The following is a 72,089-nucleotide window of genomic DNA, read 5'->3' as shown; positions in this document are numbered from 1 at the left end:
CTTTCATTGTAATCAGACTGGGCACCAGAGGGCCGAGTGCCCGCAGCTGTTACATGGATCTGCCCCTGTTGCTGCACGAGCTACTGAGGGCCGGCCAGCAAAGGCTGAGGAACCGAAGGCACGAGGGAGAGCCTTCCAAATGACAACGGAGGAGGTCCGCACAACACCTGATGTTGTGGCTGGTATGTATTCTTATGCTTATGTTGTATTTGAAGTATATGTGCTTATAGTATGATATGCGTAGGTACTTTTCTTGTGAATTATGTACCTGCTTTGGTGTTATTTGACTCAGGTGCGAGTCGTTCGTTTGTGTCATTTGCATTTAGCCACCATATCAACATTCGACGGGAGGCGTTGAGTTGGCCCCTGCGAGTTTCCATAGCCGGCGAGCGCGCGGTTCTGGCTACTAATGTGATACGAGGATGTCTAATCGAGATCTTCGGTGTTGAGTTCCCTATAGATCAGGTCCCGATTGTGATGGGGGATGTTTGTGTCATTGTGGGCATGGATTGGTTGAGCCGATTTGGAGCTGTTATAGACTGCGAGCGTCAGATGGTGATGATACGAGACCTTAGTGGGGGAGTGCTGACAGTATATGACGAGGGTACCCGATATGGGTCAACATTTTGCTCGGCTGCCAGAGTGAGACAGAGTTTACAACACGGCTGTAAAGGGTTTGTAGCATATGTGATGGATACACGAGTGGCTGCAGGGAGGCCGAATTTTGTCGATGATGTTCCGAAAGTGCGTGAGTTCCCGGATGTTTTCCCCGAGGAGTTTCCGGGTGTGCCTCCCGAGAGGCAGATGGATTTCCTCATCGATTTGGTACCGGGGGCAGCGCCTATCGCCTTGCGCCACCAGAGATGTAGGAGTTATCCTCGCAACTTCAGGAGCTGTTGGGGAAGGGATTTATCCGACCGAGTAGCTCGCCATGGGGAACGCCGATCCTTTTTGTCAAGAAAAAGGATGGTTCACACCGGATGTGCATTGATTATCGGGAGTTGAACAAGTTGACGGTCAAGAACCGTTATCCACTACCGAGGATCGTTGATCTTTTCGATCAGTTGCAGGGGGCGTCTTGGTTCTCCAAGATAGACTTAAGGTCTGGATATCATCAGATGTGGGTGCGTGATGAGGATATCTAGAAGACGGCGTTTAGGACTCGTTATGGGCATTACGAGTTCGTGGTGATGCCGTTTGGGCTCACCAATACACCAACAGTGTTCATGGATCTCATGAACCGAGTATGCAGACCAATGTTGGATTGATCGGTGATCGTGTTCATCGACGACATTCTAGTGTATTCGAGGTCCAGAGAGAAGCACGAGGAGCATCTGAGGGAGATCCTTGGAGTTTTGAGATCTGAGAGGCTTTATGCCAAATTATCCAATTGTGATTTCTGGTTACGAGAGGTCCAGTTCTTGGGGTACCTCGTTAATCATAATGGGATTCTGGTCGATCCGGCCAAGATTGAGGCTATTATGAGTTGGGGGTGCCGAGATCTCCCACCGAGATCAGGAGTTTTCTGGGATTGGCCGGCTACTATCAGAGATTTATTAGAGACTTCTCCAAGATTGTTGTTCCCCTCACCAGATTGACCCGAAAGTGCGTTTCTTTTACTTGGGGTCCAGAGCAACAGACCTCGTTTGAGACTCTTCGCCAGAGACTGTGCGAAGCCCCGACGTTATCCCTTCCCGAGGGAATGGAGGATTTTGTGGTTTATCGCGACGCATCTATATCAGGGTTGGGTGGGGTGTGCATGCAGAGAGGGCACGTGATTGCATACGCATCGAGGCAGCTGAAGCCTCATGAGACGAGGTACCCCACCCATGATTTAGAGTTGGGGGCAGTGGTGCTCTCCCTTAAGATATGACACCATTATTTGTATGGGGTTCGATGTACCATATACACGGACCACAAAAGTTATTGGGCCATTGGAAATGCCAAATGTTTGGACTGGACTAAGTAGTTGGGCTTTTAATTATGACCATGTAAAGGTTTGGGCCCAATTTGGAAAATTGGGCCATATGTTAGGCTTTGATTCCTAGTTTGACTTTTGGGCCTTTGGATTGGGCCTTGGGCTTGAATCAAGACAAGAAGGGGTAATGTAGCTAGTTACTCCAAGAACTTGTGGTTAGGTGTTGGGACCCAATTATTAATTGGGTGATGTTTTGATATTGATAGTTTGGGAATCTGTCATCCAGCAGCTAGGATTGTGTCTACGGGACTTCAGCAGTGCCAGGTGAGTTATCCTTACTATACTCAAGGGTCTAAGGCACCAAGGCCGGCCCTTGGATTGTTATCTGGTTATGTTATGCTAGTATGATCTGTTAGATCGGTATCCTAGAGGGTAGGATGATATTATGTGATATGTGGTATGACCTGTTAGTTCGGTATCCTAGAGGGTAGGATAATATTACGTGGTATGTGGTATGATCCGTTAGATCAGTTTTTGTCTATAGACTGTTATGTGATTATGTGTTATATATTTGCACATGTTTGTTTGGTGGTTGAGGCATATCTGCTTTGTGTGGAGGCCAATAGACCTGGGCATTCCAACCTGTTGGTTGTGGGCCGTGAGTATTCCATCCCGAGGATGATTTGACTCATAGTATGTGGGATTTCCAACCTGTTGGTTGTGGGCATGGGGTATTCCATCCCGAGGATGATTGGACCCATAGTATGTTGGCATTCCAACCTGTTGGTTGTGGGCATGGGGTATTCCAACCCGATGGTTGACTGGACCCATAATATGTTTTTTTATGATTATATGTGTGTTGTTGTGGGTATGGGTATTTTGGGGGAACTCCCTAAGCTTTCGGGCTTACAGTTTCAGTTTATTGTTTTAGGTACATCACGGGATCGTGGCAAGTGATCGTACAACTCCTCATTTTTTATGACATTGTTTCTGGGATACTTTGAATTGATACATTTTAAAAACAAGGTTGTGATCGTTAATAGATTTGAAATGTTTTTAAAAGTTTAAATTTGACATGATTTTTATGGGTGTTACATTTTATTTACGATCGACGTGTAAATCTCCTTATCAATCCGAAAAGTTACATGTCAGTTCTAATACCGTAATTAAACGTTTAGAAATCTGAACACATGAAGTTTCCAGATCCGGTCGGCAATAGACCATAGATCCGATCAATCAATGGCATCATAAAGCATCACAAATCATTTAGCACATAAAGAATTTTAGGCATCTTCCTTAAATAAGCTAGTGCTAGTGTCTATTCAGGTATACTACCTAAAATAAGTTAGACACACTCCTCACGGTCATCGCTTAGCATTCTAAGTTTAAGTCTAGAAATAAATCATTATTCCTAGTTCGCTTAAACTAATGCTCTGATACCAACAATGACATCCCCATTTTTACGGCCAGAAAAGACCGATTTGTTTATGCTTTATTTTGAAAATCAAATTATCTTTTAAAGAAATATATATTGCGGAATTTGTTCCTAGAAAAACATGATACATACGTTATCAAAGCATTTCCGAAGAAATGTATTTTATTCCTTTTAAAACGTTGGGATGTCATTGTCAATACAAAAACATAAGCATAAACAGACCTTACATTCATTTACACTAGTGATCTACGTCTCCTTAATCTCTCAGTGTAATGTAGCTTTATATCACTTAGCATGCTCTCAGATTAATAACTGTGCCCATTCCATACTCTCAGACTAAGGACAATTGACTATGCCTCAATCCATACTGCCGTATTAATGATAAATAACTATGTCATATCCATACTCCCGAACTAAGGACAATTGTCTATGTCTAAATCCATACTACCGGATTAATGACAAATAATTATGTCCTATCCATACTCTCGGACTAAGGACAAATGACAATGTCTAATCCATGCTCCTGAATCAATGACATATTTTAAACTTCTATTCTCTGTGTATATCTCACTTGTACTCATAAGAAGATACTGCCCAATATGCCTCATAATTAATTTAGGTTTACTCTTTATCCTAAATCATCATATATTATCAGGTATGTTATTTAACACGTATTTCAGGCAACATCAAATTATTCGCACATAAACATATATTTAATACTTCAATAATTACTTGTATTCAAATAATGTTCATGAAAGCGACTATGCACTCACTTGTTAAAGTGATGATTCCAAACTCGGGTAGTGCTTCACTTCTAACGATTCTATTTTCCTTCAACGAAACCTAGCATTATTATCGCTAAGGTTTAGTCTAATCTTTATTGAAACTAATTATTTGTCTAGATTCATCATTAAGTCAAAGTCTACTTTCATGATCTAATCAGTAAGGAACAACCATGTAGGAACATATTGGAGGTGGGGTCCATTTGGTATACAAAGTATATTGTTTGGAAATCCCACTTTAAACAACTCACTAAATCATAGTCTAGACATCATCTCCAATAGTAGATCAATCAGTATAACGACTTGGAATCACTGATAAATCTTGTTTATAAGTTCATAATAATGATAATGAACTTAAAGATAAGTTATACTTAAAGTAGAGTAAGCATAACTCACTTACCGGGGGGGGGGGGGGTAGGAACTAGGATCTGGGGGGGTAGAACTTCTGAGCTGAAAGCTCTTCTTCTTTGAGCCGGCGGGAGCTCCGCAGCTCACCTCTAGCACTTGGAAGTTGCTAGGGATCGATGAGGAGAGGTTTGGAGTATTGAGAGAGAAAGGAGGGTGAAGGTGTGAGTTTTGGGAGTGATTTACGCCTCTATTTATAGGCTGAGTTCGGTGCGAATGCAGCGCGTTCGCGAACATGGCGCGTTCCCTAGACGAAGGCAGCGCATTCGTTGCCACTTGTCGCCATCTCGTTCCAAGCCGTGGGGAAGAAGGTGTGGCCTAAATCGAGCCATGTGTCACTTGCTCAGATTACCCCAAATACTAATTATCTTCTAAAATCCGTAACTTTCACATACGAGCTTCGTTTTTTACATTCTTTATATCCATGCATAGGCGGAAACATGATCTACAACTTTCATTTAGACTCTGTCGGTTAATTCTAGCTTTATTTTTAAAGTTATATTTTTAACAGGCCGGTACAGGAAAAGTCCGTTAAAAATTCATAACTTCTTCATCCGACGTCCGTTTTCGTCTGTCTTTTTACTGTTGCACTACTAATAATGAGATCTTCAATTCTCATTTAGGTTGCGTCGGCCAAAAAACCGCTTGATCTAAAATTCGAATTTCGGGTTGTGCACTGTCATGCCAAATCTTAGAAAAAACATAACTTTCTCATACAAAGTCAGATTTGGGCGTTCTTTTTATGCATGCTCTTGTTTTAACGTACACTACAACTTTAGTTTAGATTACTAAGGCCAAAAAGTTCTCTATATTAAATTCACTGTTTATGTTTCCCGATGCCATGCCGGTTTAGCCGTAAAACTTCGATGTGCCATAACTTCTTCGTTATAACTCGGATTTCAGCGTACTTTATATTTACAGAACCCTTGTAACATATACTATAGCTTGGTTAAGATTAATCCTTCTAAATAATCTTCCATAAAAAACTCATTTTTGATACTCATTGTCTCCAAATTTACTAGCCCAAAACTACGGGCGTTAGAGAACACTATAGAACCGAAATCAACTTCTTAGGAACACTATAGGACCAAAATCTATTACTTTTAAGAAGCTAGAAACAAAATCACATTCAAGGAATTGATATGACCGAAAACCCAATGTGCAAAGCCCATTATGGCCGAAAACCCAACCTTATGGGACCGAAATCCCTTCTTTAAGGTCCATTAGGACCAAAATCACTCTTTTATGAGTGATTTAGGATTATTTCGGTCATGTTGGACATCACACACCTTCTTATGACCACAAACCCCTTCCTATGGCGGTAAACCCATAAAGTAATTCACTAAAAAGTAGTTTCATGTAGGAGTTTTCTATTAGATTTGTTGTACGTCAAAGATTTACATAAGAAAAGGGATTTATCTTTATACAACTTTACCCAGCGAACAACTATGCAACACATTTCGTTACCTTTCAAATAACTATGCACAACACTCAATTACCTACGAAATATCCATACTCATTCCTACCATTTAACCCATGTCCAGAAAGCATTTCCTTCATCCTTTTCCTTCAAAATCTCTAAACTCCCTTCATCTCCATATTCCATAAGAACTTCTCTAAAAAACAATTTGGTTCTCCCCAAAGATCTTCATCGCCTTGGTGGTCCTTCGATTTTTGGTGAGTAATTTTGACAACTCCTAGTGTTTTCACACATTATTGTGCTAGTTTCATATCATTTACACACAAAATTTTGTGTGTTAGAACCACTAGGATACTAGCATCCAAGAAGCTCTGCAAGTTCATCCTCTTCATCCTAGGCTCGACATCGTCTTCATCATCTTTCCAACAACCCAAAAAATCACCAAGGTGAGTTCATACCCCCACATTTTCAAGTTTTTTCATGTTTGGAGGGGGGGGGGGGGGGGATACAAGTAAAACTTTGTTTATCCCACAAATATTTTCATGTTTACATCTTTATGTTAAATGTAAAATATTATTTGCATACACTTTATACTAGTTTTCGGCATAAATATTTGTGACATACATGTTGTTAGAAATAAACATAATCTATGTTATAAAACCATAAGAAAATTTATGACTATAAAATTCAATGGTTTTTGGAAACTTTTACTAAAAGATAGCTTTTCTAGCAAAAATGGTTACATTATAGGCACTTACTTACTTAGTGGGTTTTAAACCAAAAATATCATGTTTTGATTTCGTATTTACATACTAGACAAAAATACACTTTCATATTTATATAAAAGATTATATAAATAGTTTCAAAGATATACTTATTTCAATCTACACTACTAGAAAACATGTAATAGGATACGGCTGCTTTTGCTAATATAATACGAATAATCATCTGTATCCTATTGGGGGTGTATCCTATTACAAAAAATAGAATACGGTTAAAACAACCGTATGCTATCCAAGGGTGTACATTGTACGTATAGTATAGTGTATTATATATGGTGTATCGTATCCTATATGTGTATCTTATATCATATATGGTGTATCTTATTTACCTTCTTGTCGTATCCTATAAGGTGTATCTTATTTTATATATATATATATATATATATATATATATATATATATATATATATATATATATATATATATATATATGATTGGTGTATCTGCTAGAAGTACCCTAGCATATTTATGAGCCAATATTTTATCATCTACTAGAATGTGATAAAATAAACCTAAATTGCAATACAAGAGAAAAAAATTTATATATATTATGTAGACGAAATAGTTATATGTTATGTTCAATATCAGACAAATCAACTAAAAAACGTATTATTATGTTCAACTAAAATCTTAATTACATTTGCTTATTTATTTCCATCTCCAAATCTTTTTTTTGAAACGATCCAAATCTAACACATTTTGTATATAGCTCTTGCCGTCTTCTTCGTCACTACTCCAAATCTGTTGAAAGCATTGACAATATACACAATTAACTTGTAGCTTAAAAGAATCATTTAACATAAATAACTTGTTATTGTAATGATAATTTAAGATTAAGATTTTTTTTATTCATTTCCATCCAATCAAAAAAATACATTTTTGTAATTTATTTCCAAATTTGAATCATTTGGAAAATAGAAAAGACCATTATAATAGTAAAAACAACTAACCATGTAACATAGCTTCATTTCAAATAGTTCTCTACAAAAGATGTCATCCAAAACTCAACAAAATCGTCCAACTCCGCATCCGAAAATAGTGTTTTATCGTTCCAAATGTTCTACATACAAAGTAATACAAAATACTTAATTTAATAAACATTAAGGTTTAATTTTAAAATTTAAAAAAAAACTACTTACTTTAGGAAATCCCCGTTGTCTGTATAACATCATTTCATGCATCCACTTTGAGATGTAATAGCCACACTCCCAATTCGACGTTTGTTGGTTGCACTAAATATACAATACACATGAGAATATATATATATATATATATATATATATATATATATATATATATATATATATATAATTGATAGTAAATTTAGTTACCTTTGCGAAAGTCCATGTCATTGCACGTGATCTGGACTTGGATTGTTTATTAAGCGTTGCAACAACTCTAAAAAAGTAAGCATTATTGATTTCTTAGAATCCATAGAAAAAATAGCAGTCATAAAATACAAAAATAAGAAACTTCTTACTTTTCGATATGTGTTACGATATCATAGTCTTCAAACGTCTTCATACCTTGACATGAATCCAAAATGTAGCACGCATGTTGACGAGGGCAGATTACAAATAATATGTAGTGTAACCTAGTAAAGTTTAAACATATTAGCAAAAATTATTGACAAAAATATAAGGCGTATAACATGTTCTAGAATATCATACCCTTGCAAATATGGTGCTAGAAAAATATCTTTTTCTTGATGAAAGTTCATCGCATCAACCAACTCATTTACAACACTATTTGTTCCGAATTCCTCATCGGTTCCACATTGCAAGCTAGTGATTTTTTGTGGGTTTATGAAGACACATTTATTATCGTGTTGAAATATTGAATGTAGCATCCTACAAAAAATGTATATATTATAAAGGTAAACTACTATGAAATACTAGTTATTTAAATGTTAACATACTCACATCTGAAAGCAAAAAATAGAATCAATATCGAGTTGCTTATTCGTCATAAGCTCTTTAATCACGTCTGAATAGATTAGAACCTCAGTCCTCCCAACTCCAAAGATCCCTGGCTCACTTCTAACATGAATTGGATATTCAATTTTGCGGCTCATAAAATTTTTATACATTAACTTGATCTTCGGCCTGCCATTTAGTTCTTTTGGCATTACAAATTGTCGTATTTTCTTTACAAGGGGCAAACTGTTGGTCTCATCGTACTTTCTTTTTTGGTGTACCTACATTAAAAATCCATTTGATCAGCTAAAAGTTTTAAGGACTAATAATAAGGTTAAGCTACTACTTCATCACAAGGATTATGATAAGTATCAACCTGTGTTGATGATGGTGTTGACGTTGGTATCATTGTCGATGTGTGGGAAGGTCTTTGATCTTTTTGCACAGTTGGAGTGGGCTGGGAAGTTTAGAAATGGTTACATATTGATTTCATTTACATATCACTATAATATTAAAAAATAAAGGAAATTTATATTTTACCTTAACTAGAGCAATTGAATTTCGTGGCCATTGAGTAAAGCCATACAGTGCATTCCCCAAAGTACATGTTTCTTCAGTCGGCACAGGAAGAGGGAACAACTTATAACCATCATAAATCTTTCGTACAGATACCTTCACATGATGTTCTTTTAGCGGTATCCCATGTAACATCCCATTCTCTGATGGGTAGACTTTCCCTTCGGCAACTGTATGATGCTCTGTATCCGATGGTAGTAGCAACTCACAGTCAATGTTTCTTACATTCTCCCAACCATAAAAATACTGTGTCTTTTTCACAAACTGGACATGCTTTCTTTCCTTTTGTACTATATCCAGACAAATTTGCGTAAGCTGGAAAATCACTTATAGTGCAAAATATCATGGCATGTAGTTGGAAATACTCCTTCTTGAACGCATCATACACCCTGACACCAGAATTCCATAATAATTTCATTTCATCAATTAATGGAGCCAAAAACACATCAATGTCATTACCAGGTTGTTTTGGACCTTGAATTAGTAACGACATCATGATGTATTTTCTCTTCATGCATAACCAAGGTGGAAGATTATAAATGCATAGAAGTATTGGCCATGTGCTATGTCTGCTACTCATGTTTCCGAATGGATTGATTCCATCTGAACTAAGTCCAAACCGAATATTTCTAATCTCATCACCAAATTCTTTAAATTCAGAATCAATATTCTCCCATTGAGGAGAATCAGCCACATGTCTTAATTTTCCGTCCACTGTACGTTTATCGGCATGCCAACGTAACAATTTTGCATCTTCGGCGTTTGCAAATAATCGTTTCAATCTTGGTATGACAGGCAAATACCATAACACTTTTGCAGGGGAGGGGCGTTCTTTTTCACATCACTGTTTACTTCTGTTTGTTTCTTTTTCATATATCTTGATGTTCCACATGTGATACATTCATGTACATTAGCATGCTCTTTTCTATATAACATACAATCATTTGGACATGCATGTATTCTTTCGACTTCTAAATCCATCGGACACAATAGTTTTTTTGCTTGGTATAATGAAATAGGCAACTCATTATTTTCGGGGAGCATGTCATGTAGAAGCTCTAGCAAGTCCGTGAAACTTTTATCACTCCAACCATTGCTTGCTTTTAAATTAAACAATTTTAGCATGGTGGAAATTTTGGTAAATTTAGTGCAACCAACATACAATGGTTTTTCAGCGTCGTCAAACATTTGTTGAAAATTTTCATAATCTTTATCGGGAATATTATCTTCGATATCATGTAGCATGTCATCTATTTTATCCAAATTTTCGTTTTGTGAATCATCAATATCATCACCATTATTTTCAGTATCAACCATGTTACGATCAACAAATAATTCACCATGTCGTGTCCAACGTGTATAGCCATTCATAAACCCATAACATATCAGATGTTCTTGTATTATGTTTAATTCACTAAACTTTTTGAAATTTTGACACTTTTTACATGGACACCAAATGTGAGTCTCTCCTTTCACCCGATGATCATCAACAACTTTAAGAAAAAAATTCAAGTAATCTAAATATTCATCACTAGCACGACGCAACTCATACATCCAAGTTTCACGGTCCATCTATAAATTATAAAATCAATATTTAGTAAATAATTATACATGAGATGGATATAGATGGTGCAAGTAGACATTCATAAACCGTTTTTTGAATAATTTGTCTAGGGAATAAATATCAACATATTAACTATTTAAGAAAAAAATTGGCAACATTTCATATTAGCATATTGAAAATTTATGAAAAAAGCGACAAAAGTGATTGTGCATATCTAACCTTAGGTATAGAATCATCCAAAATGACTTAGTTATGCATTAAATTAAGTAACTTACTCTAAATTAAGTTTATTCGATTTATAGGCTAAACATTTTTTATGTCAAACTCTCCTAGAGGCCCGTTTTTCATTAGATTTAACCTACTGTTGGTTAAATAAAATTATGAGTTTTATGCAAAAAAGTGTCATTATTTTTGAATTTTTTTTTTTGATAAAATCCTAAAAGTTTTTTTTAACAGAAAAGTCTTAAATTTTTGAGAAAATCACATAATTTGACATTTTTTGTTCAAATGTAAAAAAAGATTTTTTCGTTAATTTAGACAAAATGTTAAATAATCAAGATTTTTTTGTTAAAAAAAAACTTTTAATACTTTATTAAAACTTTTGCAAAAATAGTGACACTTTTCTGCATAAAACCCATAAAATTATTGCACCTAAGTTTAATTGTAAATTCAAAAATAAGATATTTATTACATTAGTTCCACTGCCGATGATTTAATAAGCAATGTATACAATATGAAATCTTAAATTATACTTTATATTAAAATAAACATAACGTATATAATAAAACAAAATTTTGTTTCCCATTATCATGATTTCTTTGTTTAATATGATTTTTCAAACTTTTGCAAGTTTTATTTCGTTTATAATTTTTTTCAAATGCAAACATTTTGAAATCAAAGATCATATCCCCATTAACCCTTAACTATTTTAAGAATATAAAATATTTTCCAATATATCATTAGAAGCCAACACCAATTCCATTGTTTAATCTTTTCAATTTGATTCGTACATGCATATGTGATTATTCCAAAACTTGAGGTATTATCTTTAGAGAAAAACCTAAAATCTAGGCCAATATATAGATTTAATCTACCTTTAATCAAAACTACGATCAAATTAAGAAACAAAAATATAATATCGATCAATTACAAACTAAAAGAAAACTAATTTGATTGATAAATGATTATATAAAGATTATTAAAGGAAAATAAAAAAGCATACCTCAACTAACCAAGTCGTCGATTTGATTCTCAGTTAAGCAAATAAGTTGCGATTTGATTTTTTTTTTTTTAAAAAAAGATTAATGTTACGACTTCAAATTTACATATAATAAGGTTGAAGTGTCAATATATATAATAGGGTTGAAGTATGATTTAGATAAATACGATTTATTCCGTATAAAAGCGAGTTTGATTTAATCTTCTCCAAATAAAATACACAAAATAGAATACGGAGGATTTTGTTAGTGTATTCTATATCTCAAATAGAATACACTAAATAGAATACATCTACTAGTATTCTCGTATCCTATTTCTTTGTAATTTATATTTGACATAGGATACACCTAAAAGAATACGGTTTTTTGATATCATGTATCCTATTTCTTATTAGGATACGAAACTAGTTATATCCGTATTATATATGGTGTCTCCTATTTGTTATTTTCTAGTAGTGCTACAAGAAAAATGGAGTCATAGTTGACATAAATCTGTTAATGCTCTTGTGAGACGTTTCTTCACCGTACCTACCTAGCGTACACCTTAAGTCCTGCAGTATAACCAAAGTCTCCTTGAGGGAGAGCGAGACCATTGTGTATAAATCTATACGGGATTGACAACCCCACACCTCAGTTGTTCGCTACAGTTAGACCGACAAGTCTAGGGTGACAAATGTCTTACCAACTCCGACGCCTGAAGAACGTCGTGTTCAGGCATAACAGTCACATTAGCATGGTTATAATAACTCACATAGGGATTAGAGAAACTATCTCGGTTTACGGGAAGCTTACACTTCATTAGTTTTTCTAAAAAGATATAACTATATGTTATTGTTCAGTACAAAAACACACATACATTTTTGGTCTTAGGGTTTAAGACTAGAGTTTTCATACATCAGAAAATATTGGATTTCTGGGAACATACATTTTACAATTACAACGAAAGTATACAAATGAAATACATACATCTACAATTCATACATAAGAAAATATTAGATGTTTTGGAAACATACATTATCATTTTCCAAGGAACAGTATACAAAGGAAATACATACATCTACAGTTCATACATAAGAAAATATTGGATTTTCTACAAACATACATTATCATTTACAAGGAAAAGATACAAAGGAAATACATACATCTACAGTTCATACATAAGAAAATATGGGATTTTCTAGAAACATACATTATCATTTTACAAGGAAAAGATATGATGAAAATACATACATTTGTGGTCTAGAGTCTAAGACTTACAACTTGTTTTCAAATAAAATATCGGGTTTTCTAGAGGTATACAAAAATCAGTTTCTCAAAAACATTACAAACCCTTTTCATACAAAATGTTTATGAACTCACCAACGTAATCGTTGACACTTTTCAAAATCACTTGTATTCTCAGGAAACCAGTAGATATGTATCCAACCCTTCTTGAGGGTCGGCGTCATCGTTTCACGATTTCTACTTTTCAGTTATTTGTATTTAACTTTTGAACAAGTAAAGTGTTGTATACGATGTAAACTTGTATTATCAATGTATGAATGTTTGGGTTGCTATGTTTCATTACTATTCAATTGTTAAGATATTGTACATGAAATTACTCCATCCGCCCCCAGACGTTTCCGTCGTTCTGGTTTGGGGTGTGACAAATGCGAAGGTATGATTATACACATCATTATGGGATTATGTTGAGAGATGTTTTTGGATAATCTGATTTATGACAATGTTTTTGGAAACAATGATTTTTTATGATTTATGGATTATTAAATGGTTTTAAAAATGAAATGTTTTTCTATGATTCTAGGGTCGTTACTCAACACAAGAAGCTAGGAAAGAATTATTAGCTTCAGGTTCTGCAATGTGGATAATATAATGGATGTTTTGGGTGTAAAGTGAGAAAACGATATTAATTATCGCAAGGGGACTTGAAACCTTTATATGTGCTTATAGGTAAATGTGGTCCGCAGACTGTAGACATTTGGCTTTAGTAAAACAAACAACACCTTATACTGCAATGTTTTTTTTTCTTTAACTGTGACCATAGAATACTTATAGTTGTATGTTTTCTTTTCTCAAATAATAACCATAAATTACTTAATAGTCACATGTTTTTCCCTTTACAATTAGTATTCTTACTTTCGACACACATAAACAATTAAAGTATGACTATAAAGTACTAACAATCATATGTTTTTTTTGTTTTACCGTGATCATTGTAAACTTTTAGATACATATAAATACATAAACTACCACCATACATTACCTATAGTCACTGTTTTAGTTTCTTTTACTATATGACTATAAATACCTCCCATACGTCACAAAAAAATAAGTTATGTGTCAAATATGTATAAGCTTTTAGCCACATCACATTCATGTGGCTAATTCAAGTCTATGATTTAGACAAATAAACAATTGTTTCATGTGGCCATATATCTACCTATTGTCTCGTATAATAACAGTGACAACACATTTCAAAAATCAAACAAAAACCATGGGGGTTGGTCATATTTGACAACACTTTTTTACCATAGCTTGTAATTGTCACATTTTTTTTCCAAAATGTGGCTAATGTTTACGAAAAAAACTCGCTCACATATTTTGCAAATAAATGTAGCTAAGACTAGGCGAGATTTTCTCTAGTGAGCTTTAGCCACTCAAATAACCGAAAGTGTGGCAGGGCTGTTTCGGAAAAAGTGTGGTCGTAAATCATTTTTGTACTAGTGAAATTGAAACCCTATTTTAAAATTTTGGTAACTGGGGTTTTGTTGAAACAAATCATATTTTTGGGAAAGTAAACTTCTATTAGAATTGATGCGAATGTGCTCACTAAAAACTATACACACAACCCACTTTATAAGAATAATAACTTAATATGAGACACATCTTTGCACTGAGATTAAATTTTTAAAGCTGCTAAAGTATTGTACATGTAATTAATAGAATGCCCTTAAACATTATCTAGATAAGAATTATCTTTCCTCCGAACACTTCTCTTTCCTTTATCACGTGCTTTTAGTCTTCTTCCTCATAAGCTCAGCCAGCCTCTCTCTCTAACGTTAAACCGTTGTCGTCAGGTTAAAAGCATCCCCAAAATCATTAAATAAAAAAAGGTAAGTCCATCCAGTTTATGGAATTACTAACATGTGGATTTCCTTTACATTTGATAAGTACACCGCTCTAAACTTGATGGACGACCATTGTCAACATGCCTTGTTTTACATTATTGTTCATTTCACAGTTGATAAGCTTCTAAATTCTAATTAATAAGATTGAAAACTTTCTGGTATTTTGTTGCTTTTGAGGATTGTACAGTTAGAGCTGTTTGATCATGGTAGGCATTGCATTCCAACTACCCTAAAACATGTTTATGGTTTTTTAATGTTCTCAAATTGAATTTGTTTGAATCCAAAAAAGTTTGGACATGAAGGGATCATTCCAAATTTCTAACAAAATCTTCCTATGAGGCTCATTCTAGTTTATTATTAAATTTTGTGATTTATCTCTAACTTTTAAAAATCAACTTATATAAATACATCTTTATCTTAACTATTAAAATATAATAAAATACAAAACAACCTCATCCATTAGGCACCATATTAAAAAAACAATTTAGTTATTGTTTCATAAAAAAAATGAAATAAATAAGTTTTTAAAAAAGTATTATTATAATTATATGAATTATATTTTTGTGTTGTAAACTAGAATTATTTAAATTTTAGTGTTGAAAAACTATTTTAAATTAAAATATAATACGTTAAAAACAAACAGTTTTTACTAAAAACTGTAAACGTTTGATCCTTTTTTTTCTTGCATGCATGTAGATTATAAACTTTTTATCTCTTAAAAATCAAACAACCTAAACCATAATTACCAAGCACATAGACATTGTAATAAACTTTACATATATAAGCATTCCAGAAGAGTCTTTTCTATTTTTAGTACTGTTCTCTTCTTTTACCCACATACATAAATAAATTCTGAATGACTAGTTAAATGTACTTTTTAAGTTGCCTTCCATAATTTAAAGGAATACCAATCATTTCTTTGATTCTATGACAATTAAATAATGACAAAAATTAATGTGGACGGAGAGCCCTCAACCCTACCAATATATGCACATATATGGCTCATTTCTTCATCAAACTCAAGTGACAAGAAACACTTTCTGTCACATTTGATAAGCTAATTAATGTTAATGGCTTTCTTTAAAGTTTCACAGTTTGTTGAGGGTCAGAATTAATGGCGAGAAGACTAACGCCGGATCATCCACTAGTGATTGGGAGGGTGGTCGGAGATGTAGTTGACAATTTCACTCCGAGTGTGAATATGCTTGTAATGTACAACTTATCAAACCAAGTGTACAATGGGCATGAGCTGTTGCCTTCTTCTCTCACTAGTAAACCTAAGGTTGATGTTAATGGTGGTGACTTGAGATCCTTTTTTACACTGGTACAATACTCCTCCTTTACGTCTTTGTTATTTATGTAAAAGGTTGTGTTAGTGGTTTTCTTGTAAATAAATCATTTAACTTGTTAAAGTGCAAGATAAACACTAAAATGTGTCGGACTAAACAATTTTAAGCAGCTCTCCATGTTTGGTTTGTAACGAAATTACAAATACAATACTTACAACTGTTTAACATACCTAATAGTTACACACTTTAATTATTAAGGAGAAAGATAGCGTTTCGAATCAACTTATTATACATGATATTTTCCTAAAAACTCTTCGGGTCGAACAAAAATAATGAATGATAATCTTGAAACCCTAGAAATTTCAAACAAAAAAAGAGTTGGGATTCTGAAGAAAAATAATGAACGGTAATCTTCAAATGTTAGTTTGTAACAAAGCCACAAACTTTATGGTCATAACCGGTTGATCCAACATACACTTAACACTGTTTATTATTAATTTTTTGTACTTTGATATCTAATAATTAGTTTACAATAAAACTATAAACATATATATTTGAACCTTTTTATCAACTAAATAAAAGAGGATCTCATTTAAGAAATATATTTTATATTTTTCAGATAATGACAGACCCAGATGTTCCTAATCCTAGCGATCCCTATCTCAGGGAGCACCTGCATTGGTATTATTATATATTTATTTAAACAAGCATTTTATTATTTTGAAACTTTTTATTATGTCATGTTCAAATGTCCTAAAACCCTAATGGCATCTACACAACACAAAAGGTGTTACCAGTGTGTACATCAAATTAATGTTGAAAATGCCATCATGAGTTTTCTAATATGGTATTTAGTTATCATTTATTTGATACATCACACATATATGTATATGAATCCATCCCATTTTATATAAATTTGCCGGCTTTTCATTGTATTTTCAAAACATTCAAGTTATGCTTGTTTCTGATTAAAGCATTTTCTTGAATGAAACAATATGTTGATTTTAGATATATAGTAAATTAGCATTACTGCTTTGAATAAACTTCTCATGACATAAATTTGCCAAAAACTTGTATTAATTATAAAAGTCATACGTGCATAAAATAATCTTATATCGTTGATCATCATGAAAACTCCTTTTGCATCTTAGCTTGTTTTGGTACTGTTGGCATTGCTTACTTAAAACACAGGTGTTTTTTTGGTAAAAATGTTTATTTGTCTAAGTCGTATCAATAGGGAGTTTTTTAAAAAATGTTTACCCTATAATGCTCTTCCGCAATAAGCTTATAACTTACTTTATTATTATTATTATTTTTTACCTTTCGACAAATTTTGATTATACATGTTATCAAATTATCATAAAGAGAAGAGTAAAAGAGTAAATTATTATATGCACGTCATTGGTATGAAAGGGGAACGGAAAACCAGATTACGATCGATATGGTTTTTTATGGTTAATTAAATATTTGTAAACTATCACTTTTAAATAAGTTTAATTTGAAGGGAAACAAATATTAATAATTATTTATTTACATCAATAATCATATTTGTTTTATTTTTATCCAAACATTAAAAAAAAAAAAAACACTTATTACAAGAATTACAAGAATGATACCGTAATAATAAGCTAATAATTAATAAACACACAATCTCAAACTCTTATGTATAAACATATTATAAAGATTAGACTATTTTCAAATCTCATGATATCATATATCCTAGCCCGATATTTAATTTTCTCTATATTTTATTGTCCAGTAGTCGTTTAATCATGATTAATGATTTTTGTTAAATAGATGCCACCTACAAATTAATTTTTAACTATATATATATATATATATATATATATATATATATATATATATATATATATATATATATATATATATATATATAAAAGTGATCACCGTATTCATTTAGAAATTTTCATAATTTATTAACTTTTAAATAATTAATTACATCGACTTGAGTGTTTTTTAACTTATATCTTAAATGGTAAGTCTCTGAAAAGTTTCAATATTTATTCTAATTTACGAAAAAGTCTAAAACTAAAATTTGCGTACGAAAAAGTCCTAATCACCAGTAAAAATGACGATTTAACTCTTTTTTCCGATTTATCGGTTTCAATACTTACCCAGTTTCATTAAAATCTCATTATTTTACCATAATTTACAAATAAGTCCCAAATTGTGATAAATTAATGAGACTTTAATGAAACCGGGTAAGTATTGAAACTGATAAACCGGAAAAATTGTCAAATCGTCATTTTTACCGGTAATTATGATTTTTTCGTAAACAAATTTTAGTGTGAGACTTTTTCATAAATTATGATGAAATATTAGGACTTTTTCGGAGATTTCCCTATCTTAAACCATATTCTTTTTTTAATATACAATCACATAAAAAAAAGTAATTTAATGCTAAAACTACTTAATTTTCAACTATTTAATCACTATAATTTAAATTTTGTTTGAAATTATTGTACTTAATTTATAGTTATGGCACTTTCTTAATATATTAAACTCTTTTATCATTTTTTTTATATTAGTTGTTAAATTTCAACATAATATATTTAATTTTAAATTTAAATATGTTAGGTGGATATAAATATTATCTTTTTAATACTATAATTTTAAAATTATTAACTAATCCGGTATATTTGATTTATTAATCTAAATATGGTGTTAAATGCAAAATCCAGAAAATATCAAATAAACTTAAAAATTATCAATAAAAAAACTAGTTTTAATAGCTAAAAATGTTAATAGTGTGTTTAATATAAAATCTAAATTAAAATTTCAAATTGACAAAGTATTTTTTTAGTTAACAATAATAATAGTTAAAAATAACATAAATTTAGAAAATATATTATATTAAATTTAAACAAACAATATTATTTGAAATAATTAAATATATAAGTGAGCCGAACTACTCGTGAGCTACTCGAGATCGACTCGTTAAGAGCTCGATTTGATATCGAATTAAACGAGTCCAAACCAAGCTTGAGCCTAAATATAAGGCTCGTTTATTAAATAAGCTCGAGCCGAGCTTCAATCAGTGAGCTTGCAAACCTAAACGAGCCTACATATAATATACATTATTATTTTTTTTATATATTAAAATAAACAAATATTTGAGGAATTAGGGATGTAGGGTATTAGTAAACGAGTTTCTTAACGAGCTTAAACCAAGCCTAAACTTATTTAGGCTCATCATACAAATAACGAGTCGATTATCGAGCCCGAGTCGAGCCTGTATAATTCCTCATGAGCTCGAGCCGAACTTGGTGCAATAAAGCTCGAATCGAATCGAGCACGAGCTTAAGCCTCTCATAACTTAAATGAACCCAAGCCAAATCTGACCAAGTTTGAGCTAGGCTCGACTCGTTTACATCCTTATAAATAATAATTATGATCAAAATTGAAATGATATGAATTTAATATATGTCTATCTAATAAATCCCCAAAATAAAAGCTATTCAAATGATATATTTAAAATTTATAAAATGTTTATTATCTATTTAGTATAAAAATTATCTTTTATAATTAATTTTATAAACATAAATAACTTTAATAATATGTATTTCACAATATATTAAGATATATATTAATTCATCTCCTTTCAATCTTAAATAAACCACAATGTCATTTCTATAACCATAATTTCTTCAATTATAATATATTTTTTTCTTTTAGGATTATTAAAATAACCAATATTTTTGTATACTAATTAACTAATATAATTGATTTTTTTAATGTTTTTTTTTTGTTTTTTGTTTTTTTTCTTAGGTTAAGTTTTTTTTCCGTATTTTTGTGTTAGTTTTTTAAATGATTTGACTTTTTATTATGTTTTTTTCCTCAATTTTCCTATTTTGATTAGTTTCATAGTTAAAATGATTATTGTTTTTTTTAATTATTTGAATATTAGATGAAAATATTAGAGATATTTAATAGAATTACGTTTCTATATTTTTTGTTTGGTATATATTTTGAATATAAAGTAAATAAATATGTTTGATAATGTTAGTTTATAATCTCTTATAAATATATAGTTTTCTTGAACAATTTGTAGATTTATTAAGATGATATTAAATATGATACAAGTGTATAAAACTAATAAGTTATTGGATTATATATATATATATATATATATATATATATATATATATATATATATATATATATATAATCATTAGTAGTACATCTATTTTATAATTAAATTAATTTTTCACAAATTATTTTTTTCTAAAAAAATATATCTTTACATATTCTCTTTTGTTAAAATTGTCAGATTTATTAAGATTTGAAATATTGAAAGTTAAAATATGAAAATATTTGGAAAAATGTATAGACATTGTTATTTGATATATTTTTTATTGGGTCTGGTAAGAGACTATGTCTAACTTAATTATATTTAGGCTATTTCCTAACATAATTAAAAGTTTCTATTTAGTTATATAACATTTATTATGTCTTTTACTAAGTCCCATAAGAAATTTAGTTGATATCAATAATGTTTCAATTGCTATGAAAAAAATCCCTAAGCTATGATAAGAAATAAAATTCTATAACGTTTTGTTTTGCTTATAAAAACCTAGTATTAACTAAAAGTTCATATATTTTATGTATTCTAATACTTCGTAATTTCTAAATCTAATTTTATTTCTTCCCCTTCTAGAAAATATGGTGTGAAATAGAAATGATTATATATATATATATATATATATATATATATATATATATATATATGGAAAAGTTCAATAGAGAACCATAATTATGGGTTTTTCAAGGGACTAAATCTTTTTTTTTTCAATTTCTATAGTTTATTCTTTATCGAAAAAAAAAATCTAAAAATATCTAAATTCATATATTAACATTGTGAATGTGAAAAATATTTTTCGGATTCACCATATGAATCCGGATTCACGTTGTGAATTTTCGAAGATTCACATTGTGAATTTGACGTTAAAAAAAATCGAATTTTATATCATCGGATAAAGGATAAAAAGTTATGAATTTCTGTATTTTTAGTTTTTTTATATAAAATAAGTTCTAAAAGTTGAAAAACAGATTGGTTCTTTGGTTAATTATGGTTATCTATTGAACCTCACCATATATATATATATATATATATATATATATATATATATATATATATATATATATATATCTTAAAAAAATAATGTATATATTAAAATTTTAATTAGTTTTTATCTCTTCCTAAACGCATACGCTTTAATTATTCCTAAGTTCATTTATTCGTTACAAGAATAAAACGGAATGACATTCGATATGCATATTCCCTAATTCTCCAAATTTGTAATAGGGAGTAACATAACCTAGATAAGTACCAAAATGATTTCTAAACACCTAGGGTGTTGGGGAGTATTTCGTTGTTGTCCATTTTCTGTATCCATAGAACTATAAGTGTATTATTTTTTATGTTGTATTATTATCTTGTAGAGTCTCTTTTGCAATTATCATGGCTTATTCATGTAATCTTTCTATATTTAATGTTTAACTTGAGAGGGATTTTTCATGGAAAAATATTTTCTATCTTGGTATTAGAGCTAAAATTATCCTGATTATATTATCCGTGTCTCACCAAAATATCCCGTCTCTTCCATCCAACCCTAACCAAGCTGTTTACGACTTTCTTCTATTTTCCTCTCTTCTCATTGATTTCCATGGCAGTGACTAAAAGTCTAAAACTGCAGAGAAAACTTACCGTATCACCAACATAAAATCATGTGCCCCTCTTATTCTTATCTTAATCGCCTTAACTATGATGCATGTATTTAACTTTTCCAAATGCGTCGCATTAATTTGGTGTTGCTGATCATCTAGAAAAATGAACAATAATGACAAGTACTCGTCACTTCGATATCCACATACCATTTTTCCAATTACCAAAGGGTCAATGGCCTAGCGGTATGGAGTGACCATCTCATATGAAACGTCTGGGGTTTAAGTCTCAATGAAGACATAGATGATTATTTAGGACTAGATTAGTTAGTTTGCCATTTAAAAAAAAAAACATACCATTTTCCAATTGTTTTGTATCACTTGACAGTTACTCGACATCAACCTAAGGTTACTAATATTCTAACTTTTCTCATTAGATTAACTACTTGTAGCCATAAACATCATCATATTGTTGTCACTTTGTGCAAAATTGATTTTTTACGTGTTTAATATTAAACTATATAAATAAGGATTTTAATAATCAAAATCATAATTTTTTTATATACATGAAAGAAAAACCTCAAACCCCAAACATTTTTCATAAAATCTATGCATATTTGTAGATACTCAATCATATATTCGTAATTTTCTAACATGAATCAAAGATCATCAAACGAATCTCAAATTTAACTCAAACCGTAATCAGAAAATAGAAGAGAGATTAAAGGTATCTTTGGCAAACTAGTTGGTAGCTTTTAGTTGAAAACTATAAATTTTATTTATAAAGAAGTGTTCAATAGAAATAATTGAATTTTTTTTTATTGACGTAAAATTATATATGTAAAATTATATATTATCAAGAAACTAAAAGATAGTAAATTTTAAAATACTTTCAATAGCTTTGGATCATACACTTTTTTATTTACAATAAAAGATAAAAATTTGCATCGTGGAGTGAAGCTTTTATTTAATTAATTTTTTTTTGTTAAAACTAAAAGTTAAAAGCTCGGTGATTTTATCTTCATGTAACGTTCCAAAAACACCAAGTACAAATTTTATTTTAAATAAGTCAAAATCATTCATTTATTATTCCAAAAGACGATCAGGGTCAAAGTATTCTCAAAATATCAAAGTAAAATCATAAACAGACAAAGCGGAATAATTCTTCAAGAGATGCAGTGCGATCAAGCCGACCATTCCTTTTAAAACCAGAAGCACCTGAAAAGATTTTAAACATAAACTCTAAGCATAAAGCTTAGTGAGTTTCCCAAAATACCACATACTTAACATATATAAAAGTTGGAAGCCATATCGGGTCTATTTCACCCATAAGTCCCTTCCGACTCCTTCAGTATCTTTCAACCGGTATGGGTCTCTTTCACCCCTGAGTCCCTTCCGACTCCTTCTGTATCTTTCAAACGGTACAGGTCTATTTCACCCTTGAGTCCCTCCCGACTCCTTCAGTTTCTTTCAACTGGTACGGGTCTATTTCACCCTTAAGTCCCTTTCGACTCCTTAGGTTTCTTTGAACCGATACGGGTCTATTTCACCGCTTAAAACTAAGCATACAATTATATCAACAAGAGTTACAAAGACAACAAGCACATACAGACATATCATCAAGTGTTACAAAGACAACTATCATCCTACAACATAATCCAGTGGGCCGATATTGGTGCCTTCAACCCACGTGTACAGTGAAGAGACTCACCTGAATTACTCAATAAAATCCCAACAGCAACCTCAGCATCAGAACAGCCAACACAAACTCCCTAAACCAAACTGAGACAAGTCATTAGTCAAATACTCAGTTCGACCCAAGTTTGACCAAAAATCAAACTGGTCAAAAAGTCAACGATCAACTTAGTCAAAGTCAACATCACGTCGTCTGTAATATCCAAAAAATCAAAGTAAAATTTTTCATTTTTGAAACCAATCCAAAACCATAAATGTTTACAAATCATAGTTTCCAAAAGTCATAAACATGAATTAGAGTATCCCAAAATCATAATCATATAAAATCCAGGATGATGCGCATAATCAAGTCTTCGCCTTGTTCCAATCATCTGAAGTACCCAAAACATAAAACTGAAATTGTAAGCACGAAGCTTAGTGAGTTCCCCCAAAATACCACCACATAAACAAATAAGATGTACAATCATGCATGTTGGGTCTAACAAGTCATCAGACTAAAGTACCCTTTACTTGATCTATTTATTGTCCACAACCTAGAATAAGAAACTTCTCGAAACAGAATGTTACACTTCAAAATATGAATTAGACTTATTCTTTTAATGAAACTTTTTATTGGATTTGAAGCTCATTTTACTACCACTTAAAGCAACAGCTCACCTTACAAATTATTGCATTTTTTGTGGCACAAAATACTTGTAGTGTTGTTCGTTAATTTACTTTCACATGTATGAAATACTTTTTAGAACATCATTATTGTATATTTTATGCAACCTACTTTGCATTTAGTGTTTAATTATTGTTTCAAGTTGTATTTTGGCAGAAGTATTTCTAAGCATATACAAAAGGGTACATTATGTACTTAAATGAAAGATCACGTGTGTTTAATGGCGCTGTTTTTTTAGCATATGTATATTATACCTCTAGCAAGATACTAGATGGAAAGGAACCACGAGAAAGCAAAGTATAGTCATTGACTGAGTCTATTAAGCAAACAACCCCAATGAGAACATCTTTTCAATTTCTAGAAACAATATAATCATACGAATAATCTCTAATAACATCAAAGTCATCGCCTTTTTTTAATTTTTTCTCCTAAACACCAAAGCACCCACTATGTAGTATCTATAATTGCTTCCAAAACTATATTCTTTTTCTTTTTTAATGCCAAAGACTCCATCAGAAGTATAATCGAACCTTGAATAAGGAGAGTAACATCAACCCACTTTGATATCACATTCCATGTTCACATTTCAAGAAAAGATTATTCAAGTCTTTGGTATGATTCAAACAAATCAGACACAACATTGTATTAAAATTAATACCTTTATGATAAATATTTTGTCTTAATGGTAACTGATCAAGTAAAAGTCTCCACACGAAGAGTTTAATCTTTTTAGGCACAAAAGGATTATATCTACTAACTCTAGTGTAATAAAAATTAGTCAAGCCATTTACCAAAAAAAATTAACCCTAAAGTCACTCGAGTCATCCAAATTCCATAAACAAGACTCCAGTGATGTAGAAATGTGAAAGGTCGGCAATAACATTAAACAACTCAAAAAATGACCAATATTAGATACACCTTTAATTTCCCTTTCTCTATTTACATGTCCACCCATGACTACCAATCTATCATGAACCGTGTAGTATCTATATGTTTCCAGTATATAAAGACAATGCTGACAGTTTTTTAAGGTCATGAACCCACCTAAACATCCTTCTAGAAAATATTAGCATTATTATCACCAACTTTTTTTAACCAAGGTCAAGTGAGGTATGACCCCTTTAGATTGCGTTTTGTTCAAAGAGTTAATCATATGGGATCAAACAACATTACAATCTGCCTCTCCCCAAAATGAAAACCACCATTTACGCAATTAATCAACTTCAACAATAAATCCTTATATTCTCTCACAAAAGACCATCTCTATTTTTCCAATAAGTCATGATTAACATTACCAATCTTCAAATATCATTGTATCCTTTCTACTTAGACACCATAACTATATCCCATTTAATCTAGAGGATCTTCTAGTTGTCAATATATGTTCCCTAGAAAATGAACCCTCAATGCTTCCAAGTGATTTTTAGCGGTAATAGGCATTAGGAAAATATAAATATAATAAATTCCAGTCGCCCCTAATACAGACTTTAACAACATAGAACGGGCTCTAGTTAAAAGTAAACTAATTTTAAATTTAAACAGTTTACTTTCAAATCTTTGTGTAATCGTTTCCCACCCATCAATTATAGCCATGTTTGAAGCTATAGGAATACCAAGATACACAAAAGATATTTTACCTACCTTGCACCCTGTGAGGTTTTCCGGTTGCTCCACCGTCTTAAATTCAACCCATAGCTTGTATATATTCGACTTTTGAAGATTAATCTTTAACATATATATATATATATATATATATATATATATATATATATATATATATATATATATATATATATATATATATATATATATATATATATATATATAGGGGACGGTTCACTTGAGATTAAAAAAAAGTAGAGATCTTGAGATTAAACATCAGCCACATATTTCGCATTTGTCGCTCTAATGCTCTAGCGTACCAACAGCAACGATGTATGCCTAATCATAAATGATTATATGGCAGAGAGGTATAATCATACAGGATTATATATGTTTATACGTATATGCATAATCATAAATGATTATACATATATGTCTGTTCACAGATTGAGTAATCATAAATGATTATTACAGTTAGTCGCAGAAAAGGTGGTGGTGATAGAGGTGGCGGTGGTATAAGTAATGGAGGTGACAATGGTGGGGCCGACTGGTGTCAGAGGTGGTGGGAAAGGAGGTGGCGGTGGCGGTTACGGTGGCGGGGATGGTGGCGAAGGAGAAAGGAACGGGTGGCACTGTGTAATCATTTATGATTACACCAGACCTGCCGCGCCGGTACGCAGAAGGGTTAGAGCGGCAGATGTGAAATACGTGGCTGAGGTTGAATCTCGAAATCTCTATTTTATTTTTAATCTCAACGAAACCTATCTCTCTCTCTCTCTCTCTCTCTCTCTCTCTTATATATATATATATATATATATATATATATATATATATATATATATATATATATTCTCTAATGACTATTCCTCCATAACCAACACGTACCTATGGAAAAAAAAAAAAGATGAGAAATATAAAAGTCATAATTTCCTACTTTAGCTCTCGTAAAATAAATTAACTTGCATGTAATCTTAGATCGACACATGTATTCCTTCCATGGAAATAATAAAAACTAAGGGATACAAGAGATCCGCCTATCTCAAATAGAAGGTAAAATCTTTTGTCGGACTACCATTAAGCAGGACAGAGGATCCGTCTGAGAACATACAAGATAAAGTCCACAAGACCGAGGACTACCATTAAGCACCCATTACCATTAAGCACCCATTACCAAATCGGCAAACCCCAGAATGAGCCTTTCCGCACTTTTCACAAGTGCGACCGCGCTGACCTCCAGACCTAGAATCAGCGGTCTTAGACCTCTTCGGCGCCGGCTACGACTACGTCGAGGCTTGCCTCTGCTCTCTCAATTGTAACTCAATCGCAAGCTCACGCCGCCTAGTGGCCTCCTGTAACTTCAGTAATGTATCACATTGTTGGGTAGCAACAATCTTTCGGATGTTAGTCTTGGGCATGCTCAGATAATAAGTCATCTGAGCCTGCTCGGAAGCAAACTCCGGGTAAAAATCGCCCTCTTAGTGAACATACAGGTGATCTCCGTCACCGACTCCATACCCTGTCCAGATCCAAGAACTCCTGTGAGAGCCTCTGTCGCTCAACCCATGGAATGTAGCGAGTGCGGGACATCTACCTGAACTGATCCCAAGTAATTATGGCTCCCTTCTCATCAGAATACGTCCCCATAATCAATATCCACCGGTCCTTTACTCCGGACTTTAGCAGGTTCAGAGCACACCTGACCTTCTAGTTAGTAGGACATAAGTATGTGAGAAAGCATCCTTCAACATCATATATCCACCTTATGGCAATGATCGGATCCTAAATCCCATCAAAAGTCTGGGACTTAGTGTTATCGAAGTCCCGATACTAAAAAGTCTGACATGCCCCCGTACGCGCAGCTGCCACGGCTGCGGAGGCTGCAACAGCAGCAGTCTCAGCAATGGTTGCGTATCTGTCATCAAAATACTCCATCATGCTGGTCTTAATAGACCCGGACATCTCCAGAATCTGACCCTAGAAAATCTGAATCACCTCCTCACGGATGATCTCCCTGACACGATCCTCTGTCAATGTTGGCCCGCCTTGACTGCCAGCTCCTGATCTTGACCCGGATCCGGTCTCAAATCGCCTCGTAACCAGCATATTGAAAATACACCAGGAATATGTCAGATAATCTGCATAAATAATAGGGAACCAACTCTCAACTAAACCCTAGGGGTTGTGACTTCCTTGCTACGCGTATGGGTCCTATACTTTAAGTAGTACGGTCCCATACTACGTTCTACACCTACCCATATTTGTCTCAAGGATCATCACCACACCCTAACAGTGCACATGCGCATAGGCAAATGCTCAATCCTCACTTCTAGAGGAAGGCTAAATATCTCACAACTGGCTGACTGACCCTGTACACCTCATCCATGAAACTTCCACCAACCCTGCAGCACTCGTATATGCAAGTCATACATAACACTGGACCCTATAGACATTCAAATATATGATCCTACCCTAAGCCCTTCATCAAACAAGAATAGGAAATAAGGCCAAACCAAACATTCTCAGGGTATAGGATCTTAGTTATATACAACCGTGATGCATACACTAAGCGACTACAGTAATGATGTCAATATCATATAAGGGAAACTCTAGGCTATCAGGCATCATATAATCAGGCAATTCTATCATGCAATTCCTGAAGATCCCTAGCTAGCATGTTGTTCTTGATGGGTTTTGAGCATTCTAACACTTCCTAAGTGTACATGCAACCCTAATAACCTTGGATCTATGTTTGTCTAATTATCATGCTAAGTTGAATTCCAAGGCTATATTCCTATCTAGCATACATGGGGAACAATTTTAACTTGAATAATAGATAGAATAACTTACCTTGTTGTTGCTTGTGTTCCTTGAAACCTTGTGAGCCTAGCACCCCAAGTGTGATGCCTCAAATGCTTCACACAACACCAAATGCTCTTGGAAAGACTCTTGAGATAATACACACTTCTTAAAATCGACCAAGCCCTCTAGTTTCTTAGTGTAGCCAATTTTGGTGGAGAATATGATTCTTATATATTGTTGACACATCTAGGGTTACACCATGTAAACCCTAATGTGTCATGACTCTTCATTTCCATGACCCATGGGTTTGTAACTCCCATGGAGCATCCTATGGGTAGAACCCAACTTGATAATCCATGGAGCCTCTTAGCCCACTATACAAGATATGGATGATAATCAACCCATATATTTAATTAGTTCTCTTTTGACCACTTAATTAATTCTAAATTAATTATTGATCAAACTAATCAAATAATATTATTAATATATTAGAACTTATAATATATTAATAATCTCCAAGTGTTATTTCTCTCATTTAGTCTATCCAATTGCATGGTCCCATGCAACCCAAATGGACCATGCCGGGTTGGGTCAAGTACATACCAGAAATAGTTATGGACTTAGACACCTTATCCAACAGTCTCCCACTTGGATAAGTCTAATAACTATTACTGCAAGTATGACTTCAGGAACCGATCGGCAATCGTAGCTCTTTTTAAGGTTTCTCGGAACTGAGAAGATGATGGTACGCCATTTAAGATAAGTGATCATATAATCCTCCGTTCTAGATATCAGCCGGACAAATACATGGAACATTGTCTTGCTTATTGTCCAGCATTTGTTTCCCGATTTCCGATTTGTTTGACATAGAACTTAATTGAACACATCAACTTAGTTCTGACCGGGCCCGGTACATAGGTCAAAACAAAATCATCGAGGGGCCCAGATATCAGCTTCTAATCCAAGAAGGAACAGATAAACTTCGACTCATATGTTTGTTCTACCACTCATTGAATTACACACAAAAGCACGTTTTATAACATCAAGTTACCAATGCGTTTTCGTACAGTCAATGCATAACCAACTTGTAAGTAACAAATCATATCTCTAGGTTTGAAGACTTATATGATATTATCGTCTCACGATCACTCGAGATAGAATTCCATGAAGTGATTCCAGTGAGCGTGGGTTGAGTCCAATGCTCAGAACTTATGAGCACTCATGATTGCTGTAGCCTTGTCCAAGACCTCTACAACCAAACATGACAGTCTTGATTCATACCTACTTCCGACATATGACTGACTGTGGAGGTTTGAATAATATGTTATACCAAACAAAAATTATTCTGGAAGTCAAAACATGCAAAAGAAATATAGTAAACGATTGACAAGAGATAGCAACACCTTACTCATAAATAAAACATTTTTTATTCATCATCAAATGTCAATTACACTTTACAAATTTCGAGGTTATCTAACTACTAAATCTAATATCATCCTTCAGCCCTATGCTCCGAGCATGCTGAAGATGCTTAACCCGAGTCAGTCCCTTTGTGAGGGGATCTGCCGGATTCTCATCTGATGATACCCTCTTTGCCACGAGGAGTCCTTCTTCGATCCGATGTCTGATGAAATGGTATTTTCTGTCGATGTGTCTGGATCTCCCGTGATCCCTTGGTTCCTTGGCTAAGGCAACAGCACTTTCACTATCACAGAAAATTTCCATTGGCTCTTTAATAGCTGGTACAACTCCAAGGTCTCCAATGAAGTTCTTCAGCCATATCGCCTCCTTTGCTGCCTCGCTAGCTGCAATATACTCTGATTCACAAGTAGAATCTGCCACTGTCTCTTGCTTGGAACTCTTCCAAGAAATTGCTCCTCCGTTTAGGGTAAAGACCCAGCCTGACTGAGAGCGGAAATTATCCCTATCAGTCTGGAAGCTAGCATCACTGTACCCTACTACTCTCAAGTCATCACTCCCACCGAGGGTAAGGACCCAGTCCTTAGTCCTTCGTAGGTACTTGAGGATATTCTTTACCGCAGTCCAGTGTGCCTTGCCAGGTTTCGCCTGATACCTGCTAACCATGCTCAGGGCAAAGGCTACATCGGGTCGAGTACACGTCATAGCATACATGATCGATCCTACAGCCGAAGCATAAGGTGTTCGACTCATTTCTGCTATCTCAGCCTCAGTGCTAGGGCTTTGTGTCTTACTCAATCTGGTGTTACTCTGGATGGGTAACTCTCCTTTCTTGGAATCCTGCATGCTGAATCTCTTCAGCACCTTATCCAAGTAGGTACTCTGACTAAGTCCAATTAGTCTTTTACTCCGATCTCTCAAGATCCTTATCCCTAAAATATAGGTAGCTTCTCCTAGGTCCTTCATAGAAAAACACTTCCCAAGCCAGGACTTAACTTCCTGCAGAGTTGGGATGTCATTTCCTATGAGTAGTATGTCATCCACATACAACACCAAAAAGCTAACTATACTCCCACTAGCCTTGACATACATGCAAGACTCATCTTCACTCCTAGAAAAGCCAAATTCCTTGACCTTTTCATCAAAGCAAAGATTCCATTTGCGAGGTGCTTGCTTCAATCCATAAATGGATTTCTCAAGCTTACACACTCTATTAGGGTACTCGTTGCTGACAAAACCCTCTGGCTGACTCATGTAAACATCTTCAGCCAACTTTCCATTAAGGAACGCGGTTTTGACATCCATTTGCCATATTTCATAGTCATGAAATGCAGCTATGGCCAACAGAACCCGAATAGACTTAATCTTGGCTACTGGAGAAAAGGTCTCATCATAGTCCACTCCATGAATTTGAGAGAAACCCTTTGCAACCAGTCTAGCCTTATATGTGTGTACATTTCCATCCATGTCGGTCTTCTTCTTGAAGACCCATTTGCACCCTACTGTCTTACGACCTGGTACATTCTCAACCAAGTTCCAAACTTGATTGTCATACATGGACTGTATTTCACTGTCCATTGCCTCTTTCCACTTGGCTGACTCAGGGCCTGCCATGGCTTCCGCATAACTGTTAGGTTCATCCAGACCTATCAGTGTCTCATCACTGATAAGTGTATCTCCTTCTGCAGTAATATGGAATCCATAGTAATGCTCAGGAGCATTCCTAACCCTTGTGGAACGCCTCAGAGGTACAGACTTGTCAATTGGCTCAACAGGAGTTTCCTCCTCAAGTTGAGGGATAGAGTTTGAAGTTCCTTCACCACTTGATTCTTGAATTTCTTCAAGATCAATTTGACTCCCACTGTCTCCTTGGCTTATAAACTCTCTTTCTCGAAAGACTCCTCTTCTTGCTACAAAGACCACATTGTCACTGGGTCTGTAGAAGAGGTAACCAAAGGATTGTTGTGGGTAACCGATGAAAATACACCTCTCGCTTCGAGGTTCGAGCGTATCATGAGTCTCGCGTCTCACGAAAGCCTCGCAACCCCAAATCTTGATGTGGTCTAGTTTAGGTACTTTACCAGTCCACATCTCGTGAGGAGTTTTGGCAACTTTCTTTGTAGGGACAAGATTAAGGATATGGGCGGCAGTCTCTAAGGCATACCCCCAGAATGAGATTGGTAGCGAAGCTCAACTCATCATGGAACGAACCATATCTAACAAGGTTCGATTACGCCTCTCAGCCACACCATTCAACTGTGGTGTCCTGGGAGGTGTCAATTGTGAGACTATCCCACATTCCCTTAGATAGTCAAGGAACTCTGAACTAAGATACTCACCACCACGATCGGATCGAAGCATCTTAATGTTCCTGCCCAATAGATTCTCGACTTCCTGTTTAAATTCCTTAAACCTTTCGAAAGTCTCTGACTTATGCTTGATCAAGTAGACATATCCATATCTACTGTAATCATCAGTAAAAGTCAAATAATAACGATTAGCATCCCTTGTGGCATGTTTGAATGGTCCACACACATCCGTGTGTATAAGGTCCAACAAACCTTCACCCCTTTCACACGAGCCTGTGAAGGGTGACTTTGTCATTTTTCCAAGTAAGCATGATTCGCAACTATCATCTGACTTAAGGTCAAATGACTCCAAAACTCCATCCTTTTGGAGTTGGCCTATGCGTTTCTTGCTTATATGTCCAAGACGACAATGCCATAATGATGCTTTATCCAAGTTATTATTAGTAGTAGAATCAATACACAAAACATTATTTCCTAAGTTATCTACAACAGACACAGCTTCATACACACCATCACAAGGTAATGCTTTAAAATAAAGAACATTATTAAAGAAAGCATCAATAGAACCAACTTCATTATTAAACGAAAAGGTAAACCCTTGTTTGTACAAAGCATGAAAGGAAATAATATTTCTTGCCATTCCTGGCGAATAACAACATTTATTCAAATCTAAACTAAACCCACTACTTAGCGATAAAGTATAAACTCCAATCTTGGTAACAGGTAAAGCTTTCCTATTCCCCATGATCAAGTTTATTCTTCCTTGCTCCACATCCTCACTTCTTCTTAGTCCCTGCAAGTCACAACAAATATGAATACCACAACCGGTATCAAGGACCCAAGAATTAGAATGGGGTGAGTTATTAGAAATGATAGTGTAAATACCTGCATGGTTGGGTTTGACTTTCCCATCCTTCACATCCTGCTGGTACTTTGGGCAGTTCCGCTTCCAATGAGCCTTTTCATGGCAATAGAAGCATTCAGCCTCTTTTGGGTCAGAAGAAGGAGTAATGAAACCTTTCTTGGTTCCACTTGAAGAAGAGCCATCAAGGGTCCGAGCCTTGGTACCCTTCAAAGATCTCTTTCTCTTCCTCCCTCGACTTTTCCCGATTGCCAAAATCGGAGTTGATTTTGGAGTAGGAGTGATAGCAACTGACTTCCCCTTAAGACCTGATTCTGCGGTCTTGAGAAGTCCCTGAAGTTTGCTGAGGGTGACTTCTTCCTTGTTCATGTGATATGTCATGCGGAATTGATCATAGCACGATGGTAAGGAATGCAAAATGATATCTATTGCAAGATCCTCCGGGAAGTTCACATTAAGCTTCAGCAAACGATCCACATACCTTTGCATTTTCTGCATGTGGCTCGTGACGGATTCCCCGTCCTTCATCATGGTTGTTATCATGGAGCAGATGATTTCATACCTCTCTTGTCGTGCACTTTGATGGTATCTTTCCATCAAATCTTGGTGCATTTCATAAGGGTAGAAATCCTCATAAGACTTTTGGAGTTCCGCTGTCATCGTGGCCATCATGATGCAAGCCACTTTCGTAGCATCCCTTTCATGTGCCCGAAATTCAGCGATCTCCTGAGGAGTTGCAGTGGTCTCATCAATCTCCTTAAGCTCCTTGTCAAGGACATATTCTTTGTCCTCGTAGCGGGTAATCATCCTGATGTTTCTGATCCACTCATTGAAGTTGGATCCATCAAAGGTGACTTTCCCACACAAGTTCATAAGGGTAAAGGAGCCATTAGGATTAGAGCCAGAAGCATTGTTGAAAGACATCTGAAGAGAAGAGAACAAGGTTAGTTTAGATATATAAGAGAGTCCTTAATAAAACACCCAAATGTAATATTAAGGCTAGGATCCAATCACAATATAATATAACTTAGAAGAGGTATGCCGTAATCTAAGCTATATCATATTTGAAAGGTAGGTGAATGACGATTCACCAATTTCCACCACGAAAACCGCAATATTTAAGTATTAGGTTTTTTGAATGGTTCTTAGAAATTCCTAGATTCTTTGAGATTCAATGAACTTTTCAAAGGCATGTTTCAATCTTGAGTGTGCCCTCCAAGTTTTGTGACTGGGATACCGAGGATCACAAAACGAGGTGTGAAGTAACCATGCAAATCACTTGGTACCCTTAAAGTTTATCACTCAATCGATGTGCCGGTAAACCACACACGCTCCATCGATACTATAATAAACCCTAAGTCACCCTTTACCTACCTTGTTAAGTCCAAGTTAGTGTGCCGGTTAACCACACACGCTCCACCAACGACTTAATCAAAGTGTAAAGTGTAATTTCATGGAATAGCACCTTATTCACATTTTTTCCTAAAGTAACTAAGATTGGGAATTTAACAAAACATTTAGTTACTTTATAATATTCATCATACTTTGAATGAGAATTAATAAATCCTTGTCTTACCCGTTCGGCTAACGACCCTCCACCGGTCAAGCAAGCGGTGGGTGAGAGTGGACACCCATTAAATCACCATTTTATAGGCAACAACCTTATACCCACCTTATAGACCGGCTTCGTGAATGAGGCGTACTAGCGGTAAGACGACTTTGTTCTTATACATATATATATATATATATATATATATATATATATATATAATTATTAAATCATAATAATATAAGTATAAGGGTTGAATTTTAACTTTTTAAAATTCTAGGGGTTGGAACTAAAGTTTTAACTTAACTTTACTTGTTCCAAAACTTGAGGGCAAGTTTTGTAAACTTTCAAAACTTTTCATTTCTTGTAACTTATGAGTTTAATAGAGTAATAAAATGAGGACTTTTCATTTTTCCTAACTCTTGTGTTCTTTTAATGGTTTTTAATCCAAGAGACTTTTGGTTTTCCATAACTTGAGGACAAGTTATGGACTCCATTAAAACACATTATGATCAAGAATTTAACTACCACATAGGTTACAAATAATTCCTATGATCATCTAAACATCATAAGAACAAGATCATGAACATGAACACTTTCATATATCAAAATCACACTTTAATCTTTGTAATTTTGATAACTAGTTGTTGTAAATGAATTAGAAAAGACATTACACCATCTAAAACAAGTTTTCAAGTACCAAAACAATTTAGGGTAGTGTTTCTAATCCATTTCCAGCAACTGAAGTCGAAAATCTGCACTCTGTCGACCCTACTCGCCGAGTGCATAAACCTACTCGCCGAGTAGGTTGAAGATACAAGTGAACTCGACGAGTCCTCCCCATGGACTCGCCGAGTCCATCAGTCAGACAACAAGATTTTCGACTTTCTTCAACTTTTAAGCACAAATAACAAACAAACAAGCCTAGGCTCTGATACCACTGATGGGTTTTGAGCATTCTAACACTTCCTAAGTGTACATGCAACCCTAATAACCTTGGATCTATGTTTGTCTAATTATCATGCTAAGTTGAATTCCAAGGCTATATTCCTATCTAGCATACATGGGGAACAATTTTAACTTGAATAATAGATAGAATAACTTACCTTGTTGTTGCTTGTGTTCCGTGAAACCTTGTGAGCCTAGCACCCCAAGTGTGATGCCTCAAATGCTTCACACAACACCAAATGCTCTTGGAAAGACTCTTGAGATAATACACACTTCTTAAAATCGGCCAAGCCCTCTAGTTTCTTAGTGTAGCCAATTTTGGTGGAGAATATGATTCTTATATATTGTTGACACATCTAGGGTTACACCATGTAAACCCTAATGTGTCATGACTCTTCATTTCCATGACCCATGGGTTTGTAACTCCCATGGAGCATCCATGGAGCATCCTATGGGTAGAACCCAACTTGATAATCCATGGAGCCTCTTAGCCCACTATACAAGATATGGATGATAATCAACCCATATATTTAATTAGTTCTCTTTTGACCACTTAATTAATTCTAAATTAATTATTGATCAAACTAATCAAATAATATTATTAATATAATAGAACTTATAATATATTAATAATCTCCAAGTGTTATTTCTCTCATTTAGTCTATCCAATTGCATGGTGCCATGCAACCCAAATGGACCATGCCGGGTCGGGTCAAGTACATACCAGAAATAGTTATGGACTTAGACACCTTATCCAACAGTTCTAACATATCACAGTATCAAATATCCGTATGGTATTTTAGGGTTTACTTATTGGCTCTGGCTAATCATAAACTTTGCATCCTCCTTTAGTATTTTGAAAACCATTTAAAAATCATTTTGAAAACCTTTTTTCTTGATTTAAGACTGGATTCACACGAGTGTTCCTCCAATTCACTCAAACCAAGGCTCTGATACCAACTTGTAACATCCATAAATTTCACAAAAATTTTAAACTTTTTCAAACATCCAAAAATCATTATTTATTAAAAAATGTTTCCAAAATAGTTTCATATCAGATTATCCCAGAAATCAAAATCATAAAATTTGAGGAGGTGCACGATCACACCTTCGCCTTCTCGCGGTCATCTGAAGTACCTGAAACAAAATCCAAAACTGTAAGCCCGAAGCTATGATTTGCCCCAAAATACCGATACATAACAAATAGCACACATAATAACATCATGTAATAGGTCCACAGCTTCGCAGACTGGATTACCCCCGAGCCCACAGTATGAGTCTAGCTTGCCTTTCAGGCCCACAGCTCACATCCGGCTTGCTCCCGAGGCTAAATCATAAGTCTGGCTTTCGCTTGAGCCCACAGTTTATGATCGGCTTGCCCATTCAGTCTTAAGATTGGAATTTAAATCATCAGCCCTCAGTACGAGTCTGGCATGCTCCCATGGCCCTCAGATCGCATCTGGAATGCTTAGGAGTCGTCAGTATGAGTCTGACATGCTCTCCCTGGCCCTCAGCTCATATCTGCCATACTCCAGGGTTTGTTGGTTACCGTAGGGAGCAGTACAACCTCAACCCTACCCACACAACATAACACATGTCGACATGTAACAGCTAAATGTGCATACAGATAATCAAACAGTATCACAGGTGGTCTTACATACCTACCAGACTAGCATAGCAAAATAGCATGCATAACTAACTTATACTCAACATATCAACAACTACTAGGATATCAGATCCAATGGGCTGGCCTTGGTGCCTTCGACTCCTAAGTATAGTGAGGATAACTCACCTCACAATGTCAAACTTGATTGAAAAGATCAAACTCCCGAAACATGGCTCCAAACTCAAACACCTACAACCACCAATGAACCAATTCCATCAAGTCCCAAATTACCAAAATACCCTCAGAAGTCAAACTTAGTTAACCCTTGGTCAAAGTCAAATTCAACGGTCAAGGTCAACAGTCCATGTTGACCAAACTCGTTGAGTGCATCTATTGACTCATCAAGTTCCTTCAGAACTCAGAAACCGAAAACTCGAATCAACTCGCCGAGTTACCTGAGTAACTCGTCGAGTTCTTCAGTTTCCAGAAGACCGGGAAAACCCTAATCAATTTGCCGAGTCATCTCACTTACTCGTCGAGTTCACTCAGAATCCAGAAGGCGGGTAAACCCTATCCAACTTGTCGAGTTGGCTATGCAACTCGTCGAGTTCCTTCATCCCTTTTCTCATTCAGACGCTTTTAAGTTAAACCAAGTCTCAAAACAGTAGATTTAGCCTCCTAGGGTGTAGTTACCACGTAAAGTTGCCAACTTTACGTGCATCTAAGGGCTCATGAGGCTAAAATGCTAAAACCAATCTTGATAATAGGTTTAGGGGATGGAGAAGGGTCAAGGCTTGATAAAGTCGATGACTTTATGACTATGGGGGCCTAAAGGAGTCCAGATCTGAACTTTTCACTTCAAAACATGCTCAATACCAGAAATGCCTCAAGAATAAGCTAGAAATGACCCTAAACTCTTTAATGAAGAGATCTAACAAGAAAATGATCAAGGTAATGACTTTTTACCTTCAAATGAACACCAAAATGAAGTAGATGTTGGATCTACAAGCTCTTTCTCGTCCCAAGCTTCTCAATCTTCAAGTCTCTTCAAGAAATGCACCAAACACACACTATTTAGTCTCACACAAACTCAAAACAGGAGGTTAGCTCGATTAGGGTTTGTTTCCGGACGTGAATGTGGTAAGGGAGGCTGGTGAGGGGACTTAAGGCCCCTTAAATATGGTGAAAACCCTAAAAATTAGGGTTTTCATGCACAACCTCAGCTCGTCGAGTTGGGGTCCTCCAACTCGTCGAGTAGGTTCCATAAACCACACGGCCTGATCAGTTTCTACACGACCAGTCAGGGCAGCCAACTCGTCGAGTAGGTCCAAAAATATTAATATAAAAAGCTTTAAATTTATACATGGGAGTCGTGGTGTTACAGCAGTGCATGCAACTACCACCCGGTCCATCCTAAAAGTTCAACTCACAAAACTAGTGGTTAAATATCACGAATTCATGGTTAGTGCCAACAAGGAAACACTACCAACATTTTTCTTGTAAACCAATCGTTAGGCAATTAAGGGAACCACCACCCTATGCCACACAACGGGTAACTAACCTAAATGTGCATATGAATATTATCTAGAAATCTACTCACAAACAACAAACATGTTGAATAATAAATATTTTAGGTAGCCATGATCTCATATTCATGGCCCATCTAAGCATTATATGCACAAGGTGGATGTTAAAATCACTTTTTAAGAACACATGCGTTTTACTTTTATAATAAACCAATTTCCAAAAATGATACTTCATGAATGCACGCCTACATATAATATGCAAGTAGCATACAAAATCATTTAAGGAAAAATCAACAAAAGTCAAAGTAATGTAGGGGATATGTCTTCCCAGTAACTTATATTGACTTCTAGCTCCAAAAACCATCTTTACTTTGGTAAAAGTCTCCTCAACCACCATATATATAGTTTAAAGTATATCACTAGAAATGACCAAAATGCCATTGCTATTAGAAAATTTCCAAACTATCAAATTATTCGTTATTTATCTAATTATGAGTAATATAATTGAAATCAACTCAAACAGATGTGCCAAACTCCACGAAATGGAAATGCTCCTTAACATAATATTTTATGTGTTGAGTACGTATCGTGTTTTACTAAGGGATGTATCACATTTCTAGGTGAATTCCCATTTTGGTCATTTTACTTACATTACATGTGGAGTTTTACTAGGGAACGTATTGCTTTCTGTACAACATAATACCAACTTAGTTTTTCACTCCTATTTAGTCATTCTAACTTCACTTAATCAAGTGGCTTCCTAAAATACTCATTTGTACAACCACTGAACATCATTAATAGTCATTAAGCTACACAAAATATATTGACTTAGTCCATTAAGTCTTCACTAGTGTTCCTTTGAACATCCGAACTATTTCAATCTACCAATTCATTATAGTGATGCAATTCAATGCTTCGGAATCTAATTAATTTTTTGAGCTAAATTTCACAATGAGATCACAATTTATTTCATAGATTTTCCAATTTACCCTTGTGTACAACAATTCTTAGAACCACTTATTTGTTAAGTGTTTTTTTCATGTTTTGTATCTAATTCAACATCAATGCATCAATTCATGATTATGAATATCATTTACGTCAATAACTACCAAAAAAATCTGTAGAAACTCATCAATCAACTAAATATCCCGAAATCCATTTTCATAATCAGTTGACTCTCCCATTACCTTGATTTTGTGTATCCTTGAAGGATTATTGCATCAAATTTACTTTAGCGATCATAGAATCCTTTCTGGAGCAATTTGACAACATGATGATTATCATTGGGGTCTACGGTTTTTGGTGAGGTTATCACTCAAACACTAAATATATCAAAGGGATGATAAATTTGAGCTTAAAAACCACACCAACCATATTATAATTGTTAGAAAACAAAACCCTAGCCTACAATTGATCATAAAATAAACATTTACTTTCATTATATGCCTCAATTTTGAAATTAGGGTTAGTTAATGAAGAATTGATACCTTAAACCCTAAATAGTTTCCACTTCCACTAGACGATTTATACTTGCTTGATTTGAACTCTAGAAAACATTAATTTATGGAATCACCATTTATCCAAGACCTCTAGTTCTCCAATAGAGGGTGTGCCTCATATAAGCTTAATTTTGTTTTTTACCCTCTAATCTTCAAAGTTTTACAAGATTGGTCATAAACTCTCTCTCTCTCTCTCTCTCTATATATATATATATATATATATATATATATATATATATATATATATATATATATATATATATATATATATGGTTGTTTGAAAAGATGCTTTGTGTTGATTGTACACTAGTCGTATATAAATTTTTTGTGGTTGTAAACATAAAGATGAAACAAATCGAAATTCATTGCAATAAAATATTTTGTTTGATCATCCAATCGGCTACCATTCACATGATCATTAGCCTTGTTATGTCCATATATTGTCTTATTCACTAAACTGTTGTAAGACACACTTTTACAAGGTAATCTTGAAAAAACAATTTGCATGTACCAACAACATGGTTTATGCATGCCCTATCCTAAGATCTTTGTATGGGTTGAACAAATTCCTCCATGCTTGGTTTCAATATTTTCCTAGCATGTTTCATGTTTATTAGTTTCTAGTTGATAACAACATACTCCTTCATGAATATCTATCCTACTATATGTTGGTGGTATTCTTCTTACGGCCTCTACTTTCTATAACACTCTAAAATTTCAACCAAATTTTTCATTTTTAAAACACATAAAACTCAATGTCACTTTTATCAAAAACCACAAACGTATCAAATATCAACACAAAAATCAAAAAAAATAATTGATAATATCCCAGAATCCTCAAACATAGTCCCGAACAGGTGTGTACAATCAAGTCGGCGCCTTTCCGCGATCCTGAGAAGTACCTGAAACATATAACACACAACACCGTGAGCACGAAGCTTGGTGAGTTCCCCAAAATACCACATACATCTAATTAGCCTCTCATGGCTATATCTCGGTAGAGACCCTCTGGTAGATGTGTCTCAGTGGAGACCCTCCGGTCCCACAACTCGGGTTGGACTCTCCGGTCCTAACTCAATAAAACTCAGAATAATACATAGCATAAATCACAAAGACATAATACAGGATATCACAATTCTCAATATAAGCATACAAGACCCTTCGGTCACACAATGTTACCACTAATGGTAAGTATAGTGAGAAGACTCACCTCATAAGTAAGCAAGTAAACCTCGTACCCCTCGAACGGTCTAATTCTCGCCTACACGTCATAGTCATCTCTAATTAACACTTATCACCTCAACCAAAATAGTTTAAGCTAACCTCTTTCTCTAACCCTTGGAAAGGGTAAAATACCATTTTACCCCTCCATGGTCTCTATAATCCATATCTTGACCAATCCCTAAAAGTTAACAGAAACCAACACTCGAGTGAACAGTCCATGTTGACTCAACTCGTCGAGTGCATCTATGCGACTCTTTGAGTTCCTTTGTTTTCTCAGAAATATCGTGAAATTCCAATTGAAATCGTCGAGTTGTCTCATCAACTCGCCGATTTACAACGTGTCCAGACTCATCGGGGAAAAACCCTAATCGACTCATCGAGTCAGATCACTGACTCGTTGAGTCTCTTTAGTCTATTTTCTCTTTTAGACGTTTTTAGGTAGAAATGATGTCTCATACTCTGGATCTAACCTTCTAAGGCTCACTTATCACGTAAAGTTGCAAGCTTTACGTTCATGTATGGCATCTAGGGCTCAAAATGCCAAAACAAGCTCCATAAAGGGTTTCGTGCATGGAGACTTGCCCAAAGCTTGATAAAGCTTGGATCTTTGGGCTCATGGGGCCTCCTTTTGTCCAGATCTAAAGTCTCAACTCCATGAAAAGCTCCAGCAACTCAAGAACCACAAGATAGGGGAAATAAGCCCTAAAATTCCCTAGAAAGAGATCTATCAAAAGAATTGCTCAAGGTGGTAGGTTTTTACCTCCAAACTGAAGCTAGCACAAAAAACACTTGAGCCAAAAGCCTCTTATCGTTGCAAGGCTTGTTGATCTTCAATCGTCTTCCAAATATGCACTAGAACACCCACAATTATCTTCACTCTCTCACACAAGAAAATACACATGATTAGGGTTTCTCACAGGGTATTTGGGTGACAAGGGTGACATAAATGAAGGCTTAAGGTCCTTTAAATGGGACATAAACCCTGAAAATTAGGGTTTTTTCACTCAGCTCCAACTCGTCGAGTTGGGGTCCTCCAACTCGTAGAGTAGACTCTAGAAATCACGCCGTCATTAACTCCTCTACTCGGCGACTTGAGGCATCCAACTCGTCGAGTTTCTCTAACATTATGAATGTAAAATAATTTAATATTATACCTGAGAGTTGGGATGTTACACTTTCACTATCCTTTGCAGGTTTATGGCCTCTTTAAATTGTCTTTTTATGACAGATTTAGGACCTCCAAGCTATTTTCCTAACATATCTACTACCAAAATAAAGATGTTATTTCCTTTGTTAGTTCTAATATATGATGTACATTCTTACGTCGGCCAGTTTCTCAACCACAACACATGTCAAACTCCATTTGATATTTATTTAAACTTGTCATGTAATCACATTCTATATCACAACTAGTTAGAGCAATATAGTATCTAATATTCACATGCCTCGACTTAAACTATGTCATCCAGAAAAATATGCATTATTATGTATCACTATGAGAGCTACACCTTAATGAATTGAAACATATTTTATGATGCGATCGAGGCACCCTCTATCTCATACTTTAGTTATATAGCTCCACGATATTTGGTCTTATTTCCTAATATAGGATCAATTACGTATGTACCCTAACTCATCACTTCACATACAAATATTATATTTTTACTTAACAATAGTTTGCTTTATATTCATCTAAATGTTAAGCAAATATATTCCTCTCTAGTTTCGAATTTGAATATCATGGGGTGGCTAATGTCGTTGTCAAAACATGTTGCATTTATAAACTTCACTCACCTCTCACCAAAGTTACCACATTTGTTATGGCAATGTAAGGGTCGATTACCTTTATCCTAATGACACTCAACGCCAACATACTAAGCACATCAAAATCAATATATACATAATTTGCGACAATTTTAATACACATCGTATATGTGTACTTCATGTCACCTCAAACTAGGGGTGGCAACTCTCGACCCAACCCGTAACCCGACACGAACCCGACACGAAAATAAGCGGGTTAGGGTTGAGATTTCTGACCCGCCAACCCGTCAACCCGTCAACCCGTCAACCCGTTTATTTAATGGGTTAGGTTGGGTTACCTGTTTGGGTTCGCGGGTCAACCCGCCAACCCGACTAATATATTTAATTATCTATTTCTTTTAATTTTTAACAATCTAACATCATATTATACTATTAGTTTCTATTTATCATATCCTTAACACTTAATTTGGTATTCGTTCGTAATTTCGTATATCATCAGCCATATGTTTGGGCAATGTGGCATTGTGTTGTGGGCTACTGTTGGGCTTGTGTCTCATGATCCCGTCATCCATCTTTGACCTTGACTCCTTGAGTGTTGAGTGTTGAGTCCTTGTGCAGCCAGCCATTACGTATTTGCGTGCCTTAATAAAAAAAAATTGTTCCTCACCCGCTCCAGTCTCCACATTCACGAACGATCGAATGAAGGATAAAGATTAAGGAGTTAAGGACCGATCTTCGAAGGAAGCAACATCACGAACTCACGATTTAATCACTCATCGGTCCAATCCTCACCCGCTCCTCATCCGCTCATCGCTGTTTGCACTCACTCTTGTCAGCTTTGACGTTTTCGACCCACCTTCCTTTCTCTCTACGGCAAGTAACAATCTACACTCTATAGTATGTTTGAACAATTGCACTTTTTCGTGAATGTTTTGATTTTTAGAGTTTTATTTGGATGTTTATGACTTTATGTTTAATATTTATTTTGGATGTTTATGAATTTATGTTTAATGTTTATGACTTTTAGACTTCATTTTATTTGGATTTTTCAATTTCATCTTAAAATGTGTTGCTTATTAAATGGGTTATACGTGTTGGGTTCGAACCACCATGTGAACTCGCCAACCCATATATTTATACGGGTTATATGGGTTGGGTTGGGTTGATGTTTCCAACCCGTCAACCCGTGACCCGACAACCCGCCAACCCATATATTATATGGGTTGGGTTGAGTTTCTGAATTTCAACCCGCCAACCCGCCAACCCGTGACCCGCCAACCCGAACCCAACCCAATTGCCAGGCCTACCTCAAACCATTAATATACTGACATATCTACAAAGGGATTGTCAAGTTTTCTTTTCTTGATTTCAAATATAGTTGATTGATCATATTTAACATCCTAATCATAATATAGGGAAGCATCAACCTAAATTTTGTTACTTTTTCTATATTGTCTACTTTGACCCTTATCTTGTGATTTGATATCGATTCATGGCCTATTATACTATTGTATAATTTTTTTAATGAGAATGTATATGTAATATCCATCATATGGGCTAGATGAGTTTTATATTTAAAATGTTATCTTTAATAGATATTTAAAAAAAAAACTTTATAGAATATAGGTCCCAAACAGTTAACTCCTTAACATCTTAAAATATGTCAAGGAATATGAGGGTGTACAGAAGGAATAATGAGAAGATAGCTTAAAATAAACAACTTAGAATCATTGCATTATAAAGTTAATGTTTCTATAATATCCAAAAGTTAGGCGAGTCTTCAGTCCTTACTAAATCTTTCAAACTAAGTATATATCAAAATGCAATTGTTAGGCTTAGAAAGACCGGTGAATGTCCCCAGGTCAACTCTTAAAGAGTATTGGATAAGGGCAATAATCTAAACTCAAAGTCATACCCCCATAAATAGTTTCAAATCATCTCAAGATTTCAGTAGTTTCAATAGCTCAATAGCTTATTCGTTTAATTGACCAAAAGTTAAATATTTTAATTGTTAAATGTTTCAAAGGATAATCAAATCTGATATCAACAATTCAATTAAGTAATGGATATGAATATATATTATGAAGCCTAATTCAATCTAAAGGTCCAATATCATAAGGATAGTTATATTCATGGCTTAAGGATCATGCACAATGTCTCATTCTTCATGATACACTTTCAGTGCTTGTTCTTATGAATCATGTATAGTTATCATAAAGCACCCTATACATTTTATATAGTCAATCTAATTCAAGCTAGGTGTCTTGTGAATAATCAAACAAGCACCACACAAAGGGTTCCAAATTCCTTAGGAACGTGAGGATTATCTTGAAAGACACACCTCAACTCGGACGTTCCAAAATAGGTACCCAATGAATGACACTCAAAATCTTATCCTATCCTAAGTGGATGTACAAATAAATGATAAAAATGATTTCAAATAATAAAGGTTTTCCTCATTTATAATAAATCTCTTTCAAAATTAGATTTCATTAATGCATAATATAGTATTCATTTAGCATATATGATGTTTAGCATATGAAAACAACACTTTAAAATCATCAAAAATAGATTGAAGGACATGTCCAATTGGTATAACTCACCTTAGGTTACTGTAGGTATCCAACTTTAGATCTAGCCGTGATTTGTAATCCAAAGTTCACATATATATCAAGGTTATACTCATCGCTCAACCACTAAATTAATCTCTTGATGGTAACAAACATTTAGAATCTTATTTTATACCCTAGAAATGTTCCTTAGGTCATTGGAAGTGTAATGGAATTGATTTATGGTCAAACAGATCAATAGAGAAAAAGCTATGGCTTTTAAAAATTTGACACAAAGTGTTTACATGGTTATGTAACATACACCTAGTGAATTATACGACCATGCAAGTCATCTGATACCTCAAATCATGCCAAAAGTTATATTTTACTTTGGTGCTCTTGACCCCAATACTTCATTAAGCATTCTAATTGACCACTAAGGATGGAATAAAACATTGAAAATTGTTTTATGTTATTAGTATGTGACATCCCCATTTTCCACGGCCAGAAAAGACCGATTTTGTTTATGCTTTGTTAAAAATCAGAGTACTTCTTTTCATAAAAATGTTTCGGAATTTGTTCCCAGAAAACACGATAAATACGTTATCAAAACATTTTCGAAGAAACGTATTTTATTCATTTTGAAACATTTGGGATGTCATCATCAATACAGAAACATAAGCATAAACAGAACTTACATTCATTTACACTAGTGATCTATATCTTCTTAATCTCTCAGTGTAATGTCACTTCATATCGACACCTGTGATATAAATAAACTGAGTGGGTTAGGTTGGGAAACCTGGTGAGTACATAGGGTTTTCAACCCACAATAATATAATTATTATGTTTAAACAATCAAACAATCAACCCAATTACCCATCCCCATTATCTTCTTTATTCTTAAGGATCTACCCTAAGAATCAGCTATTCCTCGTTCATTTATTCCAAAGGATCATCCTAAGGAATCGGCACGAAGTCCATTGTTGCCACGGTTTACACAACGGGCACTAAGTCTGCATAGTCGCCAGGGGTTAGGCATCAAGTTTGCATGATCACCAGGGTTTAGGCATCACGTCTGCATGATCACCAAGGTTTAGGCATCAAGTCTGCATGATCACCAAGTTTTAGAGTACACCGGGTGAACACATCGTTCACAACACCTACAGGTTGCGAGCCTGCTAGTGTTCCACTGGACCGTCTAGAATAGTCCGTGGTTGTCATCCATACTCTACTGAATGACGAGGCCATCGTTTGGGAAAAGGCATCTCACATCGTTCACCTCTCACCCTCACCTCGTGGTCTATAACACCGATCTAAACTCATCGTCCAACTTGTATTCCATCTATTACATCTACCCATGTTTTACCCCAACATTTTCGTAGATATAAAATACATATATACAATTTAAATCATTTAAAACATGTATAAAATCGTTCATCCAACATAGATAGCAAGTATACAGATAATATGCACACGTAGCACGTTGTTTATATAAAATACTTCATATCTATGTGTAAGATGAAATGGACCATGCACTCACAACACATTATATATATAAATACTTCATATCATATGTAAGATGAAAGGGACCATGCACTCAGATGAAAGGTGGTGACTCAGCACTCGGACAGCGCTTCGATACTCTCAAAACAATTTTTCTTCGATAAAACCTAGTATCATTACCACTAGAGTTTAGTCTAATATTCACCGAGACTAATTAATAGTCTAGATATTATTACTATTATATAAGCATTAAATGATACTTATATAACTCATAATAATAGCCCAAGTACTTATTATAAGGTCCTAATAACATTACTATATTGAAACATAAGTTATATTAAAGATAGGGTAGGCATAGCTCACTTACAGCGGGTTTTCTCGAAAACTGGGCTTCGCTGGAGCAGCGTTCCCGAGCCGAAAGGCTCTTTTCTCAAGGCTTCGGGAGCCTCGGGGCTTCCTTCGGGTGCTAGGGGGTTTACCTAGGCTTTAGGGGCTTAAGGGAGGCTAGAGAGAGAAAGTAGAGAGAGAAAGTGAAGTTGGATGGTGTGGAGAATGAAGGGAACTCGGCACCTCTATTTATAGGGGGTCTGGCAGCTCAACTCATCGAGTTGGCCTCCAACTCGTCGAGTTCATGCCCAGATGTCAACATTCTGGTGGTGACACGCGTGTGGCTCACATTGCGCCACGTCACCCCTTTTGCAGCAGCACCCTACTGACTTCTAAAACCTGTAACTTTCTCATACGAGCTCCGTTTTCAACGTTCATTATATCCACACGTAGGTAAAAACAAGATCTACAACTTTCATTTAGACTCCATCGGCTAATTCTTGACCGATCTTAAATTTAACAGTAGGAGGAGTTTAGATTGTTAAATGACCGCGAAGAATTCGTAATTCCTTCATACGGACTCCGTTTTTGTCTTTATTTTTACCGTTGAGTTCCTATTAATGAGATCTTCAACTCTCATTTAGGTCGCGTAAGCCAAAAACCGCTCGAACTAAAATTCGAGTTTCAGATCGTGCACTACTATGTCAAATCTTAGAAAAATCATAACTTCCTCATACGAAGTCAGATTTGGGCGTTCTTTTTATGGATGCTCTCGGTTTAACGTATACTCCAACTTTGGTTTAGATCACTAAGGATAAAAAGTCCTCCATTGTAAATTCACTATTTACGTCTCCCGGTGCCGTGTCGGTTTTGCCAAAATACTTCGACGGGCAATAACTTCTTCGTTATAACTCGGATTTCGGCGTTCTTTATATGTACGGAACCCTTGAGACATATTCTACAACTTGGTTAAGATTGTTTATTCTAAATAATTTTTTGTCAAAAAGTCGTTTTCGGCCCCTATTATCTCTAAATTGACTAGCCCGGATCTACGAGCGTTATATATTAACATCTTAATTAATCAATGAATTAATTATTTGAAAGATATTATTATAGACTTAAGTGGGTTATATTCCATGTCCATCAAAAGAGCTTATATGTTCCTTTTCCATGTGTTTAATCAAACAAAATGCATTTAAATCTCCATATAATGGTTATATTTGATGATTTCCAACTAGTTTCAATTACATAGATTAATATTCGAACATTTTGGTTCATTCATTTGCTATTATTAAATTCAAAGCACAAAATAAAAACATGACTCCTACTTTTAGCTTTAAATCCATTTAATGATAATTTGAAAACTACAATAATTCATCTATCTAGACCTCATAACTTCCCTAAATTCACTTTTAATTTGAAAATAAGCAACAATGAAGGAAGTTGATGATAGATAGACAAGCTATTGATGAAACCTAAACTAGAGAACTAAATTGAACATCCAAATTACTATAGGATTTTGGATTTGTGAAGATCCAAAATCCTATGTTGCTCAAATGAAGAAATAACTAGAAATTATATTTTCTAGAGCTTGTACTTGATTATTCTAGTAGAATTTCTTCAAAGGCTTCAAAATATCTTCAAATCTTCCTTCAAACAATCAAATCTCTTTTCTAAACACTCTCAATTTCCAAAATCATGACAAATGATGAAGAATGAGAGGTTTAGGGCAATGTTGTCAAGATCAAAATCTTACTTAAGATTGTTTCACGTTTTGCAAAATCGTGATCGTAAGATCGGATCGGGATCGAAAGATTCTACAAAAATTAACTTATATTAAAATTTTCTTGCAAGATAATAGATGTGAAGTATACATTATAACTTGATGTTCATTATGACGTCGATAGTGAAATCAAAATGAAGTTCTTAAGCATACATCATAATTTTTTTTGTTACAAACCGTAAAATTAAGAAGAAAAAAACGTAAATAGAAAAAAAAATCAATTTGATCATGTAGAACTAAAGACATAAGATCACAAAAGGATTTTATGAGTGTGTTTTGCTTAATTGGAGATGAATTAATGAAATGATGTTGCTTTACATGACTTCTTGTAACTTATGACGCATGATTTCATATTGAATAGACGGATTTTTGGTACTCAACTATATCATAAAAACCAAAAGACAATTGGTCTAGCGGTAATGAGTGATTCTCTCAAATGAGAGGTCATGAGTTCATGTCTCTTAGGAGAAATCGACGGTATTTAAGAGTAGGTTTTAGATAGTTTGCCATGTAAAAAAACAATATCATAAAACTAGGGATGAACATAAGCGGGTACCCTCCTCATTTGACGAGAACCAGAACCAGAACTGGAACCAGCGGTTCCTAGAAAGTTAGAACCGAAACCAGAACCACTCTAGGTAGTTCTTAAATGTTTGGAACCAGTCCCGGAATCGGCAGTTCCGATTCCGGGAGCGGGTAACCCGGTTACATTAATTTTGTTATCTTTTGTCGATAAAACCGCAATTTAGTTTGATCCATATCAAATAAATTCAGACCAAGCACAAAATCGGACCAATATATTCTAAACCGGTCTAAGTAACACAATATTTATATGAAATAATACATATATATATATATATATATATATATATATATATATATATATATATATATATATATATATATATATAAACCGGTTCCGGCGGGTAGAGGTTTCGAAAAAATGAGAACCAGAACCGGAACCGCTTAAGGAGGTTTCATAACTTTAGGAACCGGAACCGGAACCGCTTAAGGCGGTTCCAATTCCAAAATCGACAGTTCCGAGGCGGTTCCGGTTCCAAAAGCAGGTACCCGGTTCCGATGCTCATCCCTACATAAAACTAAAGATGTAGGATCATGATCGTAGTATGATTGAAATCATTTTTCACTAATAGGATATTAAAATTGTAAGATCTAAATATCAAAATTGAGATTTTAACAACCTTGGTTTGGGGTTTAGTTTAAAAGTTTGCTAATTTAGCAACATAAGCCCCTCAAGTTTCCATTTCTTAGATTTGACCCTAAATTGTCTCAAACTTATCATCTAACCTTGAAGATTCTTGCATAATCCTTAAAGTTACTATCACGACACTAAAAATTCACTTAGTTAAGCCCAAGTTATACTTAAGTTTCTCGGATTTGACAAGTTTATTCCTTCGCATTTAAAGCTTCTCTTTTAAGCCTAATTTCACCTTTTAATTAGACTTGACGATTCGTGTATTCGTGTCAGTCACGAATTTGACATGATATGATTATACGATGAGAACTAATATTTATATCAATTTTCAAAATATATTCGTGTCGTGTATTTGTGTCGTATCGTGTCTCTCACAAATTCGTGTATTCGTGTCTGGAATTGTCAGGTCTACTTTTAATAACCTTGAAACTTTCAATTTCACTAATATTTATTTCTTTAATTAATTTTTTATTTGTATTTAATTTAATTACTTTTTTATATGATTTTCCGAAAAATTAATTTTACTAAAAATGCCAAATGCTTTAGCCCCAAAATACATTTATTACAATATGAATTATGGAAAATTATATGTTCTTTGTTCTTTAACACCCCGCTCCCGAGTTGAACTTAAGGAGAGAAAAGAAAGGAAATGGGAGGAAACGAGAGGAAAACAAGAGAGAATGGTGCTCCCGAGTTTCATTAAAGGAAGGAAGTGGAAGGAAATGGAATGATCATTTTCCCTCCTAACTTTCCTTCCGATTTGGGAGGATTCGAAAAGAAAGAACAAAATGTTTAATTTTTCTCTCATTTCTCTCCAACTCGGGAGCACAAAAGAGAAATCTCTTTTCCTTTCTTTTCTCTTCTTTTCTCTCCTTATTTCTTTTCTCTTCTCTTTCTTTTCTTTGCTACAACTCGGGAGCGGGGTGTAAGAAAGAGGGCTTGGAGAAGCCAGCATCTCGAACAATTAGGATTTTAGCTTTATATTTTTAATTTATAGTTACAGTGATATAATACTTTGGGTTGAACAAGGCTTCTTTCAATTTCCCTTTTTTTGATATTGTTATGAGAATTTAGATCTTCTTCTTATTTGTCTTCAAAGGAAATTTTAGATGTTACAATGAGAATTTAGATCTTCTTCTTATTTGTCTTCAAAGGAAAATTTTAGCTGTTACTGTTCTCACGATTTTTTGGATGCTATGGATGTTACAATGAGAATTTAGATCTTCTTCTTATTTGTCTTCAAAGGAAAATTTTAGCTGTTACTGTTCTCACGATTTTTTGGATGCTATGGAGGTTTCAGAACACCACTCTTTTCAACCAAGAAAACCACAGAAGACATTTCATTAAAAAAACATAATAACTCGATCGTACTTTTAGATTTAATTACAAGATGTAGAATATTTAAACTTAATTGGATTAATTAGCTTCAAAATATAACCCTTGTTTTAACTTCTTTGTAATGTTATCTTACAAATATGGGAAAATTACATAAAAACCTTTAAGTTTTCACAAAAATATCGGTTTTACCCTTGGACGTGTTTTATGTCTAGTAAAGCCCGAAGTTTTGTTTAATTTGTTCATTTTTACCCTTGTAGCCGGTTTCTAGGTAACCGGTTACCTAATGTCAGTAAAACCCTTGAATTTGCAAAAATATTTGGATTTACCCTTAAGTTTTTCAAAAATGTTCGGATTTACCCTTACCTTGATTGCTATTATTATTATTATTATTATTATTATTATTATTATTATTATTATTATTATTATTACATTTTTAATTGTATAAAAATATTTTATACATACATTTTTAAATGTATAAAAATATTTCATACACACATTTTTAAATGTATAAAAATATTTTTACTAATATAGATATATTTTTAAAAATATATGTACTTGTATTTAGTATTTATATACATTTGAAAACCTAAATCTTCATCTATAATTGTTGAATCGAACAGAAAAAGCTTGATAAAGTAAAAAATATCGTCAATGACTGATTTTGCAAAAACCATATAAATATGTATAAATACATTTCTATAAGTTTACATGGGCTATCAAATGTATATATAAATATTAAATACAAGTATATATATTTTTAAAAATATATTTATATTAGTAAAAATATTTGTATACGTTTAAAAATATGTGTATGAAATATTTTTATACATTTAAAAATGTAATAATAATAATAATAATAATAATAATATGTATAAAAATGTATTAAAAACGTATGAAATATCTTTATACATTTAAAAATGTATGTATAAAATATTTTTATTCAATTAAAATTGTATTAATAATAATAATAATAATAATAATAATAATAATAATAATAATAATAATAATAATAATAATAATAATCAAAATAACAAGCAAGGTAAGGGTAAATCCGAACATTTTTAAAAAACTTAAGGGTAAATCCGAATATTTTTGAAAATTCAAGGGCTTTACTGGCATTAGGTAACCGGTAGGTTACCTGGAAATAGACCTGACAATGGGGCGGATTTGGAGCGAATCGACATTTATCCAAACATTTTTAACACATTTCAGAATCTGATCCAAACCCACTCCGTAACCCGTAGGGTTTTGAATAATCAAACTCATACCCTTATCCACTGAATCAACAGATATCTAAACCCGCCCCGTAACCCGTAGGTTTTTTGAATAATCAAACACATTTTACTTAAATCATAAAATCACATTTATTAAATAAAAATAAGTTTTGATTTATAAAACACATTATGTACTCGAGGCTTTCTATTGGAATTAAAATCATTATTTTAGTTACTTCCGATTGGTTTTTAACCATCGATTGCATTGATAGAGAATAACAATTACAAACTTTCTTCTGGTTGATAAATGACATTATTGTTTTATAAATGAAATTGGTGATTATATGATGAAATATAAATGAAATGAAATCATGACTCTTGGGAGAAGACTGGAAGTCTAGAAGGTGAGTCCTCAGAGTTTTATGTAAAACCAATTTAGTCTTTGGACTTTTCTCTTTGGACTTCTAATTGGAAATTAATGTAAACTTTAAGAAATATAAAATATAAATTTATATTTCTAAAATTTATACGGGGCGGGTTATAAACGGAGCGGATCGGTGATGATCCATACCCGACCCTTTTAATAAAAAGATTAGCGGGTACGGGTCGTTAACGGGTAAACAGATCAAAAATTATGCTCCAAACCCATATAATTGTTAAGGGTTTGGATCGGATCAGGGTCAAAACCCGCTCCATTGCCAGGCCTACCTGGAAACCGGCTACAAGGGTAAAAATGAACAAATTAAACAAAACTTTAGACTTTACTAGACATAAAACACGTCCAAGGGTAAAACCGACATTTTTATGAAAACTTAAGGGCTTTTATGTCATTTTCCCTACAAATATTTATAAATTCGTCCCCTTTAAAAAAAATGTGTATGAACTTTGTATCGTACTTCAAAATTACGAAGTTTATAGATTTTTAGGTTTGCTTTTATAATATGTTTGTTAGTGATTATTACTAAAAGATAATTTGAATGTTTAGATTGAACAAACTAGCTTGTGTCTATCCACTTAAATAAATACTTTTTTGAATAAATTAATTTATTTTAACTTATTAGTTTATTATAACCTAATTTAAGTGTTCGGAACCAAAAAGATCAATATGATTATACCAACATATATGTCAGTCCAAATGGTGGCAAACATGTGCGGTCCATGTCTTTAAGAAATCCAAAAATTTTAAAAAATATATAGTATAATTATTTAGAAAAAAACTAATTTATCTAAATAAAAATATATTTTTTTTAATTAGTTGTTTTTTATAATGTTTTGACAATATTTATGTTTTTTAATATTAATAATGAATTTTATAACAATATTTCTATTTTCAATTTAATTTTTATTATATTTATAATTTTAAAAGCTTTTCTTTTTTTTTTATTCGTCATAAACCCATTATATCTTTGCACCTTATATAAACATATTTTTTTTGGGATTGGATAAAAGAAATAGAACATAGATAACTAGTCAAAGTTATTGTTATCATATTCATATAAATAAAAAGTTGTACATTCTTTTTATGAACCCGAAGACCATTGACTATTGGGAAGCAAGATGCCACTTGTAGTAAAATAAAAAATAATAATAATAATAATAATAATAATAATAATAATAATAAAAAACAAGCAAATGCGAGAGATTTAACATTGAAGTGACAATTGCCACTCTTTTCTTGTTTCTTTTTCAGGATGGTTACAGATATTCCAGGCACCACTGACTCCTCTTTTGGTATGTCTTTATTTTCCTTCATTCAATCATCCCTACCCATTCATATTTCATCCTATTCTTCGTATTACATTTTAATTTACTCTTTTATAAATTATTTACAACTACAATATCATCAATTTCATATCTTTTTGTTAACGTGTATGTACTTTTGTTTGGCTCATTTAACGACGTCCCAAAAAAATTAGGTATTCTAGTATTCATTTTGACAAAGAAGTCCACTTTGTATGAATAATATGACACATTTTGGTATATTTTACACGTTTGTTATATATATCATCATTTTATATCTATAAAAAAAATAAATCAAAAATTTTTAATAGAATATTTAAGTTATCATTTATTTATTAAAAAATATAGTAACGTCCCATAAAAGGAAAATGCCATTATCTTTTTGCTTAGGATTATTCATTGTTTGGATAAAACTGAATTTTTCAATTGGATAATTTAGATTAAATTATTTGGTTCGGATATTCAGATTTTTGGATGGTTTTCAACAAAATCGAATTATTATTTTTGATTTTGGATTGGTTTTTGTTTATATAATCATAACCGAATAGTTTAAAAAAACAAAATAACAATTTATTATTTATTTATTTTAATATATCTATAATAATCTGTTGATTTTATAATTTTTTTAAATAAGTTCAAAAAATTTCACCTAATAAAAAACATAAATATGCATTTTTTTTCTCAAAAAAATTTATTTATTAATTATTTTTGTAAGCTTGAATTTTTTATTATTAATTATTAAACTATAATATATTTTCTGAACAGTTGTTTATAAATTTTAAATCACAACTAAATATTTTGTTTTTGATTCTTCTGTAAAAATTGGATAATATTTTTTAATCATATGTCGTTTTAAAATGTTTTAATTTTTCAAAACTAAATTATAAAAACCGATTCAAATCGAATTGTAATTGGACCGGATCAGATCGGATTTTAATTTAGTTTGAACCATTCGAATCCATATTTTGAAAATCAAAATCAATTTTAATTTACTTAATTGGATCTGATCGAATCGATCCATCCAAACGAACACCCCTATTTTTGTCTACCTAATAAAAATGAACATAAAGATTTTATTAATCAAACTAGCCGACGAATATAAAAGCTCTATAAAAGGAAAGTGCACTGTTTACAATATTGTTTTGACCAGCTATAACTCTATAAAAATAAAGATGTACAGTTCTCACATTTTTCACTTATGAGTTGCGAAGTGTCACGTTAATTTATTTTTTTATTCTCTCCGCACCTTAACATCTTTTATTTTATTTTAAATTAATTAATTTATTAATATGAAATTTAATAAAAAAAATACTTCATTACTTTAAAATAAATAAAAGACATTACATAATAAAAAAACACTATAAAACTAAAACATATCAATAAATAAAACAAGCGTAGTTATATTGTTTTTCGCAAATTTCCGTTTTTGTCGTGGATTTTTTTTTCTTCACACGCGTAATCGTTCTTAGCCAAATTGTTTTTCTCAAATTGCAAATACATGAAAAAGTTCAAGTTATACTTTTTGAAGTTCGTTGCTATCTTTTGTGGTATCCCTATTTATCAGACAGACTATTTTTTCGAGCTAAAGTTTGATATAGACTGATTCGAGATGGTCAATCTTAAAGATAAAGTCGATTTGAGATGGCTAATCTTCCAAAAAAAACAAAAACAAAAACAAAGATGATTTACTAATAATTATTCCCCGGTTTCATAATGCAATTACATTAAATTTAAATAGTAAAAGAAATGCTAAAAATATAGAAGTATTTGGTGCTAAAAACTAACCCAAAAGATCCTACAACTAAAATTATCGATACGTTTGATTAAAGATAGTGGTACTGTCGCAAAGTTGTGTCACAAAATTCTGGCCATGGAGATAGGCCTTAGGCACAACATCATAACCATATCAAAGTTTATCATCGTCGTTCATACCTAACCCTACACGTACATTTGTGTAACTTGAATCGCATGTTTTTGTTTCAGTTGGATCTTGTTATGATGTTGAGTGAATTGTTTGAATCCATTTTAGTGAAAACGTATTGGAAATTAATAAAAGGTTATGTGGATTTGAAAGTTAAAATAGAGCGTAAAAAACAAAATAGCCATTAAACTAGGAGAGAAAATAGAATGAATGTAGTTACCTGAGGTGGATTTCCCCTGCATCTCTACCACCCACGTGGGAAAACACCAAACGATGTGGTGCTTCCCATGGTCAATGAACTTGACAGTTCAAGCTACTGCATAGTATGGTACGTCTATATCACGTGGACAAATAGGATAAAAGAAATTAGAATAAGTAATCTCAATAAGAAATTGTTATTTTACTCTTTTACTTATGTTATTTTAATTTTCTAAGAGTTATAAACATTTATATTTTAATTTTATTACATTATGTTAAAGATTTTCAATGATACTAAAAAGCAGTTAGTTTTAGTTAAAATAATCGGGTCAATATAACTAAAGAGTAGCTTAAGTTTTTATTGTTGTTTTATCTATGGTATTCAAACCCTTTTAAGCAATCAAGTTATAAATTTGTTTAATTTTATGATATCCTGATTTTTCCATTGAAAATATCATTTTTATTAAATGAATCAGATTTTTTTAGACTTCTGAAATTGATGGTATAATTTTCCCAATTTATACCATTGAAAATATCATTTTGATAAAATGAATCAGATTTTTTTAGACTATCTAAAATCTGTAATATAATCATGGTATAATTTTCCCAATTGATTGGACATCTGTTATATACAATTTTGAAGATAATATGATTGATTTAAGGTAATAATCATTTTAATTGTGTTAGAAATAACATGTTTGCATAACAAAGCTTCTCTTAAAAACGAACACTTCTTACTTGTATATGGAATCAAATTATTAAAAACTAAAAGTTGTGCATGGAGCATCTCCGATACAAGCTTTTTGAAAGAAATTTTTTTTTACCTTTTAAATTATGTCATTTAAAGAATTATGTTAGCTAAATACTTTTAAAATAAAAGATTTTTATTCTATAAGTCATTCTAAATAATAATTAAAAAAAAAAAAACCTTATACAAATGTATATGCATTGGGGTAAAAGATTTTTTAAAGATCTATTATCAATTTGTGAATGGAAAATCTTATTGGCAAATATAATAAGTCTTTGTAAAGATTTATGCTATAACATCTCATAAAGTAGTGATAAATTTTTTCATTTTTAAAATCATCAAATTCATAAATTAAGTGTTTCAAAATCAACCACAATATAGTGTATCAAAATCATTAGAGTAAAATAGTCATAAATACGGAATCATGAGGGAGATATTGCGCGATCACATTAGGTTCTTCAATTTCGAACTGGAAGTACCCGAAAATATTAAACCATAAAACCGTAAACACAAAACTTAGAGATTTTCCCAAAATACCACATATCATATATACAATTGTCATGTGCTACTCACATGGTCTTTTTCCTAGAATGTCATGGCTACTCCCAAGGTCTTACAACCAAGTGCCATGGTCAACCCTCATGGTCTTTCCTTGAAATTCTATGGGCTACCTCCATAGTTTAACATCCAAGTGTCATGGGCTACCCTCATGGTCTTTCATGCAATTGATATGGGCTACCCCCATGGTCTTTCATACAAATGTCACAGGCTACCTTCGGGGTCTTCTATAAAAGTATCACAAAGAGAACTAGAATCCTATATAATCCAATGGGTTGGCATTGTGCCTTCGACCCACAAGTACAGTGAGAAGACTCACCTCAATCAATAATCAAGTAAAAATCACACTTGAGCTGCTGCTACAAAGGATCCTCACACTAATCATAACCAGAACAAACCCTAATTAGCAATTAAGGTAGCATCCTACTAAATGGGTCCAAAAGCCAATGTTAATCCTTATTTAATAAAAAGACAAGTTTGCCCATCCAAGTCCACAATCCTTCACAGTTGACCAAGGGTCAAACTGGTCAAAAGTTAACAGTCAACGTCCAGTTGACTTACGCCTTGCGTAATGAATCTACGCCATGTGCAGTGGTATGCCACACCCTACGTACTACGATATAAAGCCATTTCCATTTTTAGATCTTAATCCATAAAGACCAACCATCTATTGTTCATATCTTATCCTAATAAACGTATGGAGTGATAAAGTTATTAACTTTATGCCTTTGCATGGCTTAATGGAGCTCAAGACTAAACCCTGGTTTCATAACATCCTCCAATAACCTCAAACCCTTGAATGGGTGAAAAATAACCATCAATATCCCATTTTTATGCCATAAGATCCTCAGATCAAACAAGAATGATAACCTCAAGATCTGGAGTAGCTCATACTCACAAGACTCAAGGTTATGTGAAAAATAGGGCATGGAAATCTATAATCTAAAGAGGTCGAACACATAAACCAACAAGTTACCAGATTTTTACCTCCTAGAGTTGAGAAATGAAATGTAGATACTGGATCTAAAAGGTTAGCTTCAATAATCTTCAAGCTTGGACCTCTCATTCTTCTGGATGCACCAAAAAGACACTAAAAAAATCTCAAAACATGCTCACAAGGGATTAGGGTTTTGGAAAGATTGCTAGGGAGAGTGGAGGCTAATTATAGGGAGGACCTCAAGGGAGCTAAGGTCTTTAAATAGGGTCTCAACCCTAAAAAATAGGGTTTTGAATCAGCACACCTACATGCTTTGTATACAAGGGTACGCCCCACATAGGGTTTAAAAGGCCCACCGCTACTTCCCTCTTTACGTCCTGTGTAGAAAACCTCCTAAGCACCGTGTAGGACCATTTTTGCAAATATATATATATATATATATATATATATATATATATATATATATATATATACACACACACATATACTATAGCCAAAGATGAAAAGTAATTGGGAATCGGGTGATACAACTCTCCCCCACTTGAATCAGATTTCGTCATCAAAGTCCGCTGCTGCAAATAGCTCGGGTAATGCTATCTAATCTCCTCCTCAGGTTCCGACGTCCATTCTGAAACCTTCCGGTGTTGCCACTGCACTTTCACCAAATTCACCACTTTGTTGCGCAGGGTCTTTGTCTTTTTTGTCAAGAATTATGATTGGTCTCTCTACATAGTTCAGGAACTCATCAATCTAAATGTCATCCAAGGGAACCAATACGGAGTCATCGGCTAAACACTTCCATAACTGAGAGACATAGAAAGTGTTGTGGATCTAACTGAGCTCATCAGGCAGATCCATTTGGTATGCAACCTTGCCCGCCCAAGCGGTAATCCTGAAAGGACCAATATACAAGGGGCCCAGCTTGCCCCGCTTCTAGAATCGAATGACACATTTCCAAGGTACACCTTCAGAAGCACATAGTCTCCCACCTGAAACTCAAGGTCTGATCGATAATTGTCAGCATAACTTTTTTGGCGACTTTGTGCGGTCTGCAGACGACCTTACACCCAATGAATCAACTTGGTAGTCTTTAGTACTACCTCAGTACTTCCCATAACTTGATGTCCAACCTCTCCCTAACAAACCGAAGTTCGACATCTCCCATAAAGCATCTCGAAGGGTGGTTAATCGATACAGGCAAGGTTGCTATTATTGCAGGAGAACTCATCTAGTGGAAAATAAGTATCCCAACTCCTTCCAAAATCTAACACACGTACCCTGAGCATATCTTCAAGCGTCTGAACTGTCCAGTCACTCTATCCATTGGTCTGGGGTGGTATGATGTACTAAATGTAGATGAGTACCCAACTCCTCATGAAATTTCCTCCTAAACCTGGAGGTGAAGCAAACATCGCGATCTGAAACTACCGAAACTGGCACCCCAGGTCGAATCACCACCTCCTTAATGTAGATGTCATCCAATTTCTTAGCAGACATGCTCTCGAAAATAGGTATGAAATAAGCACTCTTAGTCAATCTATCCACGATAACCCAAATAGAATTATCCCCACATGACGTCCTCAACAATTTGTGATACAATCAATAGTGATCTCTTCCCATTTCCACATGGGAATAGGTAATTGTTGCATTTTATCATGGGGTCTCTGATGTTCGGCCTTAACTTTCCAGCAAGTCAAACATCGTTCCACAAACCATGCCACCTCCCTTTTCATATAGGGCCACCAATAATCCAACCCCAGGTCATTGTACATCTTTGTGGCTCTCGGATGTAATGAAAATTTTGAATTTTGTGCCTCTTCCAATAATGTCTGCCTAACCCCGCCAGCAACTGGGACCCAAACCATGCCACACTGAGTCAATAACCCACCAAATTCCATGGTAAACAATAGATTCTGACGCCTAATCCTCTATTCCTTCCAATTTTCCCTCTTTAACCCCTCCACTTGCGCCTTCTTGATTAATTCCAACAGTGGCAAGACAATAACCATCCTCAAACATATATCTCCAATAGGTGTACTTACTGCCTTGCAGCTAAAGACATTAGCCACAACATTGGCCTTCCCAAGGTTATACAAAATCTCACAGTCATGATACTTCACCACATCTAACCATCTCCGCCGCCTCATATTCAGATTCGACTGGTCCATCAGATATCTCAGGCTCTTATGGTCAGGGTAAATAGTGCTCCTAAAACCATACAAGTACTGTCTCCATATCTTGAGGGCAAAAACCATAGCCCCTAACTCTAAATTGGGTGTAGAGTAATTCTCCTCATGAGGCTTCAGCTGCCTCAAAGTGTAAGCAATCACATGACCTCTCAGTATGAGTACAACTCCCAATCCTGATATAGACGCATCATAATAAGCCCCAAAATCATTCATGGCCTCGGGAAGAGTGAGAATTGGGGCCTCGTATAATCTTTATCTCAGTGTCTCAAAGCCTGCTTGTTGATCGGTCCCCCAACAGAAAGTGACATTCTTCTTCGTTGGATGCATGGATAAACCTCCGATAATAACCCGCTAGACCAATAAAAATCTAAATCCTAGATGGCGTCCTCGGAACCTCCCACCTCATCATCGCCTCAATCTTGTTCGGATCGACCAATATACCCTTTTGGTTGATGATGTGCCCCAATAATTGTACCTCACATAACTAGAACTCGCATTTGGAGAATTTGGCATAAAACTGTTCCCTCCTCTAGGTCTTCAAAACTTATTGCAAGTGCTCCCCGTGCTACTCCTTGGTCTTAGAGTAGACCAGAATATCATCGATAAACACAATCACTGACCGATCCAATATCGATCTGCATACTCGATTCATGAGATTCATGAACATTGTCGGTGCATTAGTGAGCCTGAGTGGCATCACCACGAATTTGTAATGACCATAACAAGTTTTGAAGGTCCTCTTTGGCACATCCTCCTCTCTGACCCTCATCTGATGATAACCGGACCGCAAATCAATCTTAAAGAACCAAGATGCACCCTAAAGTTGGTCAAATAAGTCATCAAACCTCTAGAGTGGGTAACGGTTCTTCACTATTAGCTTATTCAACTCTCGATAGTCAATGCACATCCTGTGTAAACCGTCCTTCTTTTTCATGAACATGATCGGTGCTCCCCATAGCGAACTACTTGGTATGATAAACCACTTTTTCTAGCAGCTGTTGAAGTTGCGTAGACAACTCATGCATCTCCGATGGTACTAATTGATATGGTGCTTTGGCTATCAGAGTCGCACCGGGAACTAAATCAATCCGAAAATTAACCTACCTCTCGGGAGGCACTCCAGGCGAATCTTCAAAAAACACATCAGGAAAATCCTGAAGAATGGGTACCTCACTCAAAGTCATCGTGCCCCCATCTAAAGTATCCGCCACATAGGCCAAAAATCCAGAAGAACCCTGACGTGGGTATCTCCTAGCACTCGCTACAGAACAGATAGTCGGTCCACGATGAGCTCCCTCGCCATGAATAACCAGTTCACCCCCGCTTAGGGTTTGAACTCTCATTAACTAGTGCTCATAGTCTATCATGGACACATTGGGACCCAACCAATCCATCCCTATGATAACCTCCTACCCTATCAAAGGATCCGAAACCAAATCAATAGAATATCTCTTGTTGAACATGCTCTGAACACACCCTCGAATCACTCACTAAATGTTTATCAACAATCTCTACCTCCAATGGACAATCCCAAAACTCGTGAGCATCACCTAAACCTATTGTTAAGTGCAAGAGATAAAAAAATATTAGGTAGCACCTGAATCGAACACGACGTGAGTTGTCATACCATTGACTAAGAAAGTCCCTATACACAATCAGATGAAACATAAGCATAGATAAAGAAAACAATATAGGATAATTGAAGGAAACATACTAGTGACCACATCAGGTACTACCCACATATTCTCGGTCGTAAACTGGAACGCCCTTCTCCTCACCACAGGTGCCTATACCTTTCCCTGGTAGCCATCAGTGATCCTCAAAGGGTCTGATATAGGCACTGTCAATGCTCCTCCTAACAATCTAGGGCACTCTGCCTTCTAATGGCTCGTCTAATTGCAATGGAAGCAAATCAGATTCGATATCTGGGGACAGTCTCTACTCATGTGACCAGTCTTGTCGCACCTATAGCAACCCGCACCACTGACTCGACATACCTCATCATGCGGTTTCTCATACTTTCCGCATCAACTATGACTTTGTTGGCCTTTAGATCATATTTCAAACACCTTGGGCTTTTTCTCGGAGCCCTCCGCTAACTGAACCTAAGATGGCTTTCGCTTCTTAATATTCACCAAATCAATTTCCCGTTCCCGGGCCGTTGATATCATATCCTTTAGGGTTTTACAACCCGACGGACTCACAAAATCATGGATGTCATCTCTCAATATGTCATGGTATCTTGTTTTCTTCATCTCCTCATCCACCACATACTACGGGACCAACAAAGCTCTCTCCCGGAACTTGGCGGTGATCTCCGCCACAGTCTCAGTAGTCTGACGAAGGTACTGGAACTCCCTCACCAGCTGCAGCACCTCAATCGCCAGTGAAAACTTAGCTTGAAATCTTGACAAAAAATCCTCCAATGTCATGGTTTACACACCCGCAGATCCCACAATGTGACCAACCTCCTCCCACTAGTCGCAAGCTCGATCCCTCAGAAGGCAGGATGCGAACCCCACCTTCGACCCCTCAGGGTAGAAGCTCGTTGTCTAAGAATTCTCCATGTCGATGATCCATCGACGCTAGCAATTGGGTCCTTAGCCCCAAAGAACTTCGAGGATCCACAAGCCTTAAACTACCTGAATGAGAGAGTCTGTACCCCTAACTGTCTAACCGTAATCTCAGCCCGAAAGGCCCTGAGACGCTCATCCAAAAGCTTTATGATGCCCTCCTTGATGGTACCGAAGATAACCGGGGTGGCCTCCATAATACCATAAGTAATCTATGATGTGATAAACTCGCACAACCGCTCATCGATCGGTTCTGCACCAGAACCAGAAGCTCCTCCTCGAGTGGCTACCATATAGAAACACAAAAATTCAAACGGTTAGATTAAACTCAAGGGAATTCTTACTCATCAAGTTCCTTAGAATCTTCGAGACAATCCTTGAATTAACTACAGATCCTGTGATTTCAGTGGTATAGGCCTAATACTACCTTCTACACTTATCCGTATTTTTCTCAAGAACCACTTGAATTCTCTAAGTCACCCTTACTAAAACCAAAACACAATCTCTATGCTAAGCAGCATACGTATCCCACTATGACACTCCTTAGGCTCTCTTAGAAATCGTCGACCCACCAGCCTCTACAATACTAGGAACCTCTACCAACACTGTTGGTTTCCATATGCATGCAAATTATACACAAAATGGGACCATATAGATTGTCAAATAAATGATTCTACCCTAAGCCCACAACCAAACAAGGAACAAGAAATATGGTCAAGTCAATCATTCTAGGACTATATGATCCTAATTGTATATAATTTTTAAAGCATACACTTAGCAATTAACTAAGCTGATATCCAATCCAAGCAATACATAACATCCCATCCTCCTAGGCTATAAGGCATGACGCAAATCAAGAAATTCTTGCATATAATTCTGAAAGTATCCTTAGCCCTACTCTAGCATACAATTCACATATCAAGAACACTAGTCATAATACTTTGGTATGGGTATTTTAGGAATTACTTACTTGAGCTCGAATGATTACACACATCTCACCCCTTTGTTTTTTTTATTAAAACCTTTTTAGAAAACTCATTTTTATTTTGAAAGATTGTCATTTCCTCAATTTGAGTTCCGACATACTTGTGAGTATGCCAGAATCTCTCAAACCAAGGCTCTACTACCAACTTGTAACATACTACAAAGTAGTGATAAAATATTTCATTTTTAAAAACACAAAATCCTTACATTGGGTGTCTCGAAATCAACCACAATACAGTGTATCAAAATAATTAGAGTAAAATAGACATAAATATGGAATCATGATGGAGATGTTGTGCGATCACACCGGGCCCTTCCTTTTCGAACTTGTAACACTCATAAAAATCACAAGAAATTTAAAAAGTTTAAACCAACCCAAATTTATAAATTGTTTACAATCATTGTCTTCAAAACATTTTCAAACATCAGAGTCTCCCAAAACCATAAGTCATAAATAAGAGGATGTGTACGGTCACACCTTCCATTTCCCACGGTCATCCGAAGTACCTGAAACATAACCCAAAACTTTAAGCCAACGCTTAGTGAGTTCCCCTAAAGTACCAACACATAAGCAGATAACATATACAATAACAACATGTATTGGGTCTATAGCTAAAAGACTGGATTACCCCTGAGCCTACAACATAAGTCTAGCTTGCCCTCGGGGCCCACAACTTATTTATGGCTTGCTCCCTGACCAAATAAGTCATTAGACTGATTTACCCTTAAGCCCTTAGTATGAGTCTGGCATACCACCCGATCCTTATCTCGTATCTGGAATGCTCCTGAGCCCTTAGTATAAGTCTGGTATGCCCTACCCGACCCTCAACTCATAACTGGAATGCTCCAGGGTTTGTTGGCTATTGCACGAAGCAATATGACCTCAACCTAACACAATATGTCGATATATAATAGATAACAACATATAGAGACAAACATACAGATAGAATCACAGGTTGTCTTACAGATCTACCAGACTAGCATATCGACAACTAGCATAATCATGCTTATCTATTCCATGCTCATCATATCAGTGAATAACAAGATATCAAACTAATGGGTCGGCCTTGGTGCCTTCTGATGGGTTTTAGCCATAAGAACTTTCCTATGTGCGCATGCAAAAACCCTAATGCTTGGATCTAGGCTTTCTAATTAAACATGCTTTGAATCCAAGACTTCTAATGACTAATTAGGTGTAATAACAATACTAAATCATATCTAGAATCATACCTTTGAATCTCTTGTTTGATCTTGTTGTCTTGGAGCTCTAGAGTCACAATTGTCACTCCTCTAATGGCTTACAAACACCAAATAACAAGGAGGATGATTTGGGAGAGAGGAGAGGGGAGGGAATTCGGCCAGGGGTTCTCTACTTTAGATGAAGTGTCGATTTCCCTTTGCCATAGGGTCTATTTATACTTGTAGACTCCTTAAGGGTTACAGCTTAAACCCTAATTGGATAATCTTCCCTTAAAGCAATCCAAATCCATACCATAGATAGCCTTGGACGATTTTGAGCTATCCTTAGCTCTAGAATTCGTCCAATCCCTATCCAATAAGGATTTACAGTCTAAAGTTTAACTATCAAACAATTGACAGTTTATACCCTCTTATTTAATTAATCTCTTTAAGTCACCAAATTAATACCAATTAATTTATGACGTATATTAATCAAATAACAATATTATTATTCTTTATATTATTCTCATAATATATTAATAATATTTATTCTCTCTTAATAAATCATCCTATCAAGTTGCTATGGTGAAGGCAACCCAAAAGGACCATGCACAACCGGGTCAAATACTTGCCTAATATAGTTGCAGCCTTAGACACTATTCCAACACCTTCAAGCTGTAAGTACAGTGAGGAAGGACTCACCTCACAGACTGAATAGTAGCTGATGAGGTCCAAACTCTGAATCTCAGCTCTAACTGCCACCTATCCAACCAAATGATCAATCACCATCAAAATCCAAAAATACCCAAAATACCATTAGGTCAAAATTGGTCAAAGTCAAAGTCAAAATGGTCAAACCAACTGAGTCAACCCAGCCGATTCAGCTCAGAATGAGTACGTGGGGTGTACTCCGAAGGCACGCTGGGTGTACTCGCATGTTGACCACCATCGGGGTGGTTGACCTCATACGTTGGGGGTAGTCCAAGTACACGGGGCGTACTCCCAGTTGCTCCAAAACTCATTAAGTGCTTAATGGATTCAGCACTCACGCCCATTTTTTAGATCCATGGCTAAGAGTCATAAAGTTTCCAACTTTATGACTTTGAATGCCCATTAAGAGCTTAACTCAACTTCTTAATCCATTAAGACCTACTAAATGATGCGTGGAACAAAACCAACCATTTAAAACCCATTTTTATGACTTAAGTCCCCTCCTAGGGTCTGAAAGGACAACTCAATGGGTCAATAACATGCTTTGATCTTGAAACACCACATTTAGGACAAAAGAACCTAAAACAAAGCCCAAAACAAGATCTATAAGAAACTAAACCAAGTTTAGAACTTGATACCTCAAAATGGTGCTAAAAGGTAGTGTGGTCCTGGATAAGAGAGCTTCACTCCTTCAAGGTGGTCTACTCTTCCCTCCTTCTTTTTCTTCAAAAGCACAATACATATACACTCAAGCTTATAAATGCTTCACAAGAGGGATTAGGTTGCAAAAACATTTCAAGAGGGTGGAGGCTTGTGAGGAGAAGGAAAATGAGGCTATAATGGAGTTAAATATGAGTCAAACCCTAAAAATTAGGTTTTGATGTTTGGCACGTATGCATGGCATACTCCCCATCCCAAATTACGAAAATGCCACTAGGGCTTCCATTGCACACTTACTTCTACTTAGGGACCAAAATGCAATATAATTCAATTATAGGGTTAAAATTAGAAGTACCTTATCATCGGTATGTTATAGAACTGGAAGTGCCTAAAAAATTTAAACCACAAAACCATAAGCACGAACCTTAATGAGTTCCCCTAAATACCACATACCATACATAATTGTCATGGGCTACCCCCATGGTATTTTCCCTGGAATGCAATGGGCTACTCCTAGGGTCTTACAACCAAATTTCATGGGCTACCCCGTGGTCTTTCCTTGAAATGTCGTAGGCTACCCCATGGTCTCACATCCAAGTATCATGGGCTACCCCCATGGTCTTTCATGAAATTGTCATGTACTACCCCCATGGTCTTTCATATAAATGTCACGAGCTACCCCCGGGGTCATCCATGTAAGTATCATAAAGACATCTAGCATTCTACACAATCCATTGGGCCAACATTAGTTCCTTCAACCCACAAGTACATTGAGAAGATTCACCAAATTGATAGACAAGGTAAAACTCACACTCAAGTTGCAACTACAAAGGCTCCTCACACTAAACATAACCAGAACAAACCCTAATTAGCAATTAAGGTAGCATCCTACTCAACGGGTCCAAAAGCTGATGCTAATCCTTATTTAGGAAAAAGACCATTTTTCCCTTCCAATACCCCAATCCCTCACAATTGACCAAGGTTCAAACTGGTCAAAAGTCAATAATCAACATCCCGTCGACTTATGCCTTACATAGTGGTATGACATGTGTACTTAGAGTACATCTTGTGTACTTAGAGTACGCCCTGTGTACTATGCTGTAAATCCATTTCCATTTTTAGCTCTTAATCCATAAAGACCAACCATCTATTACTCAGATCTTGTCCTAATAAATGTATGCAGGATAAAGTTACCAACTTTATGCGTTTTCATGACTTAATGGATCTCAAGACTAAACCCTAGTTTCATAACATCCTCTAATGACCTCAAACCCTTGCATGGGTGAAAAATAACCATCAATATCCCATTTTCATGCCATAAGATCCTTAGAACAAACAAGAAATGATAACCTTAAGCTCTAGAGTAGCTCATACTCACAAGACTCAAGGTTATAGGACAAAAAGTGCATGGAAATCTATTATCTAAAGAGGTTTAGCACATGAACCAACAAGTTACAAGCTTTTTACCTCCTCGAGTTGAGAAACGAAATGTAGATACTAGATCCACAAGCTTTGGCTTCAACAATCTTCAATCTTGGACCTCTCATTCTTTAAGATGCACCAAAAAGACACTCAAAAAGCTCAAAAAAATATCATAAGGGATTAAGGTTTTGAAAAGATTGCTTGGGAGAGTGAAGGCTGATTATGGGCAGGACCTCAAGGGAGTTAAGGTCTTTAAATAGGGTCTCAAACCTAAAAATTAGGGTTTTGCATCAGCACAACTATGTGTTACGTATACAAGGGTACTCCTCGCATAAGGTTTAAAAGACCCGCGCCCACTTCCCTCTCTACGCCATGCGTAGAAAACCTCCTATGCACCATGTAGGACCATTTTTGAAAAAAAAAAGTATACTTTAGCCAAGGATTAAAAGTACCTAGGAATTGGGTGTTACATATACATTGAAGATGCTCTTAGTTTTGTCCTAAAAACTTCATACAGGTTCAGTTACCATTTCGATAGTGTGGTTTACCACTTTTTTATAGGCCGATCTCATGGTAAAGAAACCAATATTCAAAAGATTTTTAACAATAGAAATTTTAAATATAACAAGTTTAGGATATTTGATATATTAATATAAACAAATACATTTAGGTAGAAGTTTATTTACGGTCTCTCAATTACCAAAATGTGCCCCCTAACTTTTCCCATATACATACATAAATGTGTATATGAACTAGCTTATAAACTTGAAAGAACATGTACCACCTAAACAACAACATAGTTGCATTTACACGAATTTATTAATAATAAAGGATCATCGTTACACCATCTTAATAGTAGTGAAAATTATATGGATTATATCTTGTTTCAACCACTTGAAAAAACCGCATCAAGGCTAGAATATCATGAAAGTCTTAAGACACATCTTTGGTTTACTAGTCTATCTTGTTTCAACCACTTAAAAATACCGTATCAGGGCTAGAATATCATGAGAGTCTAAAGACACATCTTTCGTTGAATTGTCTATTTATTTTGTCAGGAAAAGAGTTGGTAAGCTACAAGATGCCTAAACCAAACATTGGTATCCATAGGTATATTTACATTTTTTATATTATTATGCATCATATATTTGATTTAACTAATAAGGTGTTGTTCATATATAGGTATGTGTTCTTGCTTTTTAAGCAGAATAGAAGACAAACAGTGAGTTGTCCGTCTTCTAGGGACAGATTCAACACGAGAATGTTTGCTCAAGAAAATGAACTTGGTTTGCCTGTTGGTGCCATCTTCTTTAACTGTCAAAGAGAAACTGCTGCTAGAAGACGTTAATTATCGTCGGTTAAATGGTTGAATAAAAAAAGAGAACATAAAGATAATGCTAGTTCTTCCTTCTCACATTGCTTAACTCACTATGAACCAAGAACATTATCATTTTGTGTGCGTGTGTGTTAATGTGATTTCTGATAACATTTGCTTCATTTATTAAGCAGGTGGATAAGTCAGTTTTTTTAATATTTGATTATTTTCAAGTGACTGAGGTTTCTAATCATAATATTCGTATAGAAAAATTTAATTATTCTAAGAAGGTCTCCAAATAATTGTAGTGAAAACATGATTCACTGTTTATGTCACTTGTTGGGAAATGGGACTATGAGACTTATTTTTCCAATTGTAGTTTCTCTTCTTTGGTTGAGTTTTTTTATTAACTATTTAGTTTTTTCAATTATAGTACGTAGGCAAGTACTTTTAACTGATCTCTTACAAAATATGCTTAGGCTACAAGGTGTAGGTCGATTAAGGTTGTCGAGGTTCAAGCTTTTGGATATTATGTGAGAGGTAAGTTAATAAAAGAGTTAGGGCTTCTAGCCCAACAATATAAGTGTTTTTCTTCCTCTTTGAGATCTAGGGTTAACTTTTGTTTGAAACATAAGATGAAATTAAAAATAGTTTAGTAGTATATTAGATTTATTGTTCAAGAAACTAAATAAGTTATATTAGATCATTGGAGCATTTATTTCATTTATGTTTTGAAATATATAATTATTAAGTTGATATGGAATTATGCTATTATTTATTTAATGTAATTTTCTTTTTGAATAGTAGGACTAGTGGTTAGGGGTTGATAACAGTTAAAACTCATAAACACAAACTTGGTTGAATCATTTATCTAAGACCCAAAAGGGAACAATTGATTACAAGCATGATTATTTCCATATCTCTAACCACGTACTATTTCTTTTATCTATATTGTATTTATACTCGATATATATTAATTTTGAGAATTTAAAGAAGAAACAACTAGGTGGTTAAAGCTTTTTCAGCCACTTAGTAGAACAATCAAATACAGACCCATTAACATCTTAATCTTATAGTCCACTAAATTCAATATCCTTATAGCCTATTAAGGCATTAGTTCTCTCCTAGTCCTCAACATTTAGAATACAACCATGTATTTTTTTAAGTTTCTGAAATCAAATTTGTGATGTACCTAGGATGTAGCCATGTATGATCATCTTTTGTATTATTATTATTATTGAACAATTTGACAAAATTAATTTCCCATCATGAACAATCTATTTATTAATGATAGATTAGTTCGTTTTATTATTTTTACAAATAAACCTCTCTACAATAACCTACTCTACTCTCTCCTAAATCTACTCTCACAAAAGATGATCAAGAATCGCTAAATTTACAGGTTACAAAATGAAACCCTAGAACACACTAATCAACG

General features: G+C 34.5%; 1 protein-coding gene across 1 annotated transcript; it reads left to right on the top strand.

Moving 5' to 3' along the window:
• The first annotated feature begins 16,173 nt into the window (after nt 1-16,173).
• LOC145092754 (CEN-like protein 2) lies at nt 16,174-70,884 on the top strand. The gene is made up of 5 exons (XM_079030740.1): nt 16,174-16,467; nt 17,052-17,113; nt 55,207-55,247; nt 70,395-70,446; nt 70,519-70,884. The coding sequence occupies exons 1-5, from the start codon at nt 16,258-16,260 to the stop codon at nt 70,682-70,684; spliced, it is 531 nt and encodes a 176-aa protein (XP_078886866.1). The 5' UTR covers nt 16,174-16,257; the 3' UTR covers nt 70,685-70,884.
• The last annotated feature ends 1,205 nt before the right edge of the window (nt 70,885-72,089 follow it).

This window comes from Lactuca serriola, chromosome 1 (genome assembly GCF_051521515.1).
Source record: "Lactuca serriola cultivar US96UC23 chromosome 1, Lser_US96UC23_V15, whole genome shotgun sequence".
Lineage (NCBI taxonomy): Eukaryota > Viridiplantae > Streptophyta > Magnoliopsida > Asterales > Asteraceae > Lactuca > Lactuca serriola.
This window is presented reverse-complemented; position numbering and strand designations above follow the sequence as displayed.

Excerpts from the sequence above, each read along its gene's own strand:
- LOC145092754 (XM_079030740.1), top strand. The coding sequence starts at position 16,258 with ATGGCGAGAAGACTAACGCCGGATCATCCACTAGTGATTGGGAGGGTG. Across the intron at positions 17,114-55,206 it reads CTCAGGGAGCACCTGCATTG|GATGGTTACAGATATTCCAG; the intron begins GTATTATTATAT and ends TTTCTTTTTCAG. Across the intron at positions 55,248-70,394 it reads CACCACTGACTCCTCTTTTG|GAAAAGAGTTGGTAAGCTAC; the intron begins GTATGTCTTTAT and ends TTATTTTGTCAG.